The following is a 72,089-nucleotide window of genomic DNA, read 5'->3' as shown; positions in this document are numbered from 1 at the left end:
AAGCGCAGGCAGCTGAGACCAGACAGAGCAAAGCAGAAATGTGGCAGCAGAGCTGATATAAAGGCTGCTTTGACGGCAGGCACTGGATAGCACACGCCTAGTTTTGCCCCACCTATTGAAAACTCCTTTGCAAAAACCTGACCAGCGAGCCGGCCTACTGTCTAAACAAAATACTCAAAACTGGTCATTTGACATTCTTTTCAGGGGAGGATTCACGGATTTAGAAATTAGGAAATAATATTGCTAGCAGATGTAGTATAAATGATTTTACATGTTAAGAAAAGCACAACGATGCAGGCGAAACAGATTCAAGAGCCGGTTTCTGGATTCTTCTAGTGCCAGTGTTTGCCAAATCAGCCCTCGAAGGCCATAACCAGGCCATGTTTTCTAGATCTCTTTACACATATGTGAAGTAATGAGTCGGCTTCTCTCGCACTCTGATCATTTGACCTAACCTGTTACATACATGACCTGCTAGAAGTACTGGTGATGGGAAGCATCATTCTAATGCATGGGTGACAAATGATTGGAATGATATCTGTAAGAAATAAATCAAGGCAACTGGACTAGCTTTCTCAATTCAGCAGAAGGGATTTTTGTACGTGTATATTTGTACAGGTCATTCTGAAATGAGAAAGCTGGTTGGAAATACAGCTATAGGGATTCCGATGATTGCAGTGCTGAGTGGGCAGTGTGCGCTTGCGCACACCGGCTTGTTCTGCATTTGTCTTCCGAGAACGCCATGATTATCGTACGATAATTGGCAGGTGTATGGGCACCTTAAGGGCTTGTTCACACCAATTGCAGCCCAGATCTGCATGAGTGTCTGCACACGCAGTGCAGTGAGGTTTGCCGCGTTCAGGACGTTTTTAGTTTAAAATGGGCTTTCAGTGCGTTCCAGTGCATTTGCATGTGTTTTTGCATGCGTTCCAGAGCAGGTAAAATAGGTCTTGCTGCAGTTTTTTTTACCTGCTCTGGAACTGAACGCTGCAATGTGAACTAGAGCCCAAAATACCATTGGAATACATTGGACGCAGTTTTGATCCGGTCTGTAACTGCTCTGCTCCTGGAACGCGCTTGGCGTGTTAGCCCTTAAATCACCTTTTGGCCTCATTCACACGAGAAAAGGGCGGCTCGTACAGCTCCGTGCTGCGTGCACGGCCATATAGGGCAGCTCCCGGGAAGGACAGGTGCTGCGTGTGATTAGAATGCAGCCTCTGTCTTTCTCTATGGGAGTACGCAGCCGTACGCTCACCCGCCCTGCACGTCCATGCAGGTGCGGGTGTCCGTACTCGTATGCTGACAGGATGGATCCTGTCTGCGTCCGAGCCGGGACACCCGCACCCGTATGGACCTACACTTGGGGTTAGCGTAGTGGGGCGTATGGCTGCGTACTCACATAGAGAAGGACATGGGCTGCGTACTAATCACACGCAGCACCTGTCCTTCCCTGGAGCTGCCCGGTACAGCCGTGCATGCAGCACAGAGCTGTACATGCCGGCCTTTTCTCGTGTGAATGAGGCCTTTATGTTATGTGAGCAACAAACTGCTTGATTTTGCCTATTCAGGGCATAGCATCAGGCTGGGCAGCTGCACATACTCATTTTTAATTTGCTTCCCCGCTGCTCTGTTTAGCCACCAGGTGTGAAGAGAGAAAGCACAGTGCAAGTAATATATGTATAGTGGCTGAGGATGCCTTCACTACCTTATGTGACAGCAATGGGCCAACTACCAAACACCAGAGCTGTCTGTTTTACAGCATTGAAAACCATTAATATTGGGCCGGCAGGTGATCCAGGCACCACACCCCTTATTACAGTACTTGTGCATGAACAAAATCCTGCGTACTGCATCCAGGAAAGTATCTTCCAAAGGAATGAATGGCATCACATGAGGAATGCCACAAGGTGGGTGTGATAGGTGCTGCAAAAAAAAATCTGCTGCATTATTTTTTACCGTGCACTAGATGCCACCGCAGGTCACAGCACGGCAGTGCAGCACACTGCTCTGCTGTGCAGGGACCCGAATAAAGTATACTCGTTGTATACTACCAATACAGTCAAATTAAAAAAATTAACCAGTGACAACTCGGGAAGTAGCAATGCAATAGCCTGTCTGCTACATTGCAGTGTTTTTGCTGAAGGGCTAGTGTGAATGGGCCCTCAATCAACATTATATAGCCATGTAACACATGCACCTTGATAAATGCATTGCGCCGTGCTTGATGTGCGTCTGTGCTCTGGTTGTCCAGTTATTAGTTTTGGAAAATTGCCAGCCATTTACCAGCACCTTAAACGCAGCAAGCAGGACGTGCAGGAAAAAACGCACAAAGCTGCATGAGCTTCTTTGGCGCATTTGTCTATTGAAATAATTAGGCTGGGCTATGCAGGTGTGAGTGGGGCCCGCAGTCTGTAAAAATAAAAACTCTCCTCTGCAAAGTCAGTGAACAAAAACACTCAGTCAGGCCCCATTCACATTTGCGATTAGAATCAGCAGATTCTTGTGGCTGAAATCACAGGTTTGTACAAATAGCTGCTTGTACAAAGCAATGACAGGCTGACAGCGGCCACAGCTGTCCATGGCTGTTCCTCGCTGTTCAAACATCCAGCGATTAGCTGCGGTTAGAGACAGATGATATGTCTGTGTCCACGGGCAATCATCTGTCCCTAACTGCAGGTAATCGGTGGATGTTGGATTACAAATCGTATAGCTGCGTCCATCATCGGCGTGTCATTGCTTTGTACAGGCAGCTATTCACACGGTCCTGTGATTCCAAACGCAAGAATCCGCTGATTCTGCACCCAGAATTCCTAGTGTGGACCTATATACAAGTGTGAAGTGATAAACAAGTGCTGATTGGCTGCAGTTATTGTTTGGCTAAAATTTTTGGCTCGGCTCCTTCAACAAAAGTCAATTGAGTAATTGACTTTTGTTGAGCTGGCAGGGCCACCCATTGCGGGTTCCTGCCAAAATTGTAACAAATTCCCAAATTTGTAACAGTGTATGGCCAGCCTTAGGCACCTTTCACATGGGTGTCATCCATTCCAATCAGCCGGGAATTAGGGTTGACACCTTTTATTCAAGTGCAACACAAACTCTCTAGTGGGGCACAGCATATTTATGTCTGGAGAATATACAGGAGAGAGAGCGAGGAGAGACAGCCAGGGAGAGAGCGAGGAGAGACAGCCTGGGGAGAGAACGAGGAGAGAAAGCCAAGAGAGAATGAGAGAGGAGAGAAAACCAGGGGAGAGGAGAGACAGTCAGGAGAGAGAGGAGAGGCAGCCAGGAGAGAGAGTGAGGAGAGACAGCCAGGAGAGAGAGTGACAGCCAGGAGAAAGAGAAGAAGCTGCCAGGAGAGAGAGCGAGGAGAGACAACCAGGGAAGAGATAAGGGGGGGCATTTAGGGGAGGAAGCGAGGAGCAACAGCCGGGAGAGAGAGGATAGACAGCCAAAGGAGAGACAACCAGGGGAGAAAGCAAGAAAAGACAGCCAGGAGAGAGAGCAAGGAGAGACAGTCGGGAGGAGAATGAGAAGAGACAGCCAGGAGAGAGAGCAAGGAGAGACAGCCAGGGGAGAGAGAGGAGAGACAGCCAGGTGAAGAGAGACATCCAGGAGAGAGAGTAGAGACAGCCAGGAGAGAGATGAGAGACAGCCAGGAGATAGAGGAGAGACAGCCAGGGAAGAGAGAGTGCAAGGAGAGACAGCCAGGGGACAGAGAGAGGAGAGACAGCGAGCGGAGAGAGCAAGGAGAGAGAGCAAGGAGAGACAGCCAGGGTAGAGATAGGAGAGACAGCAAGGGGAGAGAGCGAGGAGCAACAGCCAGGGGAGAGAGAGGAGAGAGTGCAAGGAGAGACAACAAGGGGAGAAAGCAAGAAGAGACAGCCAGGAGAGAGAGCAAGGAGAGACAGTCGGGAGGAGAATGAGGAGAGACAGCTGGGGGGAGAATGAGGAGAGACAGCCAGGGCAGAGAGAGCAAGGAGAGGCAGCCAGGGGACAGAAAGAGAAGAGGCAGCCAGGAAGCAGAGAGAGGAGAGACAGCCAGGAGAGAGAGAGAGGAGAGACAGCCAGGGGAGAGAGAGAGGAGAGACAGCCAGGAGAGGAGAGACATCCAGAAGATAGAGAGAGAGAGTGAGGAGAGACAGTCAGGAGATAGAGGAGAGGCAGCCAGGGGAGAGAGAGCAAGGAGAGACAGCCAGGGGACAGAGAGAGAAGAGGCAGAAAGGAGACAGTGAGGAGAGACAGCCAGGAGAGTGAGTGAGGAAAGACAGCCAGGAGAGAAAGTGAGGAGAGACAGCCAGAAAAGAGAGTGACAGCCAGGAGAAAGAGAAGAGACTCCCAGGAGAGAGAGCGAAGAGAGACAGCCATGGAAGAGAGAAAGGAGAGACAGCCAGGAAAGAGAGCAGAGACAGCCAGGAGAGGAGCAAGGAGAGATAGCCAGGAGAAAGAGGAGACAGCCAGGAGAAAGAGGAGAGACAGCCAGGAGAGGGAGAGTAGAGACAGCCAGGAGAGAGAGTGAGGAGATATAGTGAGTATCACACCTGCCTGAAGCAGAACCCCTGTGCCCTTTGCTTGTGACATACGTGTGCATTCAGTTTTTTCCTCTATCCTTGGATGGAAGAAAAAACTAAACTAACCGGAGCCATGTTAGGTCTATGGGGAGGCTGATGTACGAGGACTTGTGTCCATTTATATCCGATTACCTCCAATCCTTCACAATTAGGTCTGCCAAAACAGAACTCTGTTCTGCTGATCTGGTCAGATTGCTCATTTGAAAGGAGCCTTAGATGACCATCCCCTGCAGGCCTGTCTCTATGTTAGCCCCATATTTGACTGTTAAGCCTTACGTGTGCCACTACTAGACCATTGCTTCTATTTTAGCACGGTACACTCTGCATGCAACTGTTAGCCCCTCTCCTTTACTCACCCATCACCCCACCCTAATCTCAGGATCATCTATTTAGATAGTCCCGTCCCCAGGTATTTGACTGACCTATGTTTTTGGTGCAGATGTGTATTGACAGTTATTCAAAATTAATTAACTGCCTAATACAAGGCTCCTTACTACACAAATATACATGTATTGCAGTGTAACACACTGTGGTGTGAATGAGCCCTAAATGTAGGGTTGCCACCCGTCCGGTTTTGACCCGTACAGTCCGGTTTTGGTGTGTTGTGTACGGGTGCCCAGCCAGCGGGCACCCGTACACAAGACAGCCCACCTGAGAGTCGCACAGCCCAGCCGAGTGTCACTATCACACAGCCCACCCAAAGCTTGCACAGCCCACCCGAGTGCCACACAGCCCACCCGAGTGCCACACAGCCCACCCAAGGCTCGCACAGCCCACCCGAGTGTCACTGTCACACAGCCCACCCGAGAGTCACTGTCGCACAGCCCACCCGAGTGTCGCACAGTCCACCCGAGTGTCGCACAGCCCACCCGAGTGTCGCACAGCCCACCGGAGTGTCGCACAGCCCACCCGAGTGTCGCACAGCCCACCCGAGTGTCGCACAGCCCACCCGAGTGTCGCACAGCCCACCCGAGTGTCGCACAGCCCACCCGAGTGTCGCACAGCCCACCCGAGTGTCGCACAGCCCGCACAAACTACCAGGCCACCTGAAGACATTACTCTCTCCTTTATATTCTCCCCCTACAAAAATGTGCCGCGCACGGCGCTAGAGTGTTCGGGTTTCACTTGAAGAAAAGGTGGCAACCCTACCTAAATGTGGAATCATTGTGAGAAAATAAGGTACATAAATCTATAAAATCACATTCTACCTTTCTTAGAAGATATACAATAGGTTTATTATGCATAGGTATGGGCCTACACTGTAATCCACCCTTTGATGCCTCAGGCCATCAGAAAATTATTACATTTTTTCCGCACAATGCAGCTCAGAGAAACCAGGTTGGACTTGTTATGCGACTTGTGAAACCAACACAAATACACTTATGGGATGGTATTTGCTGGAAGGCTGCTCTGAAGAATCAGATTTTCCATGACCAACACTTTTGTCAAACTAAACAATAAAAACATAACATTGTATCTTTTTCCCCCTCCTTGTAACTATGAAGGCCTACAAGTGAATTTTCTGCTACTCGGCGGGAATAATGAAACCTGTGGTAACCTGCGTCTTTCAATGTTTTCAAATATCAAGGTTGGGCCAAAGAAGACCTGAACTATAGAAGATGTGCCCAAAAAAGTTGTGGATGATAGAATTCGGTCCGAACCTAAGCTCCTCTGCATGCGGAATGCAGCTCCTTTCCCTGCCGCTCAATCAACTTCGACTGGGTAATTTCCTGCCCACAGCTGCATGTAAAACACATGGACACAGGGCTATATTTGGTCAATGACAGTGACCTAATATGGCCATGTGGGCATATAAGATCAATGACGTCAGCACAAATATACCACCCCATCGTTTGTGTGCACCCAAGGGTGGGGATTGCCCCGGCCTGCAGCTGACTGGGCAGGTGGCTGATGGATTGGGTTTGGACTAAACCTGAGCTCAGGGCCGGTGCTGCCAATAGGCAAACTAGGCAGCCGCCTAGGGCGCAGCCTCGACCATTCACCCTCGACCATTCACCCCCCCTCACGGTGCCCCCCCCCCGTCTATTTCAAATTGCAAGAGCCAGTAACATGCCGGCTATTACACCCTCCCACTAAGCAGAAGAGTGGAACTTAGAGACACCTTTCTCTGTCAGGTCCCCTCCTCTGCTCAGTGTGTGGGGTTTCATTAGCCAGTCTGCTATGGGCTTTTTTTTAAATTAAAATAGCCAATAGCAGTCTGGCTATTTCTTCCAGCTGCTTACATCTACCTTTCGCCTGCGGAAGCTAGCTGGCAGGAGAATGGTGCAGCGCCAGGGGGGGATTGGGGGTTAAGCCACGGGAGGGGCTGGGGGGTGCAAGTAGCTGGTCTTGCCTAGGGTGCAAAATAATCTCCATTACTCACCCATCACCCCATCCTAATCTCAGGATCATCATATATAGATAGTACCGGCCTCATCCAAACATGCAAGGAAGGTCCATCCACTGCCCCCAATCAGCTAGGTATTTCCCCGCTCTCAGGTGAAAGTAGGCAAAGGGGCAGGATATATTGATATCATTCACCTTATATGGCCACATGACTATCCTTGGTCAATGTAATTAACCTAATATGGCCATGTGGCCATCTAAGGTCAATGATGTCAGCACAAGCATCCCGCCCCTTTATCTATGTACAGCTGCTGGGAATACCCTGGCCAGTAGGTGGGTGGCCCATGGCACTTCCATGTTTGGAGGAGCTCCGGCTTGGACCAGGTTTGGTTCAAACCTGAGGTCATCCCTAGTCACCAGTATTGCTATTATTCTTAAAGAAGCTAATGCTTCCCCCACTAATGGCATCCTATGCATGTCCGTGCGTGTAGGAGGCAATTATGGCAGAGGAACAGCGGTTTTCTTGATAATACTATACTAGCTGCCCCCCTGATGACTGGTGATTCCATGACTTGAGGGGGTAAATATTAAAGAAGCAGCAGGAAAGGTGGAGGAAGCACAGATCCCCAGAAACAGGCATATCCTTGCTCTGCAGGTTATCAGGTACAGCTTTCTCCTCAGCAAGGAGAACAGTGACCAGCACAGTAGTAACCTCTCCTAATCTCTTGAGACTAGCAACAGACGCAACAATGACGATCTCACACTGTATATACAGAAATATGAGATCACACAAGCAGGAAATGACATTCCTGTCAGTATTCAGCACTGTGTACAGAAAATTGTCATAGTTGTAAAGAAGCAAAAATCTTTTTTTGGGGCAATTTTAGAAAATCATAGCAGCAGCAGATCGAAATACAAAGGTAATTTATTAACATTAAACTACAAAAATGGCTTGTGTTAGCAAATAATTGTTATCTAATTGTTTTCATGGGCATGGCGTTATGCTTTAAGTAATGCCCCAGTACGAAATCTGTCTAAACAGAGAAACAATGCTATCCTCATGCATGGTCAGGATGTGGGTTGATATGGTACAATGTGTTAAACAGCAGTGGAAAGTCATTGTTGAAATATAAATGACTTGAAGTCTCAAGCAAGCAGGATTCTGAGATTTCTGCAAAACTCACCTGGTGCATGGGTCCATAGTTACAGATAAATTGGGTTCAGCAGGATTATATAACGTGTATAGCTGATACCAAGAACCCAGCAAATTAGGATACTTGCATGCATGTATGAAACTACTTCAGCAGATATATGCAAACATTTTGGAAAATCCCTTTACAACAGGTATCTGATTCTCCTCAGGAATTTTTTAAAAAATTATTAACAGTTTAATTGCAGTCATTTATTATAAGTGCTTTCTTTCTCCTTTTAGGCTGAACTTCAAGCTGCCCCTCTTCCACACGCCTCTTTTACTAATTGCTAGCTTAACCACCTCCGTCCGCCGAACGTAGCAAAATAGCCGGACAGGAGCCTTGTAGAGGCAGGTGGGCGTCTTAAAACGTCCTTTGTGCCTGCGCCTGGCTGTTTCAAATTTTTACAGTTTCCCGCCTGAGGCGCACAGGAAACTGTCAAAATTTGATACAGCCAGTGATGGCTGTTTACATACAAGCGGTTCATGCACGCCCACACCTCCGCCGTTGCCGCTGCCGCAATCCCAGGCTCCCTCTGCTCAATGCGGGCCCAGGACCGGCATTGTGGCTCTCCCTCCAATCTCCTCCCCATTCTATGAATGCAGGAAGTGATGTTAAAAACCCCTACCTAAATGTCCCCTTTTACTCACCTATATTAACAGCCACATGGCGTTCCAGTCTCAAGTCTTCTCTTTCCTCTGTACATTAGATTTGGGGTCCTTCATTGGGTGGCTGCCCAACACAGGGGTGCGCTCAGGATCTCAAAGAAAGTCTGCAAGTGATGAGGTCAGCACAAGGGGACTGTTGTGGATATGGTTGCCACCTGTCCAGGATTCACCCGGACAGTTCGGGTTTGGAATGCTGTGTCCGGGTTTCATGGCAGCAGAAACCCGGACACAAGATGTCAGGCAGACAGGGGCCAACCAAAATTAAGATAGGGGTTACTGTACCCAGTGGCGTCATCCGTGCCTGCGCGATGACGTCACGGCGGGGTGTCACCCGGTCCCCGTCCCCAGGTGACACCCACCCACGGGTCGCCACTGACTGTACCTGACTGTACAACCACTGAAAATAGTCTCAACTGTGATATTTACATATGAATAAGCCACCAATCATTCTCCCCAAAAAATGTCTGTGCGTTGCTTGAATGTTCGGGTTTCGCTTGAAGAAAAGGTGGCAACCCTAGTTGTGGACCAGCCAGCCCAGGTTTCTCTACAGTGACTGGATTACCAGTCCTCTGAAACCAGAAATGTCCCCAGCGAGGGACCTGGAAAAAATGTATTAAAAAAAACAAAACAAGTTCCATGACCTTCCCCTTTTATTCATTGGATTCTGGTTCTTTCTAGTGGCGTAACAAGGGGGTGCGTGGGGTGGCCCACACTGGGTGACACCATAAGAGGGGGTGACACCAAAATAACTGACAGACATTTTGGTGTCACCCCCTCTGAAAAGAGCCCAACACTTGCACAAAGGAGGAAGGGACCTGGCGGCATACCTTATCCTGCCAGTGAAGGTCCCCTCTTCTCTTTGCCGGCATCCATCACCAAGATGACCACCAGCAGTCAAGCATGCATGATGTCATTAAGCGTATGCGTGATGACATCAATATGCGCGTGCGTGATGACATGACACACGTGCATAATGACGTCCCAGTGGGTGACACCTGGTGGACGTACTGGGTGACACCCGTCCTAGGGACGTTTCTAGTTCTTTCAGTCATGGAGGCTCAACATCACATGATAATCACACATCATAACCACAGCTCCCTGTTTTAGGAAAGCTTTGTATAACACCTGCTGGCCCCTCCAACCATCCATGATCTGTCTGCATTGCATAGAGAGGTATCAAAGCACAGTAATGACGTCATCACATTAGGTATGTAATGAAAACAGAAAGGTTCTATTTAGTAATTTCATTAGCAAATTGATGAGGGGGTAAAGGAGGAACCAGGGATGGCAAAATGTAAGCAGATTCAATTTCAGCTTTAAGAAAAGAAAAAAGCATTGACAACTTTGCATTCCAACACATGATGGCCATGAGTCATCCTGTGTTGCTAAAAACATTTAGAAGCAAAGAAAGCAAAATATGTGGAACTATGACACATAAACATAAGACTTCTATAAATAATACAAATGTGACTTTTCACATCACTATGTATAATGGGATTTCTTTACCATCACGCTGCTTGTGTAAGGCGCCTTTCACATGGGCTGTTCCCATCAGATCCTCCTGTTAAGCTGCCCATACACCTTACAACCATCGCACGACTTTCGTTGTGTGATGGTTGTAAGGTGATTAAAGGTTCGTGTGGCCTGCCCATCATGGACAGGCAGATCGTACTTGCGATCATCGCAAGTCCTCCCCGCTGTGGGGAGGGCTTGCAGATGATTGCAATTTTGAGCGGGCAGTGTGCGCTTGCGCACCTTGGCCCGGGCGGCTTTCGTCTTGCGATCGCGCTACCAACCCGCCGAAAATCATACGCTTTTCGGTGGGTTTTCTAGCGTGCTCGTACAGTAAATGCGGTCGCACGCTGCCCATACACCTTACGATTATTGTACGATCATGGGATCACCCGCGATTATCGTACGGTAATCGTCAGGTGTATGGGCAGCTTAAGTCTTATCTGGTCAAAAGCTCAATGAATGTTGTTCTACAGACTGGCAGGTATGAACGGACATGCGGCCATTTACATCCCATTATCTCCAAGTCCGTCTAGTTCTAAAAGACAAAAAGAAAAAGTTTGCATCGTTTTATATTTATCTGTCCTAAACATGACGGATCGGAGGTAAAAGGATATATAGTGGTACATCGGTTCACGAACGCTTCTGTTCGGCAAAATTTTGCTTCCGTTCGCTAACTCCGCATCGGTTGATGAACACAACCGCAGCCATCTTCCCTGCTCTGACACATGGTCGTGGCTTCCTTTAGTCGAGATTGCGGTCTGATCCCATTTTGATTCGGTTCACGAGCAGAATCGTGGAATGAAATACCGTAATATACCGAAAAGGCGGGGGGAAATATGTGTGCGTCTTATGGAGCGAATCCCTATCGCCTGACGCCCGGGACATGCAGTTTCGGGCGCCGGGCGAGTCGTTTTTTTGTACATTTAGCCCTGCTTCAGACAAGCAGAGCTAAACGTACAATGGGAGCCGCTGCTCGTTTAATACAAGTGATCTAATCTGATCACTTGTATTAAACCGGCGATCGTGTCCGGGGCGTGGTTTTCGGGGTCTCCCGCTCCTCTGGGGGACCTGTGACCACGGCATAGGAGCTCACCATAGAGCCCCTAGAGCAGACGAAGAACGTCCGTTCTTCGTCTGCTCTGTGTGATCACTGAGACCGTGGCCACCTGTCTCAGCTGTTACTAACTACAGCTGCTGTCACAGAACCTCCCTGCGTCCTGTGGTCCGGTGCCGGTGCGCCTTATGGAGCGCAAAATACGGTAAGTTCGTGAACCGAGGTACCACTGCATACATTCTGTTAAATGTTATCGTTTACTGTGTCCCTGTTGGGGATACTGTAGAGACCCCCAGACATCATCTTTCTGACAAAGAAGCTTTGGATGAGGATACTATGTGCCGGTGATCTCTGCAGCTTCCTGATGTACCTGCAGTGGCGTCATCCATTGTAGACCACTGCAGCTCTGACATTTTAAGGGGCCCAGGACTGTTCGGAGTGTATCATACCCTTTTGTGTATTTAGGAAGCTTCACCCTATTTTTTTTCTGGTGATGATTGTCAACAGTGCAAAGAGTTATGGGAAATCCAAAATTTTACAGTTGCTATCAGAACAGAAGGTGAGGGGAAATCTCCCAATGCAGATGTCTGTTATCGTGACAACGGTTTAATAGGGGATTTCCCATTTGGAGAGATTTCTTCTTCCGCATTTAAACAGGAACTGCAGCCATGTACACAATTAACCCTTGCAATCAGGCTACTCCCCCACTGCATGGGTTAAGTGCTTGTTTTGGTCTAGGGACTAAAATAAAAAGAAATATACTCACCCAATCCTTGGTCCCGCTTGGCTGTTAGACCAATCCCCACAGCTCCCCCCACCCCTGGGCTCCGGTGGTCTAATTGATGTCCATTCACTTGCATTGGACGCGAGGACACCGAGGGACATTCCACACCCGAAGTGGAGGGGGAGAGAGGTGTGTGGAACCGAGAATCACGTGAATATATCTTTTTATTGTAGACCCTAGACCAGGGGTGTCAAACTCAGTTTCATCATGGGCTACATCAGCATTATAGTTGGCCTCAAAGGGCTGGATGTATCTGTAAGACTATATAAATGTATATACTGTTATCATATTAAATAATTGCCTCTGCATTCAGATATTACTGGTTTTAATAATAACTTAATGACTAGCTCTGAAAGTAGAAGCCTAGGAAAATAATGGCAATTGGTGTAATAGTGCAAACTCTCAGGTGGCTGTGTAGGTTCTATGGTGGGCTGTGCAGACGCTCAGGTGGCTGTGCAGGTTAAATGGTGGGCTGTGCGGACTCTCAGGTGGCTGTGCAGGTTCTATGGTGGGCTGTGTGAGGTCTATAGTGAGCTATGCAGGGTCTTGGTGGGCTATGCAGGGTCTATGGTGGGCTGTGCAGACTCTCAGGTGGCTGTGCAGGTTCTATGGTGGGCTGTGTGGATTCTCGGGTGACTGCGCTGGTTCTATGGTGGGCTGTGCAGACTCTCATGTGGGCTGTTCGGGGTCTATGGTGGGCTATGCAGGGTCTATGGTGGGCTGTGCAGGTTCTATGGTGGGCTCTGCGGACTCTCAGGTGGGCTATACGGGGTCTATGGTGGGCTGTGTGAGGTCTATGGTGAACTATGTGGGGTCTAGGTGGGCTATGCAGGGTCTATGGTGGGCTGTGCAAGTTCTATGGTGGGCTGCGCGGACTCTCAGGTGGCTGTGCAGGGTCTATGCTGGGCTGTGCGGACTCTCAGGTGCGCTACGCGGGGTCTATGCTGGGCTGTGCAGACTCTCAGGTGGGCTGTGCGGCGTCTATGCTGGGCTGTGCAGACCCTCAGATGCTTTTTTAGTTTAAACCCACATAACATTAACAGACTATTGCTGAGGAGGGTGAATAAGTGCAGAATCACTGTTCACCATAGCATAGCATAACATTCAAGTGTTAGGAGAAGAACCTGGCGTGATTCAGCCTTTTGGTATGAATCCATAACTGAAATATGGTTTTACTACACCTTACAGGCGTGCCACACATTGTTCAGTGAAATCTAGCAACAATGCAACAGCACTTTAGTTTCGTGGAAGAGTCGGTCAATCCCATGGTTACCAGCAATATGAAGTTTATCATTGATAAACTGTTTGTATTTTTCTGTTGGTGGTTTAATCCTGACTCACAAACTTCTGAAAACTAGGCAACAAAATACGTTTGTGTTGTTGAAACTGTTGCCTGATTCAAGCTCGCTCTCTTTCAAGCTATCCGATTTGGCAGGAAATGTTCTTCCGGTTGCCAACTTCTGATGAAGGAATACATTTCCCTTTCTTTACAATTGGCATGTGAGCTTGTCTGAACTGATAAAGAAATTTGCTTTTGGGTAGAGTAATAAACCATTGACATTGAAGGCAGATTTGGCATTTAGGCTTTAGGTTTTCCTTCTTCACCTAGAATGCCGAAAACTAGGAAAGAGCTCAGGTTTTGGAGTGAACCAGGTCTGAACTTGAGCTCCTCTGACTCCGGAAGGAAGCTCCTTCCTCTGCTGCTCAATTAGCTCATCATTGACCTTATATGACCACATGGCTATATTTGGTCAATGACATTGATCTGTTATGGCTGTGTGGCCATATGAGGTCAATGACATGAGCAACAAGCATCCCACCCCTTTGTTAATTTGCAGCTGCGGCAGGGAATGCCCTGGCCCACAGCTGTTTGGGCAGGTGGCCCCATGTCCCTTCCGGGTTCAGAGAAGCTCAGATTTAGACTGGGTTTGGTCCAAACCTAAGCTCATCCCTACTGTAAAATCTGCCTATCTGCTCCTTGCTGCTGACCGGCAGGGAATGCACTGCTCCCCATCAGAAGGATACCACTAAATAGATCCAAGGCTAGTACTACTTGAAGATGTTCTCCTTTTTCTGCCCACCCCTGTCCTGAAAACCACTTTGCTTTTGCTGCATTCCAAGGTTGGAAATCCCAAGCTGATCCATTCTAAGAACAGTTTAAGTGAAACATTTCATGAAAGAATCACGGAAGCTGCGGTTGATGACCATTACCTCTAAATATATTATTGACCTGGCTGTCATGCTTTCAGTCACTGACCTGGAACCCGTAGAGAAGCAATTCTGTCTTATAGCACACACGTTCAAGGTTTCTGACTCAAAACCTATTGATACTGGGCACAGCCAGAACACAACTTTTTAAGAAGCAGGTCAGCAGCGACAACCCCCATAATTCTTTACCACTTCAACACTTCTTATTTTAGTATGTTTGCATTTTTAGCCCTGATGAAGAGGGCATTGAAAAGTCCCTGAAACACATTGGCCTAAGTGATATAAGGAAATAGATACTCTATGTTGGTGTAGTTCTCCGCTTTTCTTTTTAAAAACAAAAAAAAATGTGCATTGTTCAGACTTTTGCGGCAACTGCGCAGTACATTCTGAGCCTGAGCCTGCTTGCGTTTGAATGGCAACTGTTTTTCAATAAATGTAATTTTGCTAATTACACAAAGATTATGGTGTGCTGGTGACCTCCTTTGAAAACTACATGTATATCACGGCGCCATCCGTGGTCACTACCACAGAGACGTGCCGTGCCTTCTGTTCTGGGTGAGGCATCCCCCATCCCGCCATAGCTCCGCCCCATCCCACCGAAGCCCCACCGCCAGCTCGGTAACCAACCTGTGGGGGGAAGAGGAAGGGAGGAGACAGGGAGGAGCCTCCCTGTCCCTCACTTGCTCGTCACTGGTGAGTCACTGGTGAGGCATGGAGATCGATGTCCTCACTGTTTTTTTGTTTTTTTTGATTGGACAGCTTGGACCAATGGCACTTTGCCATTGGTCCAAGCCATCCACAAAGCTCACGCCTCTAACACAGAGTAGAGGCTGTGACAGCTCTTGCCTTTAAGTTACAGTTACCGTATATACTCGAGTATAAGCCGACCCGAATATAAGCTAGAGCGGGGTCATCTGGCAGTCTCCGGCCACCTAAATTAGGACCCGGAGACTGCCAGATGACCCCGCTCGGAGCGCCGCCCACCGGAGCAGCAGTGACGCGACGCTCGGCGAGGTAAGTAGGAAGAAACCTGACCAGCGTCTCAGTTCTCGAGAAGCTGACTCGAGTATAAGCCGAGGGGGGCATTTTTCAGCACAAAAAATTTGCTGAAAAACTCGGCTTATACTTGAGTATATACGGTAAGTTACACAAGTAGTGGGGAAGCCTGTGTAACCTAACTACCTGTCAAAAGCCGGATGCAGCGCCGCCTGTAATTAGCAGGCAGCACTCCATCCATGACAGGTTACACAGTGGAGAGGCTTTCCCTGCTGTGTAACCGTGAACAAGCCGTTCTGAATGGAGAAAAAGCTTTTTCCTCCATAATACTAGGTGAGGCTCCTCACCTGCCTCCCCTGACTGCACGTCCCTGCACTACGAGCACCCACCTGCATCTTGCAGGTCTTCAATTCCGGTAAGGAGTGGGGAAATACATCTTCTTTTATACCGTAAAATAGTACAAGCGCGATTTCAGGCGCGGATTCCGCACATTGTCGGCTATAGTACTAGCCGCAAACTAGCGGAATCAGTGCAGTTGTAAAGATTTTAGCGTTTTTGTGCCTTGCGGTCATGTGAATGGAGCCTTACTTGCAACAAGTATGTGATGATTTCATTTAGAAGGTCTGCCTACTTTGTTTCAGGTCAGAGACACAAAGAAATCAATATGACAGCCAAGCAACCAGCATTTTCAGGAGCAGAGGTCACCAATTACAGCTTAGCAGAGGTTTCCTTTCGGTTAATATTTTCAGTTAGATTCATTCTTGTTTCATTCGTTAATAATTATACTGAAACATTTCCAGGTTTCCTTAATTGCCAGGGTAAGATTAACAGTGGCCGGCTCTGCTCAAATAGAAATACCATTGAGGGCGCATGTTAGCTAAAGCATGGGCACATATAAAGGTTTACCTCTGTGCCCTCCAATGATCTCATGAACAAAGAATTCCTTTGATATTTATACTTAATCCCCCTTATTTACCATTATTATTATACCTATCAACCGAAAACTGGTTTGACAAGATGAACTCGAAACACAGCTTTCAGATACCCATGAGCATCGCCTGGTGGGACCGTGGCCCTATAGCATACAATGTTTGGAGTAGGTTTAGAAGTGGTATTTATTATTTACAGACAAATGACATAAATCATCCTTTAAAGTAGTGACACAAAATGCTGAAAAGAATATATCAGGGAGCTATAGGAATGCTGATATTGAATGTAAAAGTCACTTTTCAATATCAAAATTGCGTATTTTGCCTTCTCTGGTTCCTCCCCACCCCCCCTCATAAACATGTTGCTGAAATGAAAAAAAAATCTGTAGTCATGTCATACCTTAATTTAGATCCAGTGATTTTATCACTGGGTCTTTGTGCTTCTCTATAAATGCAGCCCTGGTGAGACCCAAACGCAGCCTGGGTGAGACCCAAACGCAGCCCTAGTGTGATCTGCACACAGCCTTGGTGAGTTCTGCACGCAGCCCTGGTCAGACCCAAACACAGCCCTGGTGAGACCCAAATGCAGCCCTGGTGAGACCAAATGCAGCCCTGGTGAGATCTGTACGCAGCCCTGATGTGACCCAAATGAAGACTGGTGAGACCCAAACACAGCCCTGGTGAGACCCAAACGCAGCCCAGGTCAGACCCAAATGCAGCCCTGGTGAGATCTGCACGCAGCCCTGGTCAGACCCAAACACAGCCCTGGTGAGACCCAAATGCAGCCCTGGTGAGACCCAAATGCAGCCCTTGTGAGATCTGCACGCAGCCCTGATGTGACCCAAATGAAGACTGGTGAGACCCAAACACAGCCCTGGTGAGACCCAAACGCAGTCCTGGTGAGACCCAAATGCAGCTCTGGTGCGACCCAAACGCAGCCCTGGGGAGATCTGCACGCAACCCCGGTCAGACCCATACGCAGCCCTGGTAAGAACCAAACGTTGTCATTCTCCATTGCTGTATAATCAATAATTTTTACAGCAACAGAGAATGGCAACTGGCTATAGAAGACTACAGATCTCAGCAATCTATGCTGGTTGCCATTCTCCATTGCTGTATAATGATCGATTGATGAGATCTGTACACCACTGTTGCTCGTTGCCCTTCTCCATTGCTAAATAATCATGGAGCGAGTTACAGTTCATCATAATCATAAAGATTCTGCCCTTAAAATCATTAGTCTGTATTGTTTTAGAAAAAATGTCACATGTCCCTTTAAGAAAAAGTATGCTTGAGAGGAGGTTGAGACTTCCAGCAAAATGCTGAAATCTTCCAATCAAGCTACTGCACAGTACAATGAAAGTTTGCCAAGAAATGAGGAAAGCATTTTTTGCAGGCTTTTGGTGTTGCTGTAGGCCAGAATATCATGTTGAACATTGCGCTTGCTCCAAAAGAGTGCATCCAAAAACACAAAGGAGACAAAGATAACCAGCAATTTATATTGGTCATTTATTACTGAATCTGGTGTTTTGCTTGAAGTTTTTCTTCAATCCTCTAAGACTGGGTTCACACCTAGGCGTACTGAATATGCACGTTTGTCGCGCGGTTCACGTTGCGCGCTTTTACAGCGATTCACGGTAAAAAAACGCGCGTTTCTGTGGGCTACTTGGCTGTATCCCAATGGAAACGCGAGACCAAAACGCCCCAAAGAAGTACATGTACTTCTTTGGGCGTAGGCCGTTTTGTATCGCGTTCGGACGGGTGGAAATACGGCAAGGTGTGAACCAGACCCATTGAATACAATGGGATTTTAGATGTTTGAGCGTTTTGTAGAGCGTTCGTCGAGCGTTGAACGCGCTACAAAACGTTCAGGTGTGAACCAGGCCTAAGAGTGTCACAGTGGTAGCGGCCTACACAAGAGGGCCGAATCTAAAAACCCCTGAGGTATTTACCAGCCCACCTCTGGGGGGTTATGGGCCTTGCTGCAGTATGGTCCCATTCATATGTAAATATCACAGTTGAGACTATTTTCAGTGTGGGGGAGGGGGCAGTATACCCTATCTTAATTTTGGTTGCCCCTGTCTGCCTGACATCTTGTGTCCGGGTTTCTGCTGCCATGAAACCCGGACACAGCATTCAAAACCCGAACTGTCCGGGTGAATCCTGGACAGGTGGCAACCCTACTCCCAGGTTATGGCCCCCGGATACATTATGCAGCCCTCAGAGTGTAGTATGGTCTTGTGTTGTGAATATTTGCTTTTTTTTACATATGGTCTGAATCAATTGTGATGTCATTGCAAAGTAAAGAGATTTAAAGAGATATAGTGTAGAATTAAAGTATTTCAAATGCTTGCTCGCAGAGTTTTTCTTCCATTAACTATATTTTACTCACTTGCCTCTGAAGTGTTCTAGAAATGGTGACTACTCCAGAAAGAGTTCATTCTCTAGAACAGCTCTCTCCCTCCTTCCATGTCATAATCTTCTCCTCTCTTCTATGAGTGTTTTATTACTTACTGTACTGGCCCAGCTCCTCTGCCCCACCCCTCACCTCTCTACACATTCTTATGCAACTGCTGGGGGAGGAAGGAAGGACAATATAATGGCATGTCAGATAAGTGACAGCCCTGACTCTGCTGGGGCTGGTGACATTACATTCAAGATGGCAGCACCCAGCAACAGGCTCCGGGTTTTTGGATATCTACATAACAGAGGCTTTTACAGGTAAATAACATGCATAACATATGTTACAATTCACATTTAATTCTTTGGTATGATTGTTGTTGAAAAACATAGTCTGGTGACACTTTAAGTAAATTAAAATGCTTTTTCTTTAACTACTAAACTTGTGACAGTGGTAGGTGGCCACTGCAGTGAAAATACAATGAGGAGGGGGGTTATCAAAACTGGAGCAGACAGAACCTGGAGTAGTTGTCCATAGTAACCAATCAGTTTTATTTTCCATTTGCAAAGCTTTATTGAACAGACTGAAAAGACAAGCTGATTCCGTCTGCTCCAGTTTTGATAAATTCCCCATTTACGAATTCTGAAAATGCCTGGGTAGCTTTTATAGTATGTATACATGTAAGAGAGGGACTTTAGATTGGAAGTACTTTGAGGGCAGGGACTTATGTACATTTTGTAAAGTGCTGTGTAAATTGTTGGTGCTATATAAATACCTGCAATAAATAATAATAAATAATAAGTCAATTTGCCCGCATTCCTCCTTGAATCCATGGTACAGGATCTCATGTGTAATCTCTGGCTGCAGACTGCCCCCTAGGGGCACAAACTGGTAGTGCCTCTGCTGTTGCATTAACCTGACACTGTCTCTATTATTTACTTGGTGTCTTTATTATGTTTATCATTAAACAGAACTGGAAATTGTGTAAATTCAGCTCATTATTTTACAGCCCTGGCAGATCAGGACACGCCAATCAAATATTGACCAAACCAACAGTAATAACTTGCTGTGCATAAATATCAACATTATACCATGTACACATTTTAAACCACCTGGCTACTATTTTTTTAGGTACAATGTTTGCTTTCTGTAATGCTAAAATTGATTGCACATTTGTTCATTTTAAAGTAACGTATTCTTTCATTAAAAAAAAACAAAAAAACAAATGTGAAATCAATATCAGTCTTACAGAAAGCAAACACTATACATAAAAAAGTCCAGCCAAACCTGAGGGGAAGGATACAACCTTTGTCAGCGTTTTACTGCTATCAAGGTCTCCATTAGAGTCATGTATCCTCAGGGATCCCAACCTAAAAAGAGTAATTTCAGGGAGGTGCCCTTCTCATTTCAAGGAGGCGCCCTCTGCCCCCTCCGCCCTGAAATGATGGGAGATAGTAAAGAAGCTAATACTTCCCATGCTATCTGCTGGGGTTTTTTTTAAGTATTCTGACAGCTGCTGCTGTCAGAATAAAAAAAAAAAAAAAAGACAGCATAGGAATGAATGGGTTGTTGAACCATTGTGACACCATAGGTAGCGCGGCAGTGGGAAGCCTGCACAGGAGGGGTGATGTAGCTGAGTAAAAAAAACACATTTTAACATCAAGATAAAATCACATTGTTTTAAGTATTTAACGCGGAACTAAACTCATGAAATATATACAATTGCTGGTAGAGCTTTTGGCAGAAGAGACATACAACGGGGGGAATTTATCAAAACTGGAGCAATCAGAATCCGGAACAGTTGCCCATAGTAACCAATCAGCTTCTCTTTTCAGTTTGTTCAGTTTCAGCTAATGAAGGATAGAAGCCAGTTGCCATGCACAGCTGCTCCCGAATCTGTCTGCTCCTGTTTTGATAAATTCCCCTCTTTGTATATATCATAATTTACCTATTATGTTCTAGATTACAATGCAATGTTATTGTTTGTTTTCATTTATAGCAGGTTCAGATGAACCATTACAAATGAATAAATATTTTATATTTACCATCTGCACCATGAGGTGGAGATCCAGGTGCCTATATGCAGTTTCTCTGGGTTAAATGTATTACAACAGTATGCAAAGGGCTTGTTCACACCAAATGCGGACCAGATCTGCATGAGTTTCTGCACATGTAGTGCAGTGTTTTTGCCACATTTTCCATGCATTCCGGGCCTTTTTTTTATAAATAAATAAATATATTTATTTATTATTTATCAGTGCCTTCCAGGGTGTTTGCATGCACTTTGGTGCATTCCAGAGCAGAAAAAATAGGGCATGCTGCAGTTTTTCCACATGCTCTGAAACTGAACGCTTTGGTGTGAACTAGAGCCCAAAATACCATTAGAATACATTGGACGCAGTTTTGATCCATTCTGTAACTGCTCTGCTGTGCATCTGCTCCACGCTTGGTGTAAACTAGCCCTAAGGGCCCTGTAGGCTGTAATATTTTATCACATGCAGCCAATTGCCCATAAGGGGCTCAGGAAGGAATTGGTGTCTTTTCACTGGCAAAATTCCCTCTGGACTAAAAGCTGCAGAAATTGTGAGCGGCAGAACTTGATTTTGCACCATACCTATGTGACTGTATGTACACAATGCTGAGTGCAAATGACACACAAAGCTGAATGATCCAGAAATATGTGTAATCTGATCTTTCCTCCTCCTCAGGTCTGTTTCACAACAGTGAGCAGGTTTTTGAGTCTCTAGAAAGCTGATATTATGGAGTATGGTTAAATATTAAACATCCCAGTACAATACAAAATAAAAAATAAAAAAACATTTCCATATTGAGCAGAACAAGTAAGGAAAAAAATAGAAAGGCGGATTGTGACCCATCCAAACATCAGTGTAATAAATCTTACATATGATGCATTCACTCCTGTGGAAGACCTTTGAGCGCCCATCAAATCTTTGTTATATAAAGGGGCCGAACTACCAGCCGGTAGGGCCCAGGGCTGGGGGGCCCACTGACAGCGGAGGAGGTGGAGGTGAAGGAGGCCAGGCCCACCAGCGCTGATTTGGCGGTGGAGGATCAGCGTGTCCAGGAAAGGGACCCCAACCAGCCCACTGGTCAGTGAGTGAGAGGAATGAAAGCTTACTGATCGCAGCCAGCACCCAGTGTAAATAAGTACCAATGTCAACCAGTACCAGCAACAGTGTTATCCAGAACCAGGGACCATTCACCCCTCTCCTATATGTCAGCTCCATCCGGTCTCTGATCTGACCTAACCACTTGTCACCCTTATCCTGCACAATAACCACTTCATCTCCATCCTCCCACTGTATGTGACCTGTACAATAACCCCTTCACCCCCTCCTCCCTCTGTGTATGACCTGTACATTTAAAGGAGAACTATGGGGTGAGGGCTTTTCCCCATAGTGCTCCTTAGGGTAACATGAGGACACAAACTTGCGTCCTCCCGTCACCCTAAGCTCAGTATACCGCGTGCTACAGCTTGCGGTATACTGAGATGCCGCAGCTGAAGCGGATCCCGACAATTATGTCTGGATCCGCCCAGCTGCGTGAGTGACAGCTGGCTCTGTCTATCTAGAGGCAGAGCCAGCTGTACCTTTCCTTTCCGCCAGTCAGCGCTGGCGGATCGGAGCAGGGAGGGGTGAATCCAGTCCCTCCCCTATCACAGCAGAGAGCCGTGACAGGATCGAGAAGTGAGCGAACGCCGGTATGTGTTCGATCACTTCCCGATCTACTGAGCCGACCTGTGACAGTCTCATTGTCACAGGTCGGCTAGAACTATGGGGTGAGTGAAAAGCACTCACCTCATAGTTCTCCTTTAATGTAACAGTCTTGATTCCAAAAACAATGCGGGACCTTGGGGTGTCTACTTTCCAAAAAGAGATCATTTCAGGGTGGTTGTGCTGTCAAGGAATTTCTTTTGCTATTTTTTTTTTTAATAACAATAAGTAATGTAAACCTTTTTTTTTTTTTTAATCTTGGGGTCGTTGCTCCTTTATATAGTAGAAAAAAAATCCCAATGGTTATTAAATACCATAACAAGAAAGCTCTATCTCTCTACAAAATATATAAAATTAATTTGGGTATAGTGTTGCACTATAACACAGAACTGAAAAAATGGTCTGGAGAGAAAGGATTTAATATGCTGGTCATCAAACGTTAAATCTGCCAAGAAACTACGTAGTGCAAGGAGTGATTAGATACACAGTGAATACATTCTTTAGGTGCCACCTTGATATTACATAGTAAGGGTAGTGTAGATCTAAAGATGATACAGATATTGTACGGTCAGAATGTATTACGTATATACAACTTAATACTGTCCCTTCTAGCTGTTGTAGAAGTTAACAGGAAACAAAGTAATAATACAGTTAGTTATATTTTATCGCGTTGCTGGAAGGATGTCAACATTTTTTCCACAATTGCCAGGTCCTCTTTCCGTTCAGTATGGAGTGTAATGGAGTCTTATTCTTTAGGTTCATATCCATTCCTTTTTTTTTAATTTGAGGAGTTTAAAGATAATACAAAGGGTGATCCAAAAGCCCATAGCCGCACACAGAAAGAATATAAATCAGGATCCCGAAACATTTGTATTTTTTATCATAATTTCCTGATAAAGTTTGTGTAAACCCTAACAATGGACTTCTCTTATTTACTCCTTTTTGGTCTGTCTAATATACCATTGAAAGGTTTTTGTTACATCTGTTGGGTAAGTGCAAAAAAAAATACCTGTCGATCCTGTCAGAAATCTTGTGAGCTGATAACATTCTTTGCACAGGAAGAGGTTTAGGAGATGGGGGATGAGGGCTGTCTTGGTTCGTTGTAGGGATGCACCGATACTGGTTTTTCTGTATCGAGTACGAGTACCGATACTTTTTTCCCTGTACTCGCTGATACCGACTACCGGTGCCCAGATTATCAGGAAGTCGGGCAGCGGATCATGACCCATCGCACGGCTTCCTGATTGTCTGTGAAGCCGGTGTTCTAGCGAAAGAACACCGGCTTCACATGCCGAGGCTGCCTGGCTTCCTAACCAATCAGGTCAGCAACAGGTGAAGCCGGCTTCCTAGCCAATCAGGAAGCCGGGCGGCACATCATGACCCGCCACTTGGCTTTCTGATTGGCTAGGAAGCCGGCTTCACCTGTTGCTGACCTGATTGGTTAGGAAGCCAGGCAGCCTCGGCAAGGGAAGCCGGTGTTCTTTCGCTAGAACACCGGCTTCACATGCCGAGGCTGCCGGGCTTCCTAACCAATCAGGTCAGCAACAGGTGAAGCCGGCTTCCTAGCCAATCAGAAAGCCAAGTGGCGGGTCATGATGTGCCGCCCGGCTTCCTGATTGGTTAGGAAGCCAGCCTGCTTACCAACAAGTGAAGTTGGCTTCTTAGCCAATCATGAAGCTGGGCGGCACATCATGACCCGCCACTTGGCTTTCTGATTGGCTAGGAAACCGGCTTCACTTGTTCCTAGGCAGCTTGGCTTCCTGACCAATCAGGATGCCGGGAGGCGGGTCATTATATGCCGCCCAGCTTCCTGACTAATTAGGAAGCCAGGCTGCCTAGCAATAAGTGAAGCTGGCTTTTTAGCCAACCAGGAGGCCGGGAGGCAGGTCATAACCCCCTACCTAGCTTCCTGATTTGAAAGGAAGCCGGCTCCATGCTCCCTCGGCACTTGCGGTCAGAGGGAGATCCACCTCTGACCGGAAGTTCCAGTATCGGAGGTAAGTATCTGAGCATTTGGGCGAGTATGAGTACTCACCCAAATACTCGGTATCGGCACTGACACTGGTATCGGTACGGGTGCATCCCTAGCTCGTTGTAATCTAAGATAAATAAAGTAGGCAGGGCTGACACCACATGTTTGGAATTTTAGAGTTCAAAGGACACTGGGCCAAGATTAACTAAGATTGGAGGTTGTTGAGGAACGCAAATTATCACACATGACAATCTAATTTTGTCAAACTGCATGTCAAATAAACTATTAGTATACAAATATAAAGGATGACACGGGGTCCCCTTCATCAGGCTCAAAATGTCATAGCCTGATGAAGCGGACCTTGTGAGACCCCGAAAGCGCTTGCAATTGAATGGCAAGTTTGCATTAAAATGGACTTTTGCTGATCACTTCAAACGGTATGCTGGTGACATGCTTTATATTTGTATACTTTTCACAGTGCCATCCGTGGTCACTACAAGCACCCATCTGTATACACAGGACATCTAAGGATCTGGTAAGGAGTGCAGCAAGATACATCCACTTATTATAATACACTATTAAGTCTCAGTGCATATAGTTTATTTGGCGCATAGTAGGAATGTGTAACAGTCTTGAGCCATAATCCTCTTAGCACATTACTGCACACCAGAGCTGTAGCTACCTCCTTTTGGGCCCGAGGCAAGAACAGAAAATTGTTGCCCCCCCAACAGACGTGTGATGTCACCTGAAGCTGCACACACATGGCATCATTTGATGTCATGCACCCCGCCTCCAGGATGGCGGCGCGTGTGAGCAGAATGCGCTAGTGGACAAATCCAAAATAGCATAAAAATGTGTTTCTGCATTTGATGAAACTAATGAAAACATTTTTTTTAGTCTTTGCACATGTCTAATAATATGTGGTTATTTTTTATCATGATTATTTTTGTTATTTTTTTTCATTGTTGGGGGGGGGGGGGCTTTGGGGAAATATTAGGGGTCTAAACAGACCCCTGACATTTCCCCTTTGAAATAGAAATTGAGGATATTGAGCCTCTTTTTCTGCAGCATCTGTTCTAAGTGAATGGAGATTACTCAGTACAGAGGCTTCCCCCTCCCTCCGCGTCCCCTCCTCCCGTTGTTGCGCTGTTCCCGGGCTCCTGTGCGAGCCCGGGGCCAGCACAGTGCCACTCTGACAGGGGATCAGAGGGAGGTCGGTACACGAACTCCCTCCGGTCCCCTCTACGCTGTAAGAATGCGGAAGTGATGTATATTACATCACTTCCGCATTCTTGTGTCACTCTCCAGCTTTAAACGCTGGAGAGAAGCTAATGAAGCAGACCTCCACTTCATCAGCTTCTTCGGGGGTCCTAGGTGACATTAGGGGTCTTGGAGATCCCTGATGTCTCCATAAAGAGGACCTGTCACATCTTTTGCTATCACATAGGAGGGGTTTCTTAGCCCCCTATGTGATTGCAATAAAGTTAGGTGAAAAAAAAAATGAAAAAAAAAATTAGGTTTCCCAAAATTTTTTTTAAAGTTACACATAAAAAAGAATTTAAAACACAATATTTTTTTTTAAAAGTCCCCCCATACATACACGCATGCAAACATGCGTCAGGTGCGCATACCTGCGAAAACGACGATTGCGCCCATTAGGCCGCACATGTTACATATCGCCGCTAACGTCGCAGTTGGCGGCGATTGAGAGCAATATGGTTGATGTATCTGTTATTGAAGTGTCATTCTGAGCCTGATGAAGGGGACCCCCTGCGGCCCCGAAAGCGCTTGTGTATTGGATGGCAATGTGCCATTAAAATGGATCATTGACTAACAAAAACTGGTGTGCTGGTGACATTATTCCTTTATTCTGTGATTCAAACGGTGCCTTCCGTGGTCACTACAAGCACCCACCCAGCTTGGGGTTACTCTGGTTAGGAGTGCAGCAAGACATCTTGTTTTTGATGTTTTTGAGAGCAATATTGAGAGCAATAATTTTAGGGTCATCAATCACTGATAACACTAAACGGATGAGCGGTAAAATCTTTTAAAGCGTCGCCCATGGTCAGTTTTGGGTATGGTGTTTTTTTGCGATTTTGTGAGTGCGCGCAATTTGTAAGCTTGACATGTTTGGTGTCTATTTACCAAAAAATTGGGTGATAATAAATGTTTCCTAACATGTAAAAAAAACCTTTTGTTCTGGGACGGGAGGGGGCGTGGCGGCACCAAAGCCACGCCCCCTGTTTTTAAAACTATGATCCGGTCCCCAGCAATGTCTGAGGGACAGTGAACTGGCCCCATGTTTAAAAAGTTTGAGGACCCCTGCTCTATACGATGTGCAGAGCGAAACTCCCGCTCTGCGCATGCGCAGCGGAGAACAAACACGCGCAGGCGCAGCTGAGAACAAATACGCGCCAAGAGGCGCACAGGAAGTTACATCATAGATGGATTCACCGCCCTATTTAAGCCCAGCTCAAACGCCCACTAGTTGCTGGTTTGTCTTGTCAGCTTGATCGTGTTCCTTGTCTCCCGTTTAGCCTTGTCCTGTATATACCTGATTCCCCTGGATTTGACCTGTTCCTGTGTAAACGACCATCCTTGCTTGCTGCCTGCCTTTTGACCTCTGACTGTTTTGGATATTCTTCGGCCTGCTCCCTACTTGTACTGAATTGGATTTCCTGGCTTTTGACCCTGGCTCGTTGTGACCTCGATTACTGGACTTTCCTAAAGGACTCGTGCCTCTCCCTGTCTGCCTGGCCTTTGTCCTCAACCTCAAAGGTCACAAGACACGAGGTGCAAGAGAAGCCTCCTCTCACTTCGGCCTCCCTACCAGGTACGTGATATCCGCTCTGCCATCATGAGCACTGAAGCCAGCGAGTGGAGGAGGGAGTGCTGAAGCCGGGGGGGGTGAGAGGGAGGAGCGCTGTTACTTCAGGATGGCCAAGCAGTAGACATGTGCGATTCATTTCGTTACGAATCGAAATTCGTACGAATTTTCCTGAAATTACGAATTTCGGAGCATCCGAAATCCGAATGGCAGTTTCCGAATTATATCCGAAATACGAAATTCCGTTAACGAATTTCGGATCCGAATTTCTTTGAAACAGGAACTAATATTACCCCTGTAAATGAGGTTGAACAACATGACAAGATTTTTTTTTAAATCCGAAATACGGATCCGCTGCTGCTGAGGGTTGCATTACAATACACAGGCAGGAAATACGAAATTCCGTTGACGTATTTTCGTTCCGTTACGAACATTCGTTATATTGAAGTTAAAAAGCAAAGTACATTTATATTGGAGTTGATGGTAGTTTTTGTTTAAAGTCCGAAATACGGAATTCGGAATACGGAATCCGTTAACGGAATTCGTATTTCGGATAAAAAAACAACTACCACTCCAATATTAACAAAGGTATTTTGCTTTTTAACTTCATCATAACGAATGTTCGTAAAGTTACGAAAATATAACCGCCACTAACGAAAATTCGTATTTCGTACGAATCCGAATCCGAATTGAGTTCAGTTACGAATTACAAAATACGAAATAATGGATATTCCGAAACGAAACAGAACAAATTTTTTGACGGCGCACAAGTCTACCAAGCAGTGAAGAGAGAAAGACCTTCCGGCTGTCAGATCCTAGCCAGATCTGAGGAGAAGCTGGAGCCTGTGCCACCCCTCTTCTCCCTGCTGAGCCAGGGCTGTGTTGGCCGCCTGGCGCCCCTGTTGCCATGGCGTCCTGTGCTCGCCATGGCAACAGGGGCGAGGGGGTGCAGCCAGGTCGGCCCTGGCTGCGCCCCCGCCCCATGGTAGCTACAGCCCTGCTGCACACCTCTATTGCACCAAATATTGGCAAACCCATTTTCTCTACCATTAATTATTTAATGCAGAGTTTCACTTGGGACTGTTTTTACAATTGCAACGCTAGTCACATCTTTCATTTTAAAACCTTTGTTGGCACATCCAAAAAAGTTTTCTGTACGCCAAATATTTGGTGCAATGACTATAATTTATCTGGTCCATTGTGTTGTCAGCTCAGGGAGGTAGCAGCACACTATAGTTCTGGCACATCAACAGCTATTTTCCTGTACTTGCAGCATCTTTAGGGGATATAATACAGAACAATGTGCATGTCTGACAGAGTTGTATTAAATACTTTTTTTTAACCACTTCCTTTGATGATTCTAATGATTCTTTTCCATAGATACAGTGCGGTGAGTGAGCGTTGTCAAACTAGGTCAAGAAGCGTGATATTTGCAGGATCACCAGATAAAAAAAAGAAAGGCCTGAAAAAGAAAATGAATGCAACCACCACATCAAAGAACCAGTAAGCTGCAATAAATTACAATTTCATTCTTGGGTTTAGATCTACTTAACCTAATATCAATGCACTAGTTAATTTGATGCTTTTTGATAAAGCATTTTGATTCCATCAAGGAAAAAAACTCTCCATCTGTCTCTCAAACCATGCCACAAGAGAATCCAAGACTTCATTATCGCTTCCAAAACGTCTTCCTTACTAGGGATCTTTCAGTCTTGGGAAATGTGGCAGTCCCTGGGGGCAAGGACTAGTGAGTAGAGGGTATAGTCTATTAATTCCAACCCTGCTTCATTGATGGAAGCCAAAGTAGCAAAGGTCTTGTGTGCTGATGCATTGTTCTGGTGGAAGAGGACTTTTTGAAGCTACTTGCCTCACTTCTTCTCCTTGATCATACTCCAGCAGTAGACAAAAAGGTTAGACAGGTGCAATCCAGTGTCATTGCTGACAATAACGATTACGTCATTACTGTACGACTGTTAAAGGTTTTTCATATAGTCTCTGAGCGGAATGGCACTGCACTCCTGTTGTATTATATAACAAAAGACTAAAAATTGAAAGGGGCTTTGAAGGTGCCTATTGACATAGCCAAACATAATAACAAGAAGTGTTTTTTTATAAAAACATATTTTATCACAATATGTAAAAAAGAATAGGTTACATCAAAAACACCATTGATGTACTGAAAATCTTCAATTAGGTTGTACATATGTAAAGAGTCTCCAAATACCACCCCAGAAACAAAAGATTAGATGGAATAACCAATAACAGATAGTTGTCCCAAAGACTTCAGCATCAATTGCAGATTGTAACCTGGGGGGAATGGTTTTATCAGTGATAATACGTTTTAACAAATTTTGAATAAAATATGTTTTTATAAAAAACACTTATGTTTAGCTGTGTGCCAATAGGCACCTTCAAAGCCCCATTCGATTTCTAGTCTTTAATATAAGTTACTGGATGACCACACACCGCCATATTCCAACTGCTTCTTTATTAATTCATAAAATAGTCACACAGGAGATGAATGGAGACCTCTTAGAGGTCTCCATTCATCTTCTGTGTGACTATTTTATGAATCATTAGTCACACAGAACCCCTCTATTCATCACAAGGCCTTCTAGAGGTCTCAATTCACCTCCTATGTGACCATTGTATAATTCAATAAAGAAACAGTTGAAAAATGCTGGTGTGCTATCATCCAATTTCTACATAATAGGAACAACGGTTAGACACTTGAAATGTGGTGTACACACATTAAAAAACAACACAACACACTGTAACATACTAACACCATCCTAATCAAATGTCACTACTTTCATGTTTGACTGCGGGCTTTTGGGTCACCTCTATTAAAGCTGTCTCCTGTTTTTTTTCTTTCCTGTGTTTTACTTTCTTGCGGAGATCTTTAGCTATTTTCTTTTCTGTATCTTCTAAAAGTGAAGTCAGCAGGTTGATCAGGAGTGAAAGCCACGCAAGACCAAATATGATCCAGAAATACACCAAGGCGCGGTACCCTTTACTTTCATAAGCACGCTTCTGCCCTAAAAATAAGAAAAGAATAAGCTCAGTTAAATCCCAACTCAGGCTCAGCCCTCCACCCCTCTAGTGTTCTCACCTCCCCTTCGAATCACCCTGCTGTCTTTTTGATATAATAAGCCTTTTCTAATGTCTTCAGGTCAGTCACATGGCATGCTTTGTTCTCTTAGGATCACCTCCCAGTGTTGGGTGGCCCTGGATGCAGAGAGCAGTGCTGACGTACTAAGGCGAGCACTACTCTCTACATCATTACACTGTGAGTGTTGATAGTGAGGTCCCCTCAGGGGATGGGTCCATGTCACCCTACTTACATGTTCAACTTGGAAGACCAAGGACATTTTGTTTTCGGGAATAGTATTACTGCAGGGAACAGTGTCAGAGAGAAGGTGTATTAGAGTCAGAGCTGCTTTTTATTTTAACCCCTTCGTTTTTTAAATTAAATTTAAATAAAAGAAATCTAATAATAATAATGAAATTTTTTTTAAAAAGTCCCCCGCCCCGTGGGGGGTTCTAAGTAATTTTCAGGCCTAAAATGTGGAATATAACATGGGTACAAAAAATGAAAAAAAGGCCTCAGTCATGAAGGGGTTAAACACTGACTTGGGCTCTGTTTTCTTAAAAGAAAAATAAATGCCCACAAGTGAACAATAAGCACTACGCCTTCTTGTAAAAGGAAAGTGGAAAGTGTAGTTCATGAGGAAGACTGCATAAAGGAAATTTTTTGAGGCTGGCCTCTTGTGATTACAAATGGCTACCAGTCCTGTGGTTTTTAGAGGGTCTGCTGCTTTCTGGGACAGTAACTGCAGGTAACCACCAAAACACTACCTACAACAGGGGTAGGCAACCGTGGCATTCCAGCTGTGTTGAAACTATAAATATCATCGTGCCTCTTTCTGTGAGAGTCTTGCAATGCCTCATTGGGACTTGTAGATCCACAGCAGCTGGAGTGCCCCAGTTGCCTACTACTGACCTACAAAGTGCTATTGGGCTTCATATATATGTACAATGTTACTGTTCTATGCATATCTGGCAGTGTTTTAATGTGTTCCAACCCATGTCATTGACTCTTTTGTTGGAGTTTGGTCTGTAAGGCAGTGTGGGAAAAATATAAATAAAGACCTGTGAAATTAAAAAAGAATGAATTCAAAAGTAATAGATCTTTACCTCCACCCTCCAGGCTACAAGATGGCTGGTCTACATTGGCTGGGTAAGTCTTAAATAAAAAGTGTTCTGTCAAGGAAAAAATGTTGCCCCTCTCCCTCCAACCTATTGCAACCCACCCTCCCCTGCCCCAGATACCTACCTGTATCTTTCGGATGTGGCCCACTGCAATGTTTACATCTTGCAGGGAATTCTTCTTTGTGCTGGCAGTGTCAGTACAGTTGATCCCCATAGACTTCTATAGGACTGTCTCCAAAGGTGCAGGATATAGGTAAGTATACATCTGGGGTGGGGGAAGTTGTGTTACTTTAGGTTGGGGGGGCAGAAAAGACTAGTGTACTTTCTGTTAGCGTACACGTGATTTTAAACCAAATCTTTTCTACACAGCGAAACCCAGATACACATGGATTTACTAGATGGCAGTAACCATCACCACAAATCAACCAATCAGCAGCTTTCTGTCTCTCCGCCTAAGGCACAGCTTTGCTCTTTGCAATGGTCTTATTAAATAAAACTCATGTCGGGCAAAGTGACAGTGTCTTTGCAAAGGGCATCCCTGACGCTCTTACACTTATCTTACCCCCTGCACCACCAAAGACCCCAAAACATTGCCAATTTCAGTTCTGGCTGCAGAGGAGCAAGTAGCTGTGATAGAGCACTGGAAAGGTGAGTACAGAGAGTCGGGAAATGCCCTTTCTACAGACACTGTCACATTGCCGTGCATGGACAAGGTGACAGGTTATTTTTAAAGTGTGGGCCTGTGATTAGTTATGAAAAGGTCACATACCAGATCCTACTACATAATCGCCAAAGCCGATGGTGCTCAGTGAAATGAAGGCATAATACACTCCTTCCTCGTATGTCCAGCCCTCTGTTTTACTAAATACCAGGGGTGGAAATCCCAGAAATATGAAAATGCCCATCACAAGGAAAAATATTATTGTCAGGACCTTTGCCGTTTTCTGAGGGGAAAAAAAAGAAGTGCTGTTATTTATTACTTTAATATACCGAAGGACAGAGTAAAGTGATATCACAGATTTGTTTATATAAGAGAGCTATTATTGCAATTACAAATGTTTAGGCATTCTCGTGTTTATTTCTTTTTGTTGTATTGGTATTGGTATTTTTTAAGCACTGAGTGCTGGTAGAATGTAGAAGGGTAGCAAAGGACTATTTTCAGGGGTTATGTTGAGGGTAGGGGAGGGACTCACTTAGTTGTGCTTGTAGCCATTGCTGATAGCCGTGTCACAATAACCGATGCAAACATGAATGTACTGAATCCCTTGGATAATGTTTCTTTTTAAATTATTGAAGTTTTGGGATATAAAATATAGACAAAACAAAATTTTAAAAAACCCACTCACCTTTTTTACTCCTTTTTTAACCAAAAGCTTTCCAAATCCTTTACACCAATGAGAAAGATTTTTACCAACATGACTGAGAACAATGACATTCAAGGGGATTCCAAATAATGCATAGGCCATACAAAACATCTGCCCACCCACCGTTCTGGGGGCAATTGTCCCATATCCTAAAAGGGAATAACAAAAATATAAGTGAGATATTTCTAAATAAAACTTGAGGGGAAAAAAATAGAATAATTTGGACTTGTTGCCTATAGCAAACAAGCATGATCTAGCCTAACCCTAGATGAATAGGTACCTTTCCAAGCAATGCATTAATATTCAGTGTAGGGAGAATGGAATTGGTAGTTTTGGTGCAGTGCTCCTGGTGCTGATACTAATAACCTATCCGAATAGCCCCTCACACTATTCCCCCGTAATCCTAACAATATTTTTATCTTTAACCCAAGCATTAACCCTTTCTGTAACCTTAATGATAACTAACATTAATCCTCCCTGTAACACTAATCCTCCCTGTAACTCCAATGTTCACCCTAAAACTAACCCTTGCTGTTACACATTTTACCCTTCCTGTAACACTAGCCTTAATCTTGTCTTTAACCCAAATCCTAACTCTCTTTCTACCCCCAACTCTTACCTCCCTGGTAACCCCAATATTAAGCCTAAAACTACAGTAACCCTCCTTGTACCCCAACATCATCCTTCTTGCCACCTTAATTCTATCCCCTCTGTAACCTTATCCCCAAATCTTCCTTGTAACCCAAACACTAATCCCTGCAATCCTAATGTGAACCCTCCCTGTAACTGTAACCCAAACACTAATCATCCATATAATCCTAACATTGACCCTCACTGTTACCATAATCCTAAATCTTTCCTGTAATCCAAGCACTAATCCTTCCTGTAATTCTAACATTAACCCTCCCTGTGCCCAAACATTAACCCTAAAACTAATAAACTAATCCTCCCTGTAACACTATCTTTAATTCTCCCTGTATCACTAGCTCTAAATCTCCCTGTATACCTAACTCTAACCCTCCCTGTAACACTAATCCTAACTCTTGCCAATGCTCCTCGGCTCTATCTAGCTGCTGTGATGCGGTGTGAATCTGAAAGTCAGATGTTTGCAGAGTGAACAGCTCAGCGAATGCTTTATAAATACACCCCTATGTGTGTATAAATTATGACTATAGATTAAATGGTTAATTTATTGCCATATTTAATGAGGAATAAACTGGAGTAGAGCAAGTTTTTGATTTTATCACTGGAAAAATGCACAAATATATAAAGATCAGATCTTACCTATGGTGGTCACTACTGTTCCTGCGAAAAATAGGGCGCTGCCAAAATCCCAATTAGTGTGGTTGGGTAATGTGCCATTCGCTAAAGGGTTTAACCCCTGTTGGACTGCTTCTGTAACAACCTGATGTAAAGAACACATTTTAGTTGCATTCATTTTATGCAAATGAACAGTTATGAAATGAATAGAGATCATAGATGTTTCCAAAGTAGGGCTGCATTTAGAAGTCACCTGCCCTTGGCACATATTAATTCATTACAGGTATTATTATATAGCGATGACAATTTACTCAGCACTTTACATTTAGAGCAAATTCGAATCAGTCCCTGTCCTCAAGGAGTTTACAATCTAAGGTCCCTTTACTTCGGCTGTCGCATCTGTGATTGGTCCTCCTCCTCTTTCTCCGGCTCCCTGACACCGTGCTGCCCGACTGCGGACCTCTGGTGAGACACCATTGCTCAGACAGCCTGAGAGTCGCACAGCCCATCTGAGAGTCTCACAGCCTACCTGAGAGTCACACAGCCCACTTGAGAGCCTGCACAGCCCACCTGAGAGCCCGCACAGCCTACCTGGAGACATCAGGGCACCAACCCAGAACAGCACAGAGTATGTAGCTTCATATTATTTTGTATTGCTGTATAATGTATTGCTAGGATTCATAGTCCTCTATAGCTGACCTCCTTACTCCCTCCCCTGGCTGCCTCTTCTCCCTCTCTCCTCTATATTGTTCACAAAAAAAATTGCCACACGCGGCGCTAGAGTGTTCGGGTTTCATTTGTAGAAAAGGTGGCAACCCTAGACTCTACCCAGCGGTACCCTGCTGAGTGAAACCTTTAGCAATGCAATCAGAAAAGCTTGTGCTCTCTGCTGCTTAGAGAACTCTAGCTCTGACTCAGCAGGGGCCATGCCAGACCTCTGCATAGAGAATACTGCTTCCGCACACAGGTAAGTATACACTTGCAAATATACTGGAAAACTCTACACCAACCTGAAGATCCCTACTCTAATCTATAGGAACACCAATACTGGGATCTTTAAAGCAAGGAATAAGGAGCCCACTTGCTCAATGCAGCTGCAGATCTTACACGTGTATGGTTCCAGCTGATCAAAAAGATTAAATGGCATAAGAGCAATGCATGTACAATGTACCAGGAAATTGCACAATAGGAGCAGGCAGTAACTATGTACAAACTACATTCAAAACATCCAAAACATTCAGCCAGCAAAACTCATTAAAGTCTATTTTAAGTATTTCTATATTTGTAAATGCTTGGGAAAGCCCGAGTACCAGGGTTGCATTGTTCTACTCTATCCATAAAAAGAATAACCACGGATATCTACAGTATACAGCAATGTAAATACACAGAGCATTGCAAAACTGCTGTGGGGAACTGCTGTAGTGAGACTTAATGCTGTAATTTCCTACAACTGTCAAGAATAAACAACAGGTCCACCAAACACCTTGTTACATACAGGGTGTCATTCTCTATGGGGGTTATTCAAGGGGGTTATTCACAGAAGAGCCGAAGGATGCAGCCGTAGCTTCAGCTGATCCTCTGGCTCTCTTCGGCCGCTGGAGCCCTTCAGTTCAGTCGAACCGAAGGGCTGCTGTACGGGCTATTCACTATAGCCCGTACAGCACCCAAAGGCGGCTGAGTGGCTCAGCTGAGCCGAAGGCATATGCCTCGGCTCCACTGAGCCGAAGTGTCAGCCGAAGCGGGGCGATTTTGCTCCACAAATGACAGCTGGGTGGAGCCGGTCATGATCTCACGGCTGGGTCTGCCCAGTTGCAATGACAGATCAGCGCCCCCAAATTACCTGGGGGCACTGATCTGTCATTAAACAATAACAACTGGGCGGAGCAAGCTGTGACGTCATGGCCGGCTCCACCCAGTTGTTATTCATTGGCCAGGACCTGCTAGAAGACTCTAGCAGGTCCCGGCCAATAGAAAACAGTTGGGCGGAACTAGCTGTCACTGCTGGCTCCGCCCAATAGTTTTTTTTCTATTTTAAAAATCTTTATTTTTTTATTTTACTATTTATTTACATGTTTTACATTTTTTCTAACCTTTTTTATTTATTTTTTACTACTATTTTCTATTCTGCTCTGTACCAACGAGGTACCGAGCAGAATAGCCAGCCGAATGCCGCTCAGCAGCATTCGGCTATTCACTCACAGTCGTTCGTCCCCTAAGTGAATAGAGGCAAACGGCAGCGAGTGAGCTGCCGGAGCTTCGGCTCAGTAGATCCAGATGTTGGATCGGCTGAGTCGAAGTCATTCTGCACTTCGGATCAGCCGAACATGCAGAGCATTTTCGGCTGAGCGAAGGGCCGAAGGTAGCCTATGTACGGCTGATTTCAGCCGATATACGGCTGAAATCAGCCATACTGGGCCGAAGTGAATAGTCGACCGTTGTTTGGCTCACTTCACTTTGGCTCGGTTATTCACCTCTGGCAGCTTAGTGAATAACCCTGTTAATGTTTGCTATTGTGGAGGAATGTTTCATAAAGTAGAAAGCTGCATCCCTGCCCTAGAGGCACACTGGATACCTTGCTTAGAATGACTATAAGGGAGCATGGGAAGTTTTTATAAGTGTAGCTAAAGCCAAAATCTTTTTTTGTTTTGGATAGAGTGTTGAGGAGTTAGAAGCCCTGTTAGGTTTGTATTACTGTGTCCAGGTTAACGCAGAAATAAAAAAACTACTCTTGCAGTGGGGCTTGCTCCTGTACTGCAAGGGTTAAATGGTAGTTTTTGCCTAGGGTATCATTAAAGGAGATGTATGGGGAAAGTAAAACATACTCTCCCCAAAACCTAGAGCTGCTGTGGGACACTGCTGCTGTCCCACACAGGCTCCAAAGACCGAGAGCTGACTGATGACATGATTACGGATCAGTCAGGTTTTGGTCTCCGCTCCCAGAGTAGAGCAGTGGCTGTCCCCCCTTCCCTCTCTGTTCATTAGCAGTCACTGAAGCAGACAGGGGAGGGGTGTGGACGGCTGGCGCTGGCGGTCAGCCATGCATAGAGAGCAAAGCCACCTGTCATGTAGCTTGGGTAGATCTCGACAATGTTGTCAGGATCCTTCTTAGCTGTGGCACGCTGTGCGCTGTCAGCTGATAGCAGGCATTAGCCTGCTATATGCTGACTTTGGGTCCTAGGAGTGTATTAGTATTGGCTCTTGCATTTAGACACCAGGTCCCATACTCCATGAAAGTCTGCATATTCCTGCTGACTGAGCCCCAGGTGCAGTGTACGGCCTCACACTAAAGTCAATGGTTGTATGCTTTTGTCTGCGATTATATGTTGGCACTACATAAATCCGCACATGTGTATGGATGTAAAATCTCAGATTCACCCAGTCTGCATCCAAAATGTTACGTCCATGTGCATGGCGGGTTTACGCAGTGCCGGCATATGCATATTGACAACAGTATAGAGCCATTGACTTTAGTGTGAGGTTGTACGCTGCAACCTGGGCTCAGCTAGCAAGAATACAACGGCTTTTACAGAGTACAGGAGTCGGCGCCCGTGTGCAAGAGCCCTAAATGTACTCCTGTGGTCCAAAAGGGAAGTATAGCAAAAGGTTTGGCTTCTCTTTTAAAAAGCAGTTTTTCTTACTTACCTTTTCCCTCACTTCCCCGGCAGCTGGTGCTCTCCTGTTCCGGCTGATGCTCCAGGTTGTGGGTGGACCCTGGTGACCACCCTTTCAATGCAAGACTGCTTGTCCTGCATTATACGTGATGACATTGGAGTGAAATGAATGGACAGAGCATCATGGAGAGGTAGCTTTGGGGACAGGTAGCACAGAGAGGAGGGAACCTGCAGGAGCGAGAGATTGGGTATAGAAAAGTGCCATTAATTGGTACCCTAGGCAAAAATGAGCATGTAACCCTTGCAGTGCGTGGTAGCCCCACTGCAAGGGTAGTTTGTTCATTTCCCTGGAGTTCAGCTTTAACCTCTTCGGGACCAGCATGTTACCCTCTTCCTGTCCAGACAATTTTTCAGGTTAGTTTCACATACTTTCTAGCATACAAAATGTTAAATAAAAATGCCAGGACAGTGCCAACACCCCCAAAATGACCCGTTTTTGGAAAGAAGACCCTGCAAGGTGATCTTATTTTATTTTATGCGTGCTTATTCTTTTAAAGTTGCCCACTGAAGCCAAGTCTTCCGTGGAAGAGAGTTGAAAGGATGAAAAGCTGAAAGGTTGAAATGTTCTTGCACTGAAATTGCATTGTGTGGCTTGATGTCACGGATAAACTTGAACCACCCTCCCCAAAACAATCCCACAATTATTGGTGGTCAGTGGCACTTTAAACTTCCCCCAAACAACAAACCCACAATCACTGGTGGTCATTGGCATTTTAACCCCCATTATTAGTGCTCAGTGGCACTTTACTACCCTCTAAAATGTGTGAGTGTACTAAGATGTACATACAGGTACGTCCACTCACCGTAGTAATGGTGCCATCTGGACGCTTAGCTACAATGGTCAGACGTAGAGTGGTTAAGGAGATTTACCATCTCTGTTTGTCCCGGTGACCATTTTCGAATGGGACTGAATGTAAGGGAAAATCCAAAACTTTGAGTTGTCACTAGAACAGAAATGGAGCAGAAAACTTCCAATGGGGACACTGGTTTCTGGTTACAAGAAGGGGGAATTTCACTTGATTTGCAGAGATGTCCTCTTACTTTCTGTTGTGTGCCATTTGGGACACAAATGGAAAAGAAAGCCAATGCGGTTTTATCTTTTCCTTACTCTATTCAACATGAAAAAAAAACGTTTTTGAATCAAGTGGTCTGACTGATTTTACTATCCAGGAGTTGCTCCTCATATCCCCTGTCCCATTCCAATACAAACCCATCACACCCATCTGTGGATAAAACTGTAACTACAACAATGGGAGATATGCTGCTCTAGCTCATCCTTGATGGACAATAGATGTTCCAGAACTGGTTTCCTTACACTGATCAGCTGTTTCACGGCATCTTCTGTGAGACACGTGTAGTTCTTCAGGAATTGTAGTTTGTGGTCCTCTGTTTTCACCTTCACTTTTGTCTCTGCCTCTTGCTCCAGCATCTGAAATATCATCGCCCCGGCCAGCAGGTACATGCAAAATACAAACGCCAGCAGGACATTTTGAAATAGCCCAGAAAACATGTTGCTGCTCTTATTCCCAGTGCTTCTTATTTCAGTCTGTTTCCATCACCAGTACTTGAGCTGACTGTGAGAATCAAGAAAGTCAGTGCCCTAGAGAGAATTTTCCTTTATGCTTGGAGGGTCAAGGACCTGTCCTTCCCAATGGGAATCCGTTTATGGAAGCAAAGAATTTCACGGGGAGAGCTAGGGAGGAGCCATTCACTCTCCCTGTAAACTCTTTGTACTTTGAATTCTGACACAGTTTACATTTCCTGCAGATATATACAGGGCAGAGCAATTATTACGCAATATGTTTAAACAACACGTACTGAAAAAGATTTGCCTTATTATAGCTTGCTGGGTGTATCTTCTTTTTATTGTATCTGGCAATGGGATTGACGCCATCTGCTAACGAAGTCCCATATTATCTGTGGATTTATGAAGGACAAAAGAAAATTTAGTAGAAGAGCCCGGTCACTTATTGCAAAACTCAAAATGAAAGGTACACGTGTACATAACAATCATTGAAGCACTTTGGCAGTTGTGTTTATTTATTTTATGTGTTTATATAGTGCCGGCAATACAAGCCTTCGGGCTAGTTTTACAACCAGAGTCGCACAGTAAAGATGAGGTATTATTTACAGTTTTGGTTTATGGAAGGAAACCTGAGCAGCACCTGGGGAATAATATACAAACACAGCAAGAACATAAAAGGATTTCCAACCCAAATCTACCTTGTGAGAAAAAAAATATGGTGAGAAGGGACTAAAGCCATCAAAAAGCCCAGGCTCTAATCCATGCATAGCACAGTAGCACATTCTTGAAACAGAAGGTATTCACATGTCTAAGATGTCACAGAAATTATATTATTATTCCTCATTTCAGGACTGGGTGGAGCCATGTAAACCAATGCTTTACACCTCTTTTGCTAGATACACATCTATAACCACTGGTGTATAGTGCAAATATTGTCTACTATTATAGAGCTATTTATTGCAAACTGCATACAGATGTTTCACTTTTTGGCCGTCATCAGTACAGAGTATGGAAACCATAGATTCTATAGAGTAGGGTTTAGTAAAAAGAAAAAAGTAATATCTCTTCTCCATCACTGTCCCCTGCAGACACTCCGCTCCAGATGTCTAATGCTGCTCGTCTTCCAGATTGAATGATGGCAATCACCATTTAACTCACTTCCTGTGAGCCCAGCTTGTCATGGAAATACCCATGGGGGGGGGGCATCATAACACAGGCTGAGCTCACAGTACTCCTGGACTAAGCGTCATGTGACATCACCAATTAAACTTGTAAAACATTAAATCACACTGCGCAAACCTATAAAAGTCATCTGTAGGGGTCTGCATGCTGATATGAAATCATCTGACATTCATGAGCTAAACAATCATATTTTTCTTTTGCTTACAATTTCTTATTTTCCACTTCCTGGTCGACTTTGGCACAAATGATGTAATGTGCGTTGTATCCTAGGAAGGTTACATCAGCAGAGCATTTCTGGGAAATCTCATCTGTAATCTCACGAGATCTCAGGAAAAAGCATTTTCCTTCCCTGAGATGATGTGCATGATCACATGTCCTAGTCACATGTGCCAGAGTTCCCGGAAGTAAAGAGAGATCTAGTAACCTCTCCTTTGTTCAAATGGCCACTGTCAGCAGACTGGCGAAGCAAAGAAAAATGAGGTATGCAAAAAATAAAAAGCCGGGAATTATCCAGAAGTATCTGTTTGTAGATTGGCTTTATTAAACATTTCTAAAGGTGTCTTGTTATTTTGAAGATATGGATAAGGTTCCTCTTTAAGGAAGTAATGCTAAGCCCAGGAGACAACCCCAGCCTGCTTATTAAACAGTGACCAAGCAAATGCCCACTAATGTGACATCTCTCTGCTCTCCTCCTGTAAGCAAACCTCCAGTGTTATGCAGATAGAACTGTGCACTGCACCCTGGGCTGTATTGTGTGAAGTACGCCAGGCCCGAACCTGCTGTACGTCAATCACCCGTGACTATACACAGTTCTGAGCCGAGCGAGCTGTCACAAGGATGTGGCGATCCCACTTTCAGCCTCACCCTGCACAGAGATTTCCTAGATCCCGGGACAACAATCTCAGGCCAGCAATCATCACTAGGTTTGGTTAACTCCGCAGTTAACCCTTTACACACCAATAATCAGCTGCCCCCACATGCTTTAACAGAAGCACGCATCGTTTCCAGCAAGTGTGGTGGAAATTCAAAACACTTTAACAAAGCCTATGATATTGCTGTCCTCTCAGACAGGATTATGACAGGTCTCACTATACAGTAGCGCTCTTCACAGAGCCAAGGATACTTTAAGTTCTTGTTTAGAGCGTAGAGAGAAGCTTAACAATTTTTAAGATCGTCCTTTAATAAAAGAAATGGTGCTGAAAAATATACAGAAAAATATATTAATAAAGAGAGATAAAATACAGGTGAAACTCGAAAAATTCGAATATCGTGCAAAAGTTAATTTATTTTACTAATGCAACTTAAAAGGTGAAACTAATATATGAGATAGACTCATTACATGCAAAGCAAGATAGTTCAAGCCGTGATTTGTCATAATTGTGATGATTATGGCTTACAGCTCATGAAAACCCAGATCCACAATCTCAGAAAATTTTTGGCAGTGTGGGCAGGTGCCAAGTCCTGCTGGAAAATGAAGTCAGCATCCCCATAGAGCTCGTCTGTGGAAGAAAGCATGAAGTGCTCCAAAATCTCCTGGTAGACGGCTAAGGTGCATTAGTGAAATAAATTAACTTTTGCACGATATTCTAATTTTCAGAGTTTCACCTGTATATGACAACAGTAAAATGAACAAAATACAAAAAAGAGAATACTTAAAAGTCCTGGGTTTATGAGTTCTGGCAGAGTCCAGAGTTCAAAAAGAAAAAAAAGGAGTCTGAGTGGTTCTTCTCCAAGCAAGACTTGCACAGATGATTTCCATATATTAAAGGGTAACTCTTCTGGGATGTTACAAACTTCTTTATGATGCAAGAGTTCCTTTCCTTGATGTTACGAACAAGAGCCTTCTTTAGCTGCCCTGCAGCATCTTTTTGTCAGCCCTCTCGGGGGTGTCACAGAGCCAGCCCCTAAGGCAGAGCAGGAGAGGGGAAGCAGGGGGGCTAAACCTTTACGAGGTCCTCCTCTGCTCCTTCCAAACGGTTAATGTTCATTTTATTAATCATTTTTCTCTAGGATCATGAGCTAATCCTGAATAGGCTATGGATTATTTTGCTTCATTAAATTAGCTTCTAATCAAGTCTAAATTCGGTAGTTGTATGGTATATGCTTTGTCAAGGCAGTTTAATGTTACTTATTTGGCCTCAAAACACCATAATGGGCCCATTCTTGGTACGTATGTTCTCATCTTGACGAGACCCAGCTATTTGTGCCATTAATTTTACAATTTCACTCTCCAATTCCAAGTTATGAAATTAAGTTGATAATGTAACTCTGTTTTTATGACTATAGAGTGAGTACTGAGTCACCTGGGTCGTTAACTCTACCAGGCCCACTTGTGTTTCTATAAACCTGGCAACTGCTAATGGATGGGTGCTCTGCCATTCTGCTTGTTGACTTTAATTAGATACAGCCATAAAAAGGGTTAAGAGGGTGATTCTGGTATCTCAGTTGTTAATTAGGACTAAAGACTATAAAGATAACAGGCCAGATTAGCAGATATTTTATAACTTCACTGATCAGTAGAACAAGAGGAGATAGATGTCCATCATTAGGAATTGAATAGACAGCTTGAGCCTGGAGATTGAAGGATCCCACACCTTCCAGGTTCTTGGGCAGATAAGAGTGGGCAGCTGTGGACCTTTCGGCTGCAAACCACATCAGGGCACACAAGATCCATATACACTGGGCTCCTCATGGTCTGAGAAACATTTGTCCTTCTCATAGATCAGAGGAATTGTTGCTCATCTTTAATAAAATCCAATATATCAGTCATAGGAAGATATTACATATTACTAGAGCTGCAGCTAACAATTATTTTCAAAATCGATTAGTTAGCCGATTATAAAGTTCGATTAATCAGTTAATCGGATAAAAAATAACATACATTTTAAAAAATGGCTCCAGTGATGGACTACTAGTTTGTATTGAGTGTAGTCCATCACAGGAGCAAGCTTGGAGCGGGGGAAGTAAAAAAGAAACAAAAGTGTGGTGTGCAATATAGTGAAATGAAAAGTGTAAAATTATACAGCAATGAATGCAGAATGGCACCGGCTATAGAGGACTACAAAACCCAGCAATAGTACATTATACAGCGCAATGCAGAATACCACCAGCTATAGAGGAATACAACAAATCCCAGCAATAGTACATTATACAGCACAATGCAGAATACCACCAGCTATAGAGGCATACAACAAATCCCAGGAATAGTACATTATAGCTGGTGGTATTCTGCATTGCGCTGTGTAATGTACTATTGCTGGGTTTTGTAGTCCTCTATAGCTAGTGGTATTCGACATTGCACCGCTGTCTAATGTATTATTGCTGGGATTTGTTGTACTCCTCTATAGCTGGTGGTATTCTGCATTGCGCTGTATAATGAATTATTGCTGGGTTTTGTAGTCCTCTATACAGCGCAATGCAGAATACCACCAGCTATAGAGGAGTACAACAAATCCCAGCAATAGTACATTATACATACAGTGTATAATGTATTGCTGGGATTTGTATTCCTATGTATAATATACAGCACAATGTACCATCAGCTATAGAGGAATACAAATCCCAGCAATACATTATAGAGCACCATGTGTGGGAAAGTGCAGGCTTACCTGTCTATCGGTAGCTGTCATCCCCCCACACCTGCTCCTCCTTACTACTTCTGCCCACGCCCCTGTGCCGATATTGGATGTGGGCGGGCGGTGGACGTGAGGTGGGGAGGAGGTGCGGCGCACAGCGTGTGTGGAGCCGTAAACAGGACCAACCAATCAGAAGCCGATTAATCGATGATTTAAAAAGTTGACCATTTTCTCAATAATCGATTATAATCGATTGTCGATTAGTTGTTGCATCCCTACATATTACAAGCTACGTGTCCATATAACATTGTCGATTTTTGGGTCTATACAATCATCTAGAGACCGACATAACGGTTATATGGGGCCTGCCTGCAGGAGCCATGCAGTGAGTGGACTTGTTGCAATCGGGCTGATGCGCTGGTGTCGGAAATCCTGACGACGATCCAGGCATCAGAACTAGCAGGTCCAAACAACCTATGGCCACTTCAGGAGGCAGAACATATCCTCCTAGCAGGTAGGGAGACACTTCCAGAGGTGGATGGCCAAAGGGGTAGAGCCCATCCTATATCCATATCAAAGTCATAAAATATCTTTTGATATTCACTCCCTAATATGCTTCAATGTCACAGAACTGTCCGAATGTCCTGGAACTATCTGCAGGTTTGGTAGATATATTGATCCTTTCTACTAAAAAGAGTGAGGTCTGAGTGGCTTGATATATGGCGTTATCTGATATAATCAGTTTGGGCAAACCGGAGGAAATCCAGTTCAGAGCAGGCTGTATAACAATCACCAGCTATAGAACAGGCTATCTCAAGGTTGAAACACTTGTTTAAAGCAGCAATGGTACAAATACAGGAAGGGCAGAACCTAGAAGCACTGGATTTCTCAGGAGCAAGCTGTTAAGGGACAGAGCAGGAAATTAGTGTAACTCTTTCCTCACTGTAAAGTCTACATCTTACTTTACGAAGCATCTAAATTAGTCATTATCTAGTACTGGAGATTTCAGGTGCCTGCACATACCTTTATTTATTTTCCTGAGGGCCCTGGAACTCCCCATCGATAGACAAATCTTGACTTTATTAGATAGCCTGCATACTTATGTCTACCAAATGCACTTGCTATTGGCTTCTGGCTCTCTCTGCATCCAGAGGTGACTCAAGTCCAGGTTTCTGGACAACAGGACGTGGTTTCTCTCCTTCCCACTGCAGCTTGTCTCCCAGATGCCAGGGTGGGAAGTGGTCCTGCTCCTCTTCTTACTGGCTGGCATCCCGTTTTCAACTACTCCAAACGCTTACTAGGTGTTGCGGTTGCCCTGTACTTTTCCTAGCTCCCTTGTTGGTTGCCGGGCAGCATTTGTCAGTGTCTGTTTAGTTTGTGTGTTTGTTCCTGTGGCTGACCTTTACTACATTTTTTGCTACCTCCACTGCTTGCCCTGATATTTGCTGAATTCTCGAAAACCTCCACTGTGTGCCGCCTGCCCTGCCCTTTACTATGCTCATAGATACGCTTACTGTCTACCACCAGTCTTTGTTCCACTTTGAGTGTCTACCATCTTGTTTGTTCCATGACTGTACAGCATGTCTACCCTTTTCTATCGTGGGTCCACTAGTGACATCCTACAGCTGGAGAATATAGCTTTGTGGAGTATATAGTCCTGGGGCCAACCTAGCACCAGTAGGCTTGCTTGGGGGGCTGCTAAAGGTGAAGCTACACTCGCCTTCTATTTACTCTGACAGGAGTGTCTGCATCTGGATCTTACAGACTTTTGATGAGAAAGCTGAGGGCTGGCTCAACACTTTTGATAGGTTCTTTAAAGCGATGGGCAGCCTCAGTTTCCAAAATATCACTGCCGGAGGTAGAAAGGGGTAGGCCAGCTGTCAAGAACTAGAACACCGCTGGTGGCACTTTGTTCCCTGGCCTTGAATGTTGTAGTTCCAGTGCCTACCTTCCCTGTGTGCCTGTATATATTGGAGCTGTTTTGTCCTGAACCTGATACCCGTTCTAGACCTTGTTCCTGATCTGTCTTACTCCCTGTTACTTTTGATTCCCCATCATTCCCCTTCTCTGTGCATAGTTCATTTTCAGCTTTTCAATTGGTCATAGGTTGCTGTATTTATGCTTTTTGCCACTTGTGTTTTTTTGTGTGTATATAATAAATTGTATTTCTTCACTTAGGCTTGAGTCTGGTTTCCTTTATGTATTTTTGACATATCTGGCCACACTAGTATTGTAGGATACCAGAACGAGGTATCTTGACACCAGCCCTTGACTATTTTCGGCAGAACCTAGCAATTGCATAGTGAAGTGTTCCTACGTTTCAGAGGTTCTAAAGTGTTTCATGAAAATATAAAGGGCACCTGCAAGCATCTAAAGTTATCAGCACTGCATTATAGCTGGTACTTTAGAAGCCTCAGAGCAGACTTTCTCAACATTTTTTCAATAGAGGAACCTTTGAAATAGTATTTAGGTCTCTGGGAAGCCCTAATAAAAGTTATATCTAGAGCTCATGGTACATTAGCCACACCACATTGGTGGTCAGTGAGAGAAGGGCTACCTTAGACTGGTGGTCAGTGGAAAAAATGGCCTTACCAAAAGTGGTCAGTGTGGACAGCCCCTATACTTTGGGATTCAGTGAGAATAATGCTGCAAGAATTACAGGTGTTACTGGAACATTGGTACCGTCCATTCTAGTCAGGTGATAGGTGACATGGGCTCACGCTTTGTACTATGCCCCTTTTCTCTTCCATATAGCAAAATTAAGCACTGTACCTGTTAGCAACAAAATTTGGAAATTGGAAACCCTCTCTATGGATAATGAGCATCTCTTAGTCCCAGAGACATTTGCTAGCATCCCATGGATCACAAACACCACAATAACACCTCGAAAACAGGCTCATCCCTTCCTATTGACATCTTTGTACCACTTTGCGTTCCAATACATAGGCTGTAAAGGAAATAAGATATGTTTTATTTGTTCAGTTCTTGATACATTTGCATCTAAATATTTGAGTGGAAAATGTCCAAACTCAGCCAGGAAAACATTTGCTTATATGCAAATATTTACAGTGTTGTATTTGTATACAAAACCAGATGTTTAACTTTGAAGCTGAATTCCAGGCAGAAAAAGCATCAATACAGATTCATCAACAATCTCTGGTGCTTAATATACCTATAAGAACTCAATATCTAGTAATATTCTGTGCATTTAGGAATACATCCAGATTTTTTTTTAAACTTATGTATTTATACATGGTGATCATATCCCCCCCTTAAAGTTACATTAAAGTCACAAATCCCCCCCCATACTGCTTTAAGGACTTACCTTAAATGATGCCTCTTGATCTGATCATCTTCTTCCTTCCACTTGTATTCAGCATTCCCTCCAGCGCTGGTGCCGGTCTCTGATATAGCGCAGACTGCTGTCCCTTCCTGTCCCACGGTTTCCATCCGACGGTCGCGCTGCCGGCTGCTTGCATTCACCTCCACTGTGTTTTTTTATGTTTATGCATATATCTACTGCTTGTTAAAACAGGGATTTTAACCCTTCACTACTTTATCATAAACAAAAAATGTGGTTATGCTTAACAAAAACAGAACGTATTTCTATGCACCCATCCTTTTTATAAAATGTAAACACATTCCAGACAAATAACTGAATTTTGTTGTACTGCATGCATCCAGCCACCCAGGGTGACCACTTCTAGCCAGCCTGCTGTCCCTCACCTAGCTGCTCTGTGTGGCTCTCCTACCAATGCCCGACACTGATTACATCTGCTGGGCAGTTCTCACTCTTCCCCCAGATAAATGATCAGATAGACTCTTGTTATTGTGTCACAAATGTTGGCTTACAGCCTCACGCTGGTTCAGTGTCTCACTATGCTGGCAGTCACTGCCAGGCTCACAGTGTTATACAAACTGTGCTGCCTCTGTATGACTGTATCCTTGTAGGGCTCCTTGGCATGTAGGGAGCAGGCTGTTAGCTTGGAGAAGTGCCATTCATAGCAAACCCTTAGGCCTCATTCACACAGCATAGAGTGGGGGCGCACAGATCCGTGGGGCGTGCACAGCAGCATCGGGCCGTTCCCGGGAAGGACAGTTGCTGCGTGTGATTGTATGGAGCAGCCTGCTCTTCCCTATGGGAGGACGCGGCCGTACGCGGTCATACACTCACCCGAGCTTGCACGGGCTTGTAACACTCACCCTGGTTACAAGCCCGTGCAGGCCCACCATTCACAGGCTTGACCTTGAATCCAAGTGGTGGAGTTATTAGGCTGTTGTTTTGGCTGCATCCTTAATATTCCAATAACAACCAGAGGTCTCAGAGGTTGCGTTACTTAACCAGTAGATGCAGGAAAGCCACATATAAGAATTCAGTTGCTGGTAATTCCTACTGTTAGCCATTAGGTTTGACACACCTTTTAAGTTTTCAATCTTGTTTTTGTGTTTTTTATGGGAACCCTAAACCAAGGAGTACCAATTAGGAGTATCCATTTATATTTAAGATTTGGGACACATATATACAACAGTTAGGGCTGAGATCATATATACCTATGCACATGCTTTATACACTAACTAGTAGCAAATTAATGTCTTTAAATGTACGAACAATTGTTCACTCACATACTTATTTAAAAACACTACTTATACAACACTGATACATACGTTTAGAACAAAATAGTGCACGAGATCACACAACACAATTTTCCTATAAGAGGACGTATTCCAAAGTCCATGGCGAAGGATGGCCAATAGGGGCCATGCCACAGACAAAAAGAAAGATTAAGAAATGTATATTATAATCTGCACATTGTCATGCACTATTTTTAAGTTAGGAAGCAATATCAGTATTTATAGCTGATTTCTGCTACATACAATCCTCTCAGGTCACTGCTCCGAGTGGGCTTTCATATGGCTCTTTGAAGCTGCCCAGGATATCCCTCCATTTGTGGCCCCGGGGTCCTGGGAGAGATGTTGGACGGTACGTGATGGATGGGCCGAAGTGAGCCGCCCACTCCGGTCTTGCCCGCATCACCTCCACCCACCTCCAGGCACCCCTTTTAGGTGAGTGCCAGACGCCCGCTCAGAGATAAAGAAGGGGGTTATCCGCATATGGGATCAATCACAGGAATATATGTCACCACCTACAATACATGATATTCTATATAAACAACTTTTATTCCCTTGATAGATTAGTCTGATCCCCTGATGAAGCCTAAGGGCAAAACGCGTAGGGAACTAATCATGTTGGAAAGAAATATTTGAAATATACCTTGAAGAACACACCAATGAACTGATTACGTCAAACGAATCATGGCTGTTGGGCTTTAGAAATTTTTATCAATGAATGTATGTATGTTGGGCTAGTCAATGATGAGGGATGAACTATGTTGGTCTAGATTTGAATATTGCATCCATGTATGTATTTAATAATGCTATTTATGAGTTTTATCAGCTACTTCGACCAAGCAAATGTTTTTATTGAAATTAATTTATGTACAACATAATAAATTTGATATAATTTTACGCATGGTCTACCATATCTCTCCATAAACCCTTTTCCTCCATGTTTTTTTCTTCATATACTATTTCTTGGGGGAGAGATCAATGAAAGGAGCTAGGGTGGAGGCGACCCACAAAAGTTTCTCTATTAGGAGCCCACACTGGTGATATGCATAGAAATGGTTAAAAAGAAAAGAAGCGCACCTGGGGGTTAGGCCATCTCAACCTTAAGTCCGGGTTCACACCTAGACGGCATCGTTTTTGTGTGTTCGTACGCGCGTGTTGCACATTTTATGCGTGTACATGAAAACGCGCGTTTTGACTGGCAGCTTAAGAATCATTGCAGGCAATGGACGAAGGTGCATACAAATGTACAAAAACGCACATGAAAATGTGCAACATGTTTTTGCGTCGCGTTTTCGGGTGTTTCCATTAAAGTCTATGGCACAAAAACGCGCTGTTAACTGCTCAAAGAAGCTCATGTACCTTTTTGGGCATTTGGCGTTTTCCTTCTGGCATTTTGCTGCTCAGGTGTGAACTGGGGCCATTGAAAATCTTGGGAATTTTTGTGTTGGGTGTTTAAAAGTGCTTTTCCAACTGCTCAAACATGCATTTCCAACTGCTCAAACATGCATAGGTGTGAACCAGGCCTAAAGGTACATTTAAAAACCAGACTTGCAAAAGAGGTGCAAATAACAGACTTGTTCAATGCAGTGTGAAAATGGCAAATGCACAATGACTTTATAACCAACTAAGATGGTGTACAATATTAGTTAGTACAATCTCAAAAAAACCCAATTAAAAAACCTGCTCCTAAGGCTGGGCACACACCTTACAACCATCGCAAGACTTTTGTCTTGCGATGGTTGTAAGGTACTTAAAAAAACTGTCCTATCTTGGACAGGCAGATCGTACTTGCGATGATCGCAAGCCGCGCCCCCCTGAGGGACAGGCTTCTGATGACCGCAATGCCGAACGGGTAGTGTGCGCTTGCGCACACCGGCCCGTCTGGCTTTTATCTTACGAACATGCTACACACCCGCCGAACATCGTACGATGCTCGGCGGGTTATAGAACATGTTCGTATGTTTAAAGTCGTGCGACCTTGCAGTAGTAGAGGTCGCACGGCTTCCACACACCTTACAATAATTGTACGATCGCGGGATTTACAGCAATTATCGTAAGGTGTGTGGGCACCCTAACGTTTCAATATAAAAAAAACAGGTTATAAACTTTTCTAGACATATGGAAAAGCTGCATACTAGACTTGTGCGCCGTCAAAAAATTCGCTTTCGTTAACGGAATTTCGTATTTCGGATATAATTCGGAAACTGCCATTCGGATTTCGGATGCTCCGAAATTCGGAATTTCAGGAAAATTCGTACGAATTTCGATGCAGTAGACACATGTCTACTGCATACCTGAGTGGCAGCCCCTACCTTCATTGTAATCTATAATGTAATTTTTTAGGAGCACCTATATCCTGGGATATATATATATAACAGTGAGTATGTTAAAAGATTTCTGCGCTCTATTACCAAGCACCTTATTACATACATATGGACAGCATGTGCCTTAGTATGATCTTTTTTAACGATGAATGTGCTCAAACAGCCTTATTCTAATTATATACTTTCCATGGTTTACCGTGGAGGTCTCTGAACTCCTGTTTAAGGACACTCCAATTTCCTCCTCTAATAATTTAGAGACAAATTATTCACACCCCTATCCACTACAGACCCCTGCCCACTTTTTTGGCCCGGAGGGGACATTTATAAAACTGGTGCAGGCTGAAATGTGCCCCATTGGTAAAAATGCACAACGTTGCTAAGTATACTCACTTGAAGGATGATTTATAAGTCACCTGCCGCGGCATACACTGGCCGAATGCTGTCTGTATGGCAGTCTCGCCACTGGATGGAGCTGAGGAGCATACGAAATTCTATGTTCGATCTAGTGGTGGAAATGCCATTTGAATGCATTCAGCCAATGTATGTTGGGGTGAATGATTTATAAATCATGCCCTTAAAGTGTATGTGAAACCAAAATCCTGTCTGCCTGAATGCAAGTTTAATGACATGTATAGTTATGGCATCACATCAGACAGTTTTGTTACATATAAATGTGATTGCAATGTGCATGACCAGCGTAAAGCCAGACACCAGGGAAATAGCAATAGACATGCACAGTTAAAATACATATGTAGGTTCTGTTTTACCTGCCAAAAGATTTGTATTGCTGTCTGTCCAGGCCTGAGGTTTACACAGCTCTGCCAGACAGCACAGTCATGTTAGTAACCTGCGTTTACCTACAGCAATTAAGATACACAGATGGACACCATCCTGCCCCCCCAGTCTGTGATTGGACTGTGAAGGAGAAGCAGCACACTAATGAGTTCAGCCCTCTGCACACTTTTCTGTCCTGTACTATTAACATATAGTCCAATTCTTCCATCCTCCTAAATCTGGCAGCAAGGGAAAACAGGAATATTATTTAAACTTACATTAATGTGGGTTAGGTAGAATGATTTAATTTAACTGGAGCTGTGCTCTACCAATTCAATAAAAACCAACCACATCTCTTTCCCCCAATTTTGGCACAGTTTCCATTCTCAAACCAAGCTGGTTTTCTGTACTTCATTCAGATTTTGTAGGGCGAGTTGCTGCTGGAACAGATATGTGTACTTATTCAAGAAGTCCATGGGGTGGTGCTCTTTGTCCACCTAACATTTCAATCTTTTCCCTTGCTTTTGCATTCAGCAGCACAAAAAGTAACACGCACAGTACTGTATTGGACATGGTTCAAGTTTGTTTCTCACTCGCCAGTGGGTATTGCCCATTGCAATTGACCAGAATATTGATCATTGTCATATTTACCATATAGACCAATGCTTTGTGACGCTTGGAAATGACCAAACATATTAAGTAAATTAAGGAATACTTTAAGATGATAAAAGCTAAATTAGTGTCAGGCCAGGGTGTGGTATCATACATGTTCAGAGTACACTGTCTTGTATACATAGATAAGGTGTAAGATGCTAATTTGGCAGAACAACCAGAAGTGGCTGAGGCTTATCACAGTTTAAACATAAGTTATAAACAAAAACACAAACTGCACAGTCAATTTTAAATATTAAAGCTTGACATGCACCTATAGATTATCTGCAGATTTTCTATGGTTAGATGGAAAAAGTGCAACAGATTCCTCCATCTATGCTAAACTGTGTGGATGGAGGAATCTCCCACTGGGCCAAGCTTCAGTATCTTGCTAGTCGGCCCCGCTGGCTTTCAAAATACCTGAGCAGTCTGATTGGATGCAGGCATTGTTCAGGTATTTTGAGAGCCAGCGGGTCCGACTAGCAAGATACTGAAGCTTGGCTCAATGGGAGATTCCTCCATCCACACAGTTTAGCGTAGATGGAGGAATCTGTTGTACTTTTTCCATCTAACCATAGAAAATCTGCAGATAATCTATAGGTATATGGCCAGCTTTAGAGTTTCTTCAAGAACAGCAACTGACGTATTTGAGGAGAATGCACAGGCTAAGTGTCCACATGGATATTTCCTATATTTTTGTGAACAGACACATTTTTCTTAGCATGAAATTGAGTACAACCTTCCTGTAAGGTGTGTGCCCCAAGGTGGATCCTAATAGGGGTGTTTACTAGGAAGTGTTCCCCCTATAACTAAAATCAACCTGCACAAATGGAAATTCCCAGGGTAGTAAACCACCTAACTGGAGGAGGCTTTCAGAAAATCAAGGGTTTATGATAATTAGACAATAGTCACCAATGGATGAACAAGGGATAACAGGGGACAACCCCTGAGCACCGCAACATAGTCACTCGGCGACACCCAGGAGGATTGTATGTTTGTTTCATGGCAGTGACCAAACAAGGTAAACGTGGCCATTGAAGTGTCTACAGAAAGAGGTCCAAAGCTGGAAGTGACCACTGAAGTGTCTACAGAAGGAGGTCCCAGGCTGGGTGTCCATTTCTGTCCTCATTGGAGGAGGCGAGTATGTTAACTCATGGGTGGATTTGCAGCCAAATTTGAGAAATCTCCTCATATCTCCTTTGGCAGAAGTGGATGTGATGATTGACTTCTACTGATGAAATAGGATCACCAACAGAGTGAGTTTCATCCGATTCCTGCTGAATCGGCCAAAATTTGCTCATTGTGTATCCGGCTTTAAAAAAAGGTGCCAGTGAGCTGATAACGAGACAGATTGAGGGACAGTTTATTTAAAAGTGTATTAACACACAATGGCTTGAGGACAGACAGTCCTGTTTATTTAGATTACAAGTGATAATAAAATCTGCCAGCACAGTACCAATAGGGCTAATTATGGGAAACCCCCACCCCCCTCAGACAGGGAGAGCTAAGTAAGATATTTCAGTGCTGAACTTTCCAGAAAAGAGAATCTAAAAATATAAGCTGACATTTTTATATATTTTGTTAAAATTATGCTATGTATATAGGAACATCTAACAAATACTAATTTGGCTGCAAAAGTGATGGGCCACACTAAAGGTCAGATTTACAAATCTTCTGCCCAGCTATTTGCTGAAATCTCCTATGCTCCTGAGCTCCATCTAGTGGTGGTAATGCCATGTGAGTAGGGTTGCCACCTGTCCCAGATTAACCTGGACAGTCTGGGTTTTGAGTCCTTTAAGTGCTGTGTCTGGGTTTCAGCTGGCCTGAAACCTGGAAACAGCACAAAAAGGACTCAAAACCTGGACTGTCCAGGTGAATCCAGGACAGGTGGCAACCCTACATGTAAGCGGTTTATAAATCAGCCCCAATGACTGGTATCGCACTCCTACAGAATGGGTTGAATTGATGTAGGCTCTCATCGCACCTTCCAGTGCCCACATAGAAATACCTGTACAGACAGACAGACTATTGTGCTGTGTTGGACAGATATTGCCCAAGACTGAATTGCCCCATCATTGTCATTATCTGACTGTAAGTAAAAGCTTTATAATAAAGCTTATTTATGGAGTCTGTGACCGTTTTTGGGGTGTATGCGGGACTGGTATTGAGGTATCCGAGTGGGTAGTTCATTTAGACTCTGTGACATTGCTCTTTTGTGTCCCTTTTAAAGTTGCTTTATATGAGGTGAGATCTCTACAATACAAAACGTTGCATTGGCTGAACAATAGCCCCGCTAATATTTAATGCCTTTTAAGACCTGGACACCCAAATGATCACAGATGAATACATTGAGAGAATATTTTTATATCCAATAAAGAATAGCAATAGCAAAAGAACCTACCTGGCACGAAATGGCAGTCATAGTAGATAGAGCACTGAGGACCTCATGTTGTGTAATAACTGAGCTTGCTACATTTGAAATAGAACATGTTTTGTGGGTAGATAACAAGTGGGAGGCAACACATGGAAGATTAGTGGCTAATCTCCAGGCAAACCAAAAGACTTCCCTAAGGGTTAACTGCTCATGTATGCCTAGAGGACAGGAAAAAGCTGATTTACTTACTTGATCTCCCTCCCATCGGCTTCCTCTGGGCTGCTAGACCAGTGCTTGCATCTTCTTCTCCCCTTGATGTTGGCGGTCTAAGGATCAAGGACGTCATTATGGTCAATGCAGTTTCCATAGACCTGCATTAGGCATGAGGAGTCGGACGCCAAGTGATATTCCCCTTAGACTGTCACACATATCTGGATTTTCACCTCTGTCCTAGGTGCAGGGCTGCCAGCTTATTCCCATAGCAGGGCTGCAGCCAATCTGGTCTCTACCATCCCTATTTAGTTTTACTTCACCTGTTGCTCAGGGTTCAAGCAACAAGTCAGTTAGCTGCCCTGTGTTCCTAGCATTGCCTGCGATCTAGCTCCGTGTTTCTTGAGATTGTCTATATTTCCATGGTCTTCCTGCGTACCCCTGAGGATTCCCTGGTTGACTGTATTCCCTCCTTGCTGTGTTTCTGTCGGCTCTTAGTTCCTAGTGTTTCCCTATGGATATCACTTTGCATTCATCTGTGTGTTATGAATGCTCTGTACTGTCAGCATTGCTTTACTGCTTTTGTGTTCCTTCACTTCAGCTCCAGTGTGTCTGCTTTCTCTTTTTGTCCTGCTCCTTCTGAGTCTGAGCCTGCGTTGTGTTCCGCAGTGATGCAGTTTTATCTCGTGCCTTCCTGTGTACCTGTTTACCCTTGATCCTTGTGAGCACCTGCCTGTTCTGTGCCATGCTTATGTACTTTGCACTCTTCTTGTGAGCCACCTGCTGTGTATCTTGAGCCTTCCTTGTATGCATTTCTCTGTATGCTCAATGTAAAGCACAGCCCTTGTGTGCATCTGCCTCTTTGTCCTGCACCTTCTGCAACGCATGCTCCCTGTGTGTTCCTGCCACTGTATTCTGAACCTCTGGTACACACATCTTCTGCATGCATCTTCCTCTGCAATGCACTCTCCCTGTGTGGTCTCTATTAGTTCTTGCGAATGTTAGTTGTTGCGAATTCTGAACCTCTGTGTACGCACATGTTCTCCATGCATCTTCCGCTGCATCCTGCACCTTCTGTCACGTACATTCCCTGTATGTATATTCTGTTGTATCCTACCATGCACTAGTATCAAATTCCTTGGGTGGAATTTTCTTCCCTGTGTGTTTTTGTAGCAGGCATCCCTGCACAGCTATTGCCCAGTTTTTCCTGTAGCTGTGTCTGCACGGGTGTGTTGGAGAGCCACTGACAGTCACTGCTCTCTGCAGGGAGATGATCTGGAAGTGAGCGGATCGGCGGTATGTTTTCACTCACTTCCCGATCAATACAGCCGACACGTGACAGTATCATTGTCATACTTTGGCTCTAACTATGGGGAAGAGTGTAATTTACTCACCCCATAGGTTTCCTTTAATGTTGTGACCGTTCAAGCCGACAAAGTAAAAATTGCCACAATGTGCATTCTCCTTAGCTGACCTCACTGATGCCAGTGCCTTGTCACACCCTTGCCTGGGATGGATACGGGGACCTTCTATCTCTGGGTTATTTGTATTCTTCTGGAGCCACCGGAGGCCTCTGGTTCTGTGCTGACTTCTCTGGTCTGTCTACCTGCATTATATGGGTCTCTGACCCCACCTACTGGTCAGCTGTACGCTGTTACTCAATCAGGCCCCTATAAATAGTGTCTTTCTGGTCCTGCTTTTGCCCAAGTACAAGTGTCGCTTTGTGTGTCCTGAGTGTAACTGATGGTTGTGTGATTGGATTCCTGGTTACCAAACTTCAGCTTGTCTGTTACCTGCTTTTGGATTATCCTCTTGTACTGTGCCTCCTGTTGGTTGCTGATCCAGGCTGGATTTTGACTCTGCTTCTCCTGGATTACCCTTTGGATCTGTTGCTTTCTGTTTGTTGCAGACCCGGCCTGGACTTTGATGCTGAGTTGTTATTCCCCTTGGTAGTGTGCTATTCTACATACCGGTTACTGACCCTGGCTTACACCTTAGTATGAGTCACTTTTTTACTATTGATCTATATTACTGTTGGTCCTTGTTTGCCTACGCATCTGTCACAGGACCCTGTATTTTTCTGTCTGTGAGATTCCTATCAGTCACTCTACATGACACCGGGATAACAAGGCTACTGGTCAGGAAATTGGGGTCACAGGTGGCACCTCTTGGCATTCCTGACATGCCTGGTCTATACCTGAATGCCATCCCATATTAAAGATATTGAGCCCAATATCATTCACATGCACACCATTGTCTCTAGGTAGATCAGTGTTCTCCCCATTGAGCTCTCTATGAAAAGGAAAAAGGTATTGATGGAAACAAAGTAAAATTGTGGTATCTCGATGCTGGGGGTGATTGAAGAAATATTGCTGATCTTTGGACATGAAAGACTAGAGCTTCACACAGACTCAGTACATTAAAGATTGATATCATGTGAGTGCGCCCCCATGTGGTGAACATTTCACGTGGGACATGGGTATTCACATGAGGGTATAGTGATATTATTATTAGAGATGCACCGAAATGAAAATGTCAAAACTGAAATAAAAAAAAAATGTCAGGCTGAAACTGAAAACGTTTTTTTTCAAATTTTTAAAAATATTTTATTTATTTTTTTATAAACTTTTACATTTTTTTAAATGTTTCATTAATTTTTTTATTAAATATTTTTATTTTTTACTTTACTTTTAGGGGCTTAGGGGAAATATTAGGGGTCTACACAGACTCCTGATATTTCCCTTTTAAAACAGAAAAAGAGATTGAGAACACAATCGAGTCCTCAATCTCTTTTTCTGCAGCCCCGGTTATAAATGAACAGGAATCCTCTATACTGAGTGTTCCAGTTCATTCATAACTTGTACAGATAGTGTGTTTACCATGTCCACAATCGTGAATGAACAGGAAGTGATGGAGATCACTTGCAATTGGGGACACAGTAAACATACTCAATTATTTACAAACAAACACTCAGTGATCACTGATCACTGAGTGCTTGTACCCGCTCTCCATCCAGGATCGACTGTCACAGGAGGCTGAACGAGCGATGCGGGGAGGAGATCTGAATCTGACAGCTGACTCCTCCCCCGCACCGCGGCACGGCCTCCTGTAACAGAATTGAGAGTCCTCTCCGTCCACACACCACTCTCCTGATCTGTCGCAGGAGACTGAGTGGTGCGGGGAGGAGAGACGCCGGCCATTCACAGCGCTCTCATCCCGCACCGCTCGGCCTCCTGTGATAGTTTCTCTCATCCACAGTGGGACACAGAGCAGTGCCCAGCGGGGAGGAGAGAAAGCACGGATGTGCTGCTAATTCAGCCAAAAAATTGCACTTTCGGCATTTTGCTACGTGCCATTTTCAGCTGATATGTTTCGGCAGCTGAAATATCAGTGCATCCCTAATTATTATGTCAATTTAAAAAGTCCTGATGGGGTTATTGCAGTCCTATGAAAGTGATATTAAACCCTAACCTTTTCTTATTGTATTCACTACAGGAGATCAGGCGTTATTTAATAATCTTTATATTTTTATTATTTTAAAACTGCCCAATTTAATTTATTTCCTTCAGCTCTCAAATGACGGCCCTCCCCTCCAGTTTATGGTGTCTCCTTTGCCTAGCAGGTAACAAAGGAGACACCTGTGCGTGCACGCTCCGGGCCATCACCTGAGCCGAGCTGTGTGTGTCCACTGAAACACAGAGTGCTCGACAAGCCATGCCCATGCTCCCGCCTCCTCCCTCCTCACAATAATTTGACAGGCAGCTGCAGCAGCCGAGCGCTTATGTTTAAAAATGTAAAGCCCCGGTACCGGTGCTTAGTATCGGGGCATTTTCACTCGTACTCGTGATACCTGTATCGGTGCATACCTACTCTGTAACCAGTGGCGTAACAATCGCCATAGCTACCCAGGCGGCCACTATGGGGCCCCAGCACGGGGGTCCGGTCAGGGCATCCCTCTGATACCGTGTGGGCTGCCTGGGTCGCTATGGCATGTAAGGGTGCTGGCTGTCCCCTCACAGCTGCTGCGGAGCTGTGACAGCCAGCAGCTACGGCAGAAGAGGCCAGCGTTCGCAGTGAAAGCGGCGGGGCCCGCCTAAGAGCAGCCCCGCCTCCTCTTACATCACTGGCCAGCGACCTAAGAGCAGGTGGGGCCAGTGATGTAAGAGGAGGCAGGGACGGAAGAGGAGGCAGGGCCCAGCGACCACGGAGGCGGACAGCGCTGACAGGTAAGAGGTGTGCAGCCCATCTGAGACCCTACAGAGCCCACTATAGAGAGTCTATGGTGGGCTCTGCAGGGTCACTCTCAGGTGGGCTGTTTGGTATATCAGGTAGGCTCTGCAAGTGGCATAACTAGCAATTACGGGGCCCCATACAAAATTTTGCTATGGCGCCCTGTGATTTCTAGTTACGCCCCTGTCTGTAAAATAGCAAATCTTCAGTTTTTGTGTTCAGGTCCACTTTATGTCTACATGCTCCTTAAAAATGCACCACAAATGTATAAAAAAAATCCAAACATGCGAACTAGCCTCTCGTGAATTTGTTCTGCAGAGTCTAGGCAAGCTTGAAGTTCCTGCTTAACTACTTCTTCCTATTTTGTCTGGGAGAATAAAGGTTTCTAATTGTGCTTTTAAAAGGAGTGAAAAAGCAAGGTGCGTCCTATTTAAACTTTAACCTCCACTTCCTATAATGCCACTTACAAAGTTTACAGGACTTTTAAGTTAACAGATTTCCTTTTCCAGTGTCATCCCACAAGCCTTTAAAATGGTGTCTTGTAAGCAAGGTCTTTTCAGAGCAAAGTTAGCCCAGAGCCATTCATTACTGTGTCTGTTTGTGCTAAATTATTGAATACTCCTTGCTTGGTATGGCTCTATGCCCAGTGTCTGCAGAATAGAAATGCACTCTCCTCCACAAAACCACCAGGGCTCTTATCTAGGATATGAAATACCAACATGCTTGTGATAAGGGAAATGATTGCGATATCTAGAACGCGTCAGGTCCAATCACACATCCCCCATTCAAATAATGACAGCAGGACAGACATTTAAATAGTATTAAACTTTATTAAAGGAGATGTAAAGTCCCAGAATACATTATCCTTTTATAACATCAGCATTGTATTAGGAATACATTTTGATAATACAATCAAAGCTTAGTTTAAAAAAAATCCCTTTTATGTAACGAGTGCTGCCTTCTGTCTGCCCATTCAGTATTTTGGTGACACCACTTGAGGTATTCATCCAATACATATTGTGTGGCTGCAACTCAGTGCAAAAGCATACAGATATGGTTAGGAGATGCAGTTTGATCAAAGTAATAGAATGGTGAATCTACCGTTGGTGACTTTGGATGCGTATGGCAATTACACTGCTCCCCGCCTGGCTCTTGGCAACCTGGGACACTCTGGGCTTCAGGCACACTGCAAATATTGTGCAACAGGGCCGCCATGCTGCTCTGCCTGCTGCTCCCTCTGAGATGCAGCCTGAGGCAACAGCCTCAGGCTGCCTAATTATAAAGACGGCCCTGCAGCTGCCACAGATTGGCCTGACCTTCAGGACAACCAATATGTTTATTGCTGCACAATTCCCAGTATGTAGTGTAATAACATTCAGTAAAACATGGGTTTTATTTTCCATACTGCAATTATTTTCCATACTGCAATGGGTCCAGAATGTGTGCTTTCTGAACTCACAATGTATTGCATCTTTAGGTCTGTAACCATTATGAACCAATAAACAGAGAAAAATGTACAAAGTGAATTATGTGTTGTTGAGTGCACCTGCAAGAATGTTCTAAATACTTAAATACATTGGAATTGAATTGTTACGCCAGGAATGTTTACATCTGATTTATAACAGAATATGTGTTACCACTGCTTTGTGTCAGCCTAATCTACATTGTGATCTGGAATCTCTCTTCCTAGTAAAGGATGTTATACTCTGTTTGTTTTTTGGATAATAACTTTGTTAGCTTTGTGGGGGCCTATTCATATTAGTACATGGTTTCTGTTTTCAGTGTGTTTTTGGACATTAAACTAACATAAACCAAAACTTTTGTCCTTCGTTTTGGATACAGCAGGGAAGGGTTAGAACTTTTGGCCTGTTTTGCTATCTCTGTGCCCCTTGGATAGAGTTCCCAACATTTGTTTTGTGACATCTATCAAAAAGACAGAAAGTAAGTGTTGTGGAAATTTTATTAGGATGTGTTTTTAGTGTATTGTAATGTTTTGTCATTAGTCTCTCAGTGTCTCGGTAAATAGACGCTGGGGGATTAATCCATTGGAGGAGATTTCTTATGCGCAGCGGAGCTGTGTCTTGGCGAATGTATGGACGCCGGCTGGGGCCCCCCGTGCAATGCATGGATTTATTGGCTTGCGTGGATACATTTGTCTTGAACGCAGTATATGAAAGGAACGTGCGTTTGTTCTCTCTGGTGTGCCTGATCAACACGCCTGAGATGACATAACGTTGTCCCTGTGAATGAGCGCGCATGAGAATCCTAGTAACGTTATGTGGCATTGCTCACTGAGCAACGTGGGATAAAGTCACTCCGGTGGTCATTGATTGTTACTACATGTGAATTGTTAGCTGACTCCTGTTCACTTCCTGTCTGACATCACTTCCTGTCTCGCTGTTTGAGACACCCCTTCCTGTCTGACATCACTTCCTGTTGGGCAGGTATAAACAATAAACATACCTGTGCTCAGGGCTCTTAGCATGGGATTATCGAGCAAGCAACATCTGTCTCCTGACTCTACATGACTCTATGGAAGGGAAATACTTCCAGTCCTTGCATAAAGGAGCGTAGTACAACGGGGGAAATTCTTTGCGTTTGGCGCAGCTTAATGCGACATGGATTTGTGCGTTGAACCAAGTGAATTTCCATAACATAAGGGAACATCTACCTAGTGGGAATACTAGGGACAGCTGTAGAATCTCATCAAAACTTCCCACTATGTCCAAAACAAAAATGTCTGCAGTTGGACATTATTGTTGCTGTGTCTTACATGTGTTTCTATTTCACTTGAAGCATATTTCTAAAATGCAAAAAGGAACTCATAAAGCATTTTTGCAGTCGGCTAATGGAAACCCAAGAAGAAACAGTCCATACTGCACTGGCAGATTAACTGCCACAGGAATTTAGGGTGCAAGGCTTATAGTGATAGAGTGACAAACATAGAAGATAGCCAGAACTCCAAAATAGCAACTTCAAAATTTACTGAAGTCCCATAGTAAATGATAAAAATGTCTGGGACACGGGGGTCCCCTTAATCAAGGTGACACAGAACCCTTTTTTTTCTTCCACCTTGATAAAGAGGACCCCTGTGTCCCTAAAAATGTTGGCCATTAAAGCTGGCTATACACCAGCAGAAGATGGTTCCAAAAAATTTGTTTTTGGGAACATTCGTTTGATTTTCCGATAGTTAATTGGAACATTTTCGACCATAGTGATGAAAAAAAATTGAAGGAGTGGGATGGAAACTTTTTCTTGAATGAATGAAATTCTAACACCGAATGTTAGAATTTCAAAATTGACTGTTAACATCAAATTACATTTCAAAGGACATTTGTCAAGTCTCTGATGGCAATATCGAATGTTCTGACAAGATTTTGGGTATGGACATTTGTACGAGAATCTATCAGCTTCAGTAAATACCTAATTTGCGGTTTCAGAGTCTTGGCTATCTTCTATGTTTAGTTAAAGCAAACTTATCTGAAAAAATCAAACTTTAATCGACCCAGCACCCTACCATGCACCCCTCTGTATGTACACTTGCCTTTACTGCTGCTTCCTTGCTACTCCGAACCCCACCAATGCTCTATAAAACTCCCAGTACTCCATAGTATGGAGGAATATGTGACATCTCACCATCCTCCTGACAATTCAGTCATTGAAACCTAAATGGCTCATTGACAGGTTGCATTTAGTGTGCAATACTAGGTATTGTAGACAGTTACTTTTTCCTTTGTGTGGGTGGCAGTGGGGATGTGAGCACTGGAGAAGCAGTGGTATGGATAGTTATAGGCAATGGAAAGTGCATATCACATAATGGGTGTGGGAGTTTGGGGGGTTTTGTTTTCCTGAAACTTTAGGTGCATTTCTATGGCCATTTTCAAAATTACTGTCAGGGATATTCACAAAAGGGCAAAGAGTTTGGAGAAGTGAACAATCTGGAAAGTGAGCTGCATTGGAGAATTTTCCCAAATCAGCTATGTTGTCCTAGATTGTTTACTTCTCCTGTCTTTTCCAAACTCTTCACCTTTTGTGAATAACCTTGTTATATTTAAATGTATCCCTAAATGTATCCTTAATTTGTATCCTTAATATCCCTTAAATGTATCCTTAATTTTGGATAGCATAGAGAATGGTTAAAACCCAGTCAGGCTTTTCTTGTTTGCTGTCTGAAACTCCTTGGGGTAATATTTCTTAGCTTTCTGCCTTGAGACACAATAGGAAATGAGAAGAAACTCACCAGAATAGGTGTCTCCATTGAAAGATTTCCCCTCACCTCCAGTTTTGGTGACAAACGCAACCTTTTAGATTTCTCATCACTTTCTGTCCCAAATGCCCACTAGGACAAATATAAAGAGGGAACCTCCCCAGTGGACACCCACAGAAATAAACATTTGACAGAGATTCTAATCCTTCCTTCTCAGTGGTATGGGTGACGGCCCTTCTATTGTTCCCAGTATGGGCAACGGCCTTTCTTTTCCTCCCAGTATAGGCGACAGACCATCTTTTCTTCCCAGTGTCGGCGACAGACCATCTTTTCTTCCCAGTGTGGACAACGGCCCTTCTTTTCTTCCCAGTGTGGACGACGGCCCTTCTTTTCTTCCCAGTGTGGACAACGGCCCTTCTTTTCTTCCCAGTGTGTACGACGGCCCTTCTTTTCTTCCCAGTGTGGACGACGGCCCTTCTTTTTTTCTTCCAAGTGTGGACGACGGCCCTTCTTTTCTTCCCAGTGTGGGCGACGGCCCTTCTCTTCTTCCCAGTATGGACAATAGCCCTATCATCAGTAGCAATACAACTTTCTCATATAAGCATATTTACACACTGGCACAATATTCTACCACAGGCTATAAACTGTAAGACAAGGAAATATTATTTTTTAAAGAGACAATTCCAACAGAGGGGTACAGCTTTGGGTGCCAAATGTTTGCCAGTAGGCACCAGTGATGGGAATTCTGCCTTGACTATAAGAGGAAGAAAGAAAGAAAAGGACATATGACCTCTCTAGAAGAAAAGTGGTCTGATCTGCCTCTGGAGGGTGGTAATGTTTCCACAATTTAAGTAAATATCGAGAGAGCCTATCTTGGATTTGGTCATAAGATGTTGACAATCTGTTGAGACACCTTTTAAAAGTTGTTTTTTTTTTAAATTACATGTGTATGAAAGCTTTGTTTTTTCATAGAAAAGAAGGTGGAAAGCTTAAATGGGACTTAGCGCTATCAGTACCATCAAATGTCAGCTTTACTGCAGTTGTTCAGAATATTTGGTGGGTTTCTTGTTGCTATGGGTTGTAAGCAAACAACACAAACCAGGTGTGATCTGTCCTGCTCCTGGCAAAGTTTTTTTTCTGTAATTATCCGCAGGTTTTGCATAGTTTACCTATGAATGGACAGAGCTTCTACAGACCGTGAATGACATCCACCTTTTCCTGTACAAGTAAAACAAATTATGTTATGAACACTGATAGGTCTGTGATGAATCCCAGTGCACTGACACTGGCCTCCCTATGCAAGTTTCATGAGCTGTTGTCAAAGAAATGTATTAATTGTGAAGTAATAAAACTCTATCATGGAAAATCTCTGTGCGGGAATGTTGTCTTCATGTTTATAATTTAGAAAATATCGAGAGACTATAAATTTACTGAAAACAGTAAAAAAATATATGCGGTCTTTCTGTAGAACTCCCAAGCTAGAAAGAAGAGCTCAAAGTCACAAAAGCAAAATGCATACAACATGTACATTTATATGTCTTATTTGCGTTTTCTTTTACAATGGAAAACTGGATGTGTTTTTAAAAAGGTGAAATGAAAGAAAAAAACTATTTAAACAGACTGGACAATGACGTGGATAGACCTGCCATCCCTTGAAAACGTCTATGTGACGAAATGCGTCGGGGGAGGGCCTATTCTTACGTCATTTTATCCAGTCTAAAGGAATCACGCCTAAAGTGACCAGCCGGCTTTTTTAAACGTTAATATTTTTAGCCCCTTTTAACTTGTATATGCTGTATGATCGAAATAAACCTGGGTTTTATTACGCTATGAGCGTATGCTTTATCTTTCTTACCTGATTGGACATCCTACCGGGGGGACTCCTAAAAGTAAGGATACTTCGTTTAAACACCTGGGAGAAACGGGAGCCACTTCCTTCTCTGAAGTTCGATTGAGCGTGGGAAGTAAAGACGGAGCTCCAGGCTTACCTTGATGAAACAAACGGTTTAACATCTTCTGATCTGGTGAGTGCATTCCCTTGAGGGGATTTTTTCCTCATTTTTTCTTCGGCTCTTTTTGGACTTTCGTTGGACACATCACTTAATCGGAATACGCACTGAATTTTCACTGTGGAAGTGCCTTATATTTATGGATTTTGAAAGACTTCAAAAGACTTGGACTACTCACATACACACTTATAGATGTTTAATTATTTAATTAGTTACACATTGTTTGTTGTATTCACCATTTATTAATATAATTTACCCATATTTGACACATATATTTATAATTTATCACAGGTTTATTAACAAATATTTTATATTTTGTACATATATATCTATTTTTATACATCACTGATCAAATTGAATGGATTAATATCCTTTATACACATTTTTTTCACATTGTATTTAAATTGATGATATTGATTTTTTGAGATACACCCTCTATTGAATTTTCGAGTTATATATATTTTTCATATACTCTTCAATTGTATGCTTCAAACCTCGATCCCAACGTTTGATTTCTCATATATCCATTTATGAAGGACGGTTAGCGCTGTACCTTTTTAAAAACACATCCTATATTAGTGACCGAGTGCCTTAGTCCAGCAGCTTCCCATACCCTTCTAGAACAACTAAATTATACATAATTTTTATCAATATTAATATTTAATAATTTTTAATAACAATAATATTTTAATAACAATTTATCATTTTATAAATATCATAAGATTTTAAACATCATAAAAAAACATAACAAGAAAGATAACATTATGTGATGTCAGTTCAACTCACCGAAGTTACAAGGATGTTGCATTTCTGACAAAATTATTAGGTATATTCTCTACTTGCTGAAAATATTCTTAGCCTGAAAAATGAAAACTATTGCAGTCACCATCTCTAAGGACTAGGAAGCTGTGATATATCAAATTTTTGTTTTGGGATTTATGAATATGCTTTTACACAATTACTCAAACAATTCATCCCCACACAGATACCTCCTCATGTATCACTTCTCCTTCCCATTTAGATTGTAAGCCGTCACGGGCAGTGCCCTCCTTACCATCTTGTCTTGAATTATATTGTGATTGTAATGTCTTCCTTATTTTGTAAAGCGCTGAGCAAACTGTTGGCGCTATATAAATCCTGTATAATAATAATAATGATAATACACTGTATGAAGTAGTGCAACCTGCAGTTCAGATCAATGGCTGCTGTGTACTTTTAACTGGTCTGACCCACACACACACACACACAAAAATCAGATACAATATTCCGCTATTGTGCCTTCCATGCGACAGTCAAAACAAAGGTGACATCCATGGCTTTGTCATTGGCAATAACCTGAACAGAATATGCAGCACTACTTGTCCCACAAAAAACACCCGTACAGCCCACAATGAAACTTAGGTACGCGGGCTGACAAAAAATAAACAACTAGACACATGTCTATAACAATACCAACAATATGTGTGAAGGTCAATAGACAAAGAAGCCTTGGTGTGCACATAACGTCCCTGAGATTATGTAAAACTGTTCAAGGCCACAGTCACATCAACATGGGAGTGCTGAAGTCAACTGACCCATTCATTCCAGACATTAAAATTGTCTGCAGTTAGCAATTCATGCCATAGTATTACAATGTGTTCTCTTTTGATGAATAAATATGCTGCAGTTATACAACAAGAAACATATTTCAAAGCTGTAATATATTTTATTCTTAATATTGTACATGAAGCAGAAGTGCACACATTCTTTGTAATAGGTTTTTCTGCTCCAGCTGTTACCAGCAGTAGACTGGCTGATGTGCAACCCAGGAGCAAGTCAGCCCAACTCTAGTGCTTTAATCTAACCAGTTAAAAAGTCAGTATTATTTTAGTTATAATGTTGAATAAAATTACTAAGGAGAAAGGCATACAAAGATGTTTCTGGCATGTACCTTACGTGTGTGCTTTATTACTGTCACAAGGCCCCCCCCCCATCCCCCCTGTGTCACCGATTGCATTGGGTGAAACCTTATTAGACTTTAAAGGGCCTAAAGAATGATCAAATGACCAACAGGGTCATCAAATGCCACAACCTGACTTTCACCTTATCACGCCTACCGTATGTGTCTCCTCCCCTCTATCAGACTCCGGATGTGTGCTATTTAAAAGTGATATTAGGCAAATATATTGATTCTGAGATGCCTCTTCTGTAGTTAATACTGGTTTGGAAGCTCTGCCCAAATCACTCTGAACACAGTGGCGTAAATATAGCCATAGCCGGCTGCTATGGGGCCAGGGGGTGGAAAAGGGGCCCCATTAGGTTGTTGAGACAAATTAAACATAGAACATGTGAAGCTAACACAGTACTGTATCATGAAGGGTTGGTGTGGTTGCATTTGATGACAACTGCTCTGTAAAGTCTACAGTGTAGAGATGCATAAGAGGAGTCTTTGGGATCTTTCCACCATTACTCACGGCTCAAAGGGAGGTCATCACAGGGGCCCCCATCACATTTTTGCTATGGGGTCCTGTGATCTGTAGTTACGGCCCTGTAGGAACATATGCAGGGTTATTCACAAAAGGGTGAAGAGTTTGGAGAAGGCAGGAGAAGTGAACAATCTAGGCCAAAATAGCTGGTTTGGAAAAATTCTCCAATTCAGCTCACTTTCCAGTTCAGCTATCTTGCCCTCGATTGTTCCCTTCTCCTGCCTTCTCCAAACTCTTCACCCTTTTGTGAATAACCCTGTTGATGATTTTCATTACTATAACATCACTGCTGTCACTAAAACGGGCCGAGAGTTACACTAGCCATATTTATAAAGCCTTGACTGCTTGACTCAACTTGGATTGTTCTCAGGTGGCCCAATCCTCAACAAATGTGGTCATATATGCAGTACATCGCAGTACCAGTCTTCATCGGTCAATTCCCACTTTATCTGGGTAAAGCTTATATGTTCTCTTTGGTGTTTGCATGGCTTTTGATCCCTCAATTAAAAAATCATATGGGTAATCTGACTGGATTATGACCAAAATGTCCCTAGTGTGTGTATGTATGCTTGGATGACTTTAGTAAGGAGAGTGGAGGGCAAAAACTTCTCTAGAGCAGGGACAGATGGGAATGGTTTCACCGTAGGTTTGCCACCTGTCCAGGATTCACCCGGACAGTTTGGGTTTTGAATGTTGTGCTCGAGTTTAATGGCAGCAGGAACCCAGACACAAGATGTCAGGCAGACAGGGGCAACCAAAATTCAGATAGGAGCTACTGGCTCCCCACTGAAAATAGTCTCAACGGTGATATTTACATATGAACGGGTGGCGCTATTTACATATGAATACACCAGGACTCATTCTGCCAAAAAAATGTCCACACGTTGCTAGAGTGTTCGGGTTTCACTTGAAGAAAAGGTGGCAGCTCTATTTTACCCCCCTGGGGCAGAGACTGATGAGTGAGGATGAGCGACCATGCCCGGGATTTGATTTACCAAGGATTGGACAAATCCAATCTCAGCAAACCCTAACTCAGTGGCGAATCCCAAGTCTATGGGAGCCAATTGTAAATTTTGGCCATTGCTAAGGCTTATAGGCAATATACTGTCAAAAGTAGAAAATAAGAGTAGATAAGTAATAAGAGTGTAAGCAAAGAGAGAAACATTGAAGTAAACAAGTACAAAACAAAATGGCTTGTGCCTATGTTATGTAGAAGGTAAAGAAATGTTTTAAACAATATAAATACAGAAAAACCTCAACATGGGAAGTTAAAGTTCAAATCAGGTTATGATACAGAAAAGATATATGAATGTGCAATGACCCTATACAACAAGATGAGCTCACAGTGCAGATGTACACTATTTGGAATGGTTAATTGACAATTCCCAATAGCCATGATATGGAGAACAGCACATTGAGAACCACTTGTTTCAGCATGTTATTTATATTGCTAAAATTCCTTTGCCTTCTAGGGGAAAATACAATACCTCTGCCATATAAATTACAGGACAAAATAGATAACAACTGAAAAATATTTTTTCTTAGCAATGAACTATTGTAAAATATCCCTCATGCTCTCAAGCAGGAACTATGCTGGTGAGAGGTTTGGACAGGGGAGTTGGCGTATTCTAGGGTTACTCTGAGTTTACAAAAGGTTTCAGTTCAGGAAGTGGCCACCTCCGGTTTGAGAACTGGCAATTTACTATCCCTTGTACGCATAGAAATGTAAGGCTGCACACATCTTCCAAATGCATATTCAAAAAAAGTATTAAAATGTGGCAGGGACACTCCAACTTTTCCTTGCCTCTGATATTTCTCGACGCCTACTGGGGCCTGATTCTATAAGTAAGCCCCAGTAGAGGGCGAAACGCATCAGAGGGGAGGAGTAGAATGGGTAGAGTTTCTCTGACACTTATTCAATCAGTTAAGCCATTTGAACATGCCTATCACGTACCTGGTGGAGAACCGAGTAGTGAGGAGGCCTCCTTTGCAACTCGTGTCCTACACCCCTGAGGGTGGAGACAGGAAGTGGGTGGACAGCAAGCAGCACTGGTGCCGGAGGGTGCAGGACACTGGGCCTGGGCAGGTTTCGAAAACCAGTCTTCAGTGAAGCAGGAAGCATGTGCAGATGTGGCTGGACCTCCCAGAACACGGCTGGAGCAGAGCGGAGTCAGGCAAGCCAGGGTCAGCAACAATCGAGCAGCAGGGTACCAAAGGAGCAGGCAAAAGAGTAATCCAAGGGCAAGCAGAGGTCAAAGGCAGGCAGCGGTCAGGCGAAGTCAAGGAATCCGGGTCAACAACAAACACAGGAACTGGCAAGGTACTGGAACAAACACTGAAGCTGAAAGACCACTCAGCAATGATCCCTGGAACTTGGCTGGTTTAAATAGGGTCATTAATCGGAGAGGATGAGTCACTTCCTGTGCGCCATGTTAGCCGCTGGTGGCGCATGCACAGTAGCATCCATTTCCCGCAAATGTGGCGGACAGGCCTATGTGCATGCACAGTAGTATCCTTTCGGCCAGGCATGGTCTTACAATGCCATTAGAAACAGCGGTATGTGACCTTAGAGTTCTATTTCTACAGCAAAGAGTGACGTAAAGCGGTCCAGAGTCTATTCAGCACCTATGGGTGGGGAGTGAATGGCTTAGGGAGAGGCTATGGAGAGATGATATGGATTTACACGTTTTAGACACTACACAATTGTGATTGGGGGACTAATAGTTTGCATTAGTCCCCATCCACATCGTAGCTTATCATAAACACGCGTGCACAAAAATGTGTGCTCTGGTGCATGATTACAAAATGCACACCAAGCACGGAACTTGTGGTGCAATTACTAGGATGGGGCAGGTAATTGGGGTGCCATTGCTAGATAAAGGCACCCCAAATGAGGTGTCAGGGTCGTCTTTAACATGAGGCAAAAGGGGGAGTTGCCCCGGACCGAGTCATTGTTGTGGGACCAAAGCAGCTGCCCCTTGAGCCTGCAAAAAGATACAAATCTGGCACCGTTCTGTTTACCATGCGATCGACATCGCAGTGTTGCTCTGCCCCTGCTGTACGACACGTGGAGTGACCGCGTGACGTCTCATGTGGGGCCACATCTTCCCCTGACAACTCCTCCTATCTGCTCTGCAGGAAGACATCGCACGTAATTGCATGGTGGTGGTGGTGGTGGTATGTGCGGCAGGCAGGTAAGGGCCCAAGAAAATTTTTGCCCAGAGTCTAATCAATATTATAGACGGTCCTGCGCTGTTTTTCCCGTGTGTGAGAATGCACATGAAGTGCGTAACGCATGTTGCAAAATGTGCTACTTTTCTGCGTTTGGTGCGAGTCGGAGAACCCACTGAAATCAACGGAGGCTCGCGTAGGAAACGAACAGCCGAGAACACAAGTCCCACGACTTTATAGTATGAATGGGGGCGTAATGTGACGCACATTAACGCATATGCACTAATGCTCCACAACTGTGTGAATGAGACTCAAATGTCCCCCAGTCACAGTGTGTGCAATACATAAACGGATTTATTCTCGTCCATTGTTTGGCTTGGGCTACGTTGAAAAAGCTGCAATACAATAACCGACCACTGGGTGGCGGCCTCGTTCGCTTCCCTTTGATGTTGCGGCGTCTTCCTCCCCCTATTGTCGGCTGGGAAGCTCCATTCTCAGCAGCTAGATAAGCTCCGCACACGGAGGACAGTCTGGGGGATGTAGTTCGCTAATCCTCTGTTCTCGGCCGGGCGAGCGCGAACAAAGACTACATCTCCCGACAGCCCTTGCGCCTTATCAGCTGCCCCTGCGCACGGGCAGACAGCTCCAGTCGGGTCCTATCACACCGGAGGGGGATGATGTCACCTGCAATCTGTAACACGCAGCGGCTGCGAAGGAGAGAGTTGAAATAGATCTCATTGTATGCAGATCACATGCAGCCTCTGTGAATGCCCAGGCATGGCCATAGCCAGGTAAGACACTCCCTGCATGATGAATGGCTGTGCTGAATGCAGCCAGACGTAGAGTGCATGCTGCAGTGGTGGAGGGCCATTTAGCCAGGTTATGGGCGTGACAGCTCAGTGGGGGTGACTCATTCAGTGCAGGGGTGCAGTGCATGATGGGGACTGCTCCCTTCCTAGGTGGCTGGATCCCCCTCCCCATCAATCTGCAGCTCACTTGTCTCCAAGCACAATAGGTCAACTGCTGCCTTCCTTTCATTCTCCTTTCAATGCCTGCTGTATTGT

General features: G+C 44.1%; 1 protein-coding gene across 1 annotated transcript; it reads right to left on the bottom strand.

Annotated features, from left to right (window-relative positions):
* Nucleotides 1-29,988: 29,988 nt before the first annotated feature.
* Nucleotides 29,989-39,583, bottom strand: LOC108791581 (potassium channel subfamily K member 16-like). Its single transcript, XM_018562107.1, has 5 exons — nt 39,015-39,583; nt 34,053-34,173; nt 32,751-32,917; nt 32,174-32,348; nt 29,989-30,230 (listed from the first exon to the last, which is right to left on the bottom strand). Exons 1-5 carry the CDS (start codon nt 39,207-39,209, stop codon nt 29,989-29,991), a joined length of 900 nt encoding a protein of 299 aa, XP_018417609.1. The 5' UTR covers nt 39,210-39,583.
* Nucleotides 39,584-72,089: the final 32,506 nt, after the last annotated feature.

This window comes from Nanorana parkeri, unplaced genomic scaffold (assembly GCF_000935625.1).
Source record: "Nanorana parkeri isolate BGI_ZX_2015 unplaced genomic scaffold, ASM93562v1 scaffold20, whole genome shotgun sequence".
NCBI lineage: Eukaryota > Metazoa > Chordata > Amphibia > Anura > Dicroglossidae > Nanorana > Nanorana parkeri.
The sequence above is the reverse complement of the archived record's forward strand: the minus strand, read 5'-3'. Positions and strand labels throughout refer to the sequence as shown.

What these genes read in the sequence shown, in the direction of transcription:
- LOC108791581 (XM_018562107.1), bottom strand. Translation starts at nt 39,209, where the DNA reads ATGTTTTCTGGGCTATTTCAAAATGTCCTGCTGGCGTTTGTATTTTGC. An exon ending in CCGTGAAACAGCTGATCAGT is followed by an intron (nt 34,174 to 39,014) that starts GTAAGGAAACCA and finishes TCTTTACATCAG; the next exon opens with GTTGTTACAGAAGCAGTCCA. An exon ending in TTAAAAAAGGAGTAAAAAAG is followed by an intron (nt 32,349 to 32,750) that starts GTGAGTGGGTTT and finishes TTTTCCCCTCAG; the next exon opens with AAAACGGCAAAGGTCCTGAC.